Raw genomic sequence first — 71,047 nt, 5'->3', positions numbered from 1 at the left:
TTCTCCCTCTCAATCACACACACACACACACACACACACACACACACACACACACACACACGCAGCCAAAAGTAGCTAAACAAGAGAAAAGGAGCCTCTGAACAAAGTTGCAGCCTCCAAGTGCCATATCGTTTCTCGCCTAAAAAGCCCCTGGCCCCTCACTGAGAGCTTGCCTGCTCTTACTTTGTGCCAAGCTCTGGCAACCCTGGTTCTCTGCAATGAGACGCCTGAGGGTTCCCCACACAGGGCTGTACCTGCCTCTCCAGGAGCGGTTCATGCTCTCGGGTTACTTATACTCAGTGTCCCTGGATTAAGAAAGTAGGACATCTGTAGCACATTTTATAATTGTTTCTATTCAAAATGGATAAGAGAAAATGTTGGTGTTTAAAGCAGCAATAATAAAGACAATGATAACAACCCGTGTGTGTATTTCTTGGTGCGTGCTGTTTGCAGGCACTGTATTCATCTATGACATCCCTGCCACAGGCCCCCGAGCTCTCCAGCTGGGGCAGCTCTCTGATGCAATGCCCCTCTCCTTTAGCGCCCTATCTGCAGGCACACACACACACACACACACACACACACACACACAGCTTCCCAGGAGTGTTCTCATGGATGCACACAGACGCTCCTTCTTACCCTTTCTGAACCCCCCCCAAATACAATCCATGTTCTGTGGGAGCAGGAGCTAGGGAGCAGCTGCCCATGGCCCCTTCCCCGCAGGGGCTATGGATGTCAGGAGTGTGACAGCCTCAGAGCCATCCCTGGCGTCTGCTTCACTCCACGGGATGGTGGCCGGGCTGGTAGGAGTGGGGCTTGGGCGCTGCCCCTCGCACACTGTGTGGCAGTCTGTCGGCTCATCTTCAGAGTGTGGTCCCCGTCCCAGCTGTTGCTGCCTGAATTGTGTTTTCCCACGCCCAGGCCTGCCCAAGCTGTCACCAGCTGTGACCAGCTGTCAACCAGTTGTTAGTACTCTGCTTCCCTCCCTGCCACGTGACAGCACTCATGGTCAGCTAGACCCCAGAGGAGTTTTCCGACAGGCAGACAGATGGGCAGATGGCACTCAATGCCTGAGCACCCTGCAGTCAGGGGGACACCCATGGCGAGACAGCTGTGGAGGTGAGCCAGAGAGACAAACACCCAGAGAGACAGGGATGGAGGCGGGATCACAGAAAAAGAGATCAACCAGAGAGGAGCAGAGCGGCAGATGGAGACGGAGAGAAAGTGTGCACGCGTACACACACACATACACACACACGAGAGAGAGAGAGAGACATAGGGAAGGAAGGCCATCCTGGCCAAACAATGTAGCAATAACTCGTTTTCTATCAACTGTGGATCCCGGGAGCCACGGCACCAGGAGTGTTGCTAGTCTGCAGCCCCAATACTCAAAGGGTGGTCCCTGAACCAGGACCAGCAGCATGAACGTCCCTGAGAGCCTGTTAGAGCCTCGGGCCCACCCCAGGCTATCCGCATCTGCATTTTTACAAGAGCCTAGGCGGTTTATATGCACATTAAGCATTAGAAGCCTACTCCAATCCGAGCTGGCCTCTTGGCTGCAAGAAGTTTGAAGCTGACGTGTGCAGTGTGTACACTTTCTCTCCTGAGTTGTGAACTGAGCCTCAGGAGAAGCCACAATGAAGGGGTGTTCTCTCTGGCTCTGAATAAAGACCAAGGAAGGGGCCTGGCAGCCAGTGTGCTGCCAACTCTGCCCCTACCCTGCCATCCTGGCCCGACCCCCGCCATCCTGCTCCCGCTCCTTGCTTTTGCCCCCACGGTCCTCTCCGTCTACCATGCTGTTGTTTCCTCTTCCAGAAGATCCAGTACTTTGCTTCCTTCCACACCCAGTCTCGGGCTCACCAAGGCAGGAGGCCTTCTTGGGCAGACCCGGAAGATAAAGCTGTTCCCTCTGCTGCCACTGTAATGACAGTCACAGTGAGAATCGCCACTGACAGGCGGCATGTTTTCCACATTCCCAGGCTGCTTTGCTGATTTTTCTCACTCAACTCTCACAGCTGAACCAAATGAAGCCCTATTATTATACCCATTTTACAGATGCAATCATCAAGACTTAGAGGGTGAATCTGTCCTTCGTTCAACAAATGTTTAGGTGTTTCCAAGTATGTTCCAGTTTAGGGGACCAGCTAATCGAGGAGCCCCACCCCCATCCAGGCTGCAGCTCCCAGATGGTGGACCGCAGAGGCTGGAGCAGGCCATGTGCAGAGGAGGGGGCAGGAGCCCAAGAAGCGTCAGTTGCCTCGCCAGAGATAAGGTTGCTTTGTTCTCCAGGCTGCTTCCTGCACTGGGGAATTCCATTCTGGCCTGTAGGCAGGTGGCTGCCTCCTCAGTTCTTGCACAATCGGCTCTGAAACATCTAGAATGACAGTTATTACGTATTTATGAACTCAGGATCTTTATGGTTTCACAAACTAGGTCTCCCCCTGAAAGAACCACCCATCCCCAGCTCTCAGTCTTAGCCCCCCAAAGGGCCCGCTCTGCCCTCAGTCTGTCATTGCCTGAAGCTGGGCAGGGTGCAAGGGTTCCCCACTGGAGACCTGCAGGGTGGCCCTGGACAGAGAGATAGGAATGCCAAGGGACGCCCCTAGCCCTGGGACCCGCAGGCCTGGGGTGGAGAGAGAAGACACCTCTTATCCACCTATCATCTGGGCTTCCTAAGCCAGGTGGCTTTACCCGTTTGGAACTCAGTTTTGCAGGCTGTAAATGCGGACAATGGTCCCAGCACTGCCTACCTACTGTGCTAGGGGATTCTGAAGAATGTGAAAATTCTAAAGTGCCGAACACACAGCAGGGCAGTTATCCTGATTCCTGTGGGGCAGGGACAGCCCCCCGCCACCCTCGCTAGAGAAAACCACTTCCAGTTTTTATCTTGTAGATTATATAGGCAGCCATTGCTTAGGGAACAATTTACATTATACTGATCACAATTCCCACTTTTGAAAAATCTTGCTCCTTGTAGAATTTTCTACTTTCTTGTTATTAAGAACAGGCCCTAGCTTGCAAGTGGGAGCTCAATGTAATTTTTAGGGATGTAGTTTGAAAGCTAGAAATGTATGGTAATGAAAAGACCTTTATTACTAACATTTCTGCAGGAAAAATAACTTTATTTTTGCTGGTCTGACACTCTCACAAAAACAGTTACTTGTAGAATATGATTTCTGAGATTTCATATTAATATCTTGCTCCTGATTTACCAGAACAGCCTTCTTGGCACCCCTCCCAGCAGCCCCATGAGGTAGCTACTGTCTCCATTCTCCTGCTAAGAAAGCCGAGGCCCAGACAGGAGATGTAACATAGCCAAGATTGCATAGTTGGTAGAAGGGAAGGAATTTGAAGGCAGGACCGTGGGTCTCCAAAGTGATATTTTCCACTGCAATGCTCAACCCATTCTCTTCTGTAGAGAAGGATCCCTTCACGGCTTCACCCCGATAAATACCAGATGACACAGACAAGCAGAGGTGAGAGAATTCTGTCAACTGTGAAGTCCTACATGTAGGTCAGAGCTTTTTATATCAAAGCTCTAATTTATTACGAGTCATTTAGAGCTTGTTATTTCCTTCACCAACAGAGCCTTGCTTTTACAGAAGGAACCACCGCAGGGTTCCTTGAATAATGAGTGTTTAAGATATTACTAAACACAACTTTCCAGAAGCACAATCTGCTGGAGGGAAGTGAGGGGCACTTTGGGCCGGGAAGTGAAATCTCTGGAACAGTGGATTCTGCACAAGCAGAGGAGACCTACTGAGACCTTCTCAAAAGGACAAATGCTTTTGGTTACCCCAGCCTGTTTACAACCCTGCAGCACCAGCTCATTTTTAAAAATCTGTATCTGGCTGTCGGGCACGGTGGCTCACGCCTGTAATCCTAGCACTTGGGGAGGCTGAGGCAGGTGGATCGCTTGAGCTCAGGAGTTCACGACCACCCGGGGCAACAAGGCGAAACCCCGTCTCCACTAAAAATACAAAAAGCTAGCCAGGCGTGGTGGTGTGCATCTGTAACCCCAGCTACTGGGGAGGCTGAGGCACAAGAATTGCTTGAACCCAGGAGGCAGAAGTTGCAGTGAGCCAAGATTGTGCCACTGCACTCCAGCCTGGGCAACAAAGTCAGACTTTGTCTCAAAAAATAAAAAATAAAAAATAAAAAACAAACAAAAAAAACCTGTATCTTATTTATCATCACTTATAGTAAATTGTGTTTATGGTAGGGTCTAACAGAGTTATTATTCCAAGGACACTCAAAAAGTTTTCATAACCTGCCCAAGGTCCTATTTGCAAGCATCTCTTAATAGTCAATGCACAACAATATGGTCTAGCAATTCTACTTCTTGTGTATACACACAACAGAATGGAAAGTAGGGACTGAAACAAACGTTTACACACCTATGTGCATAGCAGCATTATTCACAGTAGCCAAAAGCTGTAAGTAACTCAAATGTCCATTAACAGATGAATAGATAAACAAAATATGGTACGTACATGCAATAGAATATTGTTCAGCCTTTCAAAAAGGAATTACATGCTAATTACATGCTGACACATGCTATAACATGAATGAACCTTGAAGACATTATGACAGGTAAAAGAAGCTACACACACACACACACAAAGGCAAATACTATATGATTCCACGAATATGATGTACCTAGAGGAGGCAAATTTATAGAGACAGAAAGTCAAAAATGTTGGTTGCCAGTGGCTTGGGAGAGGGGAGAATGGGAAATTGTTTTTTAAATGGGTATGGAGTTTCTGTTTGAGAAAATAAAAAAGTTCTGGAGATGGATGGTGGTGATGGTTGCATAACGTTGTGAATCCACTTAATGTCACTCAACTGTACACCTAGAAATAGAGAAAATGATAAATCTTACGTTATCTGTGTATTACCACGATGCAAAACAAAGTCAATGTATAATCTGAATAATAATGGTGGTTGCTACAGGTACTCAGTTCAACCGTTTGAGGATTTTTATTACCCTCCCAACTTTACAGATGAAGAAACTGATGTTCAGAGTGGTTAAGTGACTGCTCCCAAGTCAAAAAGCCAGAATCAAAGCTGGGATGCAAGCCAGGGCTTTCTGACAGGTCTCTCTCTGCTTCTGCATGCTGCTTCTTGTCTGAATGCCTTAGTGGCCTCTGCATGGCCTTTGGTGAAAGGATTTTGTTTCTTTTGCAGAAAACAATCATTGAATGGCATTTAGCCTTGGATCATTAGTTAGGAGCTGCCTCTGGCACAAATTTAGTGCGGCCTCAGCTTAGGCCCTCCCCAGTCTGCACCTCAGCTTCCCCATAGGGCAATGAGGTGGCTGCATTGGTGGTCGGCTTCCAAGGGCACATCCAATCCCCACATTCCATCACTCTTTCATACCACATAGCCTCTCAAACAGAACTGCCTTTAGAAAGAAGCAAAATTCATAGGTCAATTATAATTCCCAGTTCTTCTTAGTTCCAATTTCTGCCTGTTGCCTCGTGTCATGACAATTTCACCCTCTTGAATTTGCAGAAGTGTGCTCATTTGGTTGATATGCTCACCCTATAAATTCCCCAACCATGTTTTGTTTCGGCAACAGTTGGCTTCAGACCTCATAGTCAGAACTGCCTCTCGTAAATTCTTTATTACTGTTTGGTTTGAAACCTGCAAGGTAAAATCGTCTGAAGGTTATCAAGATTGATACTGCAGGCTTTGTTTTGAAGTCACTCAGTGGGGACAGTTATATGTATCTTATTTTAAAACTTGCAAAGCAAGATCCCTAATGATTTGTTTGTCTCTGCTTCAAAGCTTTACACATTTCTTTTGTCTATTGTCTGATAGGGATTCGTCTGTGATTTAAAACAAACAAACAAACAAACAAACAATTTAGTTGAATTTTTTTTTTAATTCTAAGTGTAGGACCAGCACATGAAAAGTGGCTGACCCAGCAGGATGAGATAAAAGAATAACTCTTACAGAGTGTTTAGGACTTGATCCGTAGAAAGACCACACTTTTATTCAAGTGCAGTGAGTAAAAAAATGGTCCCGTTATATTATCTGGCAATTTATTGTCATTCTGAGAAGGCTATAGGTTTTTTTTATTTGATAAAAAAGTAATACATATTCAGACCTAGAAAATGTGAAAAATGTAGAAAAGTACAAAAAGACAATAATCCCATTACCTGAGATATCTACTATTAAATTTTGATATACACTTCTAGTTATTTTTGCATTCATGTATATATTATTTATCCAAAAATAGGATTATGTGTTACATTCTCTTCTGTAATCTACTTTTTTCATTTATATGTAAAACTTTTTTCTATTTTATTAAATACATTCTATAAAGTCACTCTAATATTAATAGCTACACAGTAGTCTATTGCATGGATGTATCAACATTTACTTAATTCCACCCCTACTATTAGATGTTTCTTTCCAATTTTTTTGCTTAAAAAAAAACAAAAAGGACTGAGATTATCATTACTTTGGCTAAAATTCTATGCACGTCTCAATTATTTTTGGAAAATAAATTTCTACAAATGCATTGCTAGGTTAAAAATACACAGTTCTAAAGCTTTTAATAGATATTGTTATCATAGTTGTGAAAACTCTAAAACTTCCAAAATAAACACAAAGCAAGAGAAATGGAAAGGGTAATCATATATTTCTAGACCTCTTCCACATAATCTTCTTCCTCTGTGTCTCATCGTGATACTTTCCAAACCCAAACTAGCCAGCCTGCTCTAATATCTGCGGTGTCCTCAGATAGTTAAGCTGTAGAGGGGAAGAACTCAGGACTAGGAGATTGGACACTTGGCTTCCAATCCTGAATCAAGCTTCACCCATCTGGCCATAAACAAGATATCTGGCCTTTAAAGTTTCTCCATTTGTGAAACCATGTCACCATGGTTTCATCTGATGTCAGCCAGATAATTACAAAAGGCCCTTCCTGCGCTTATATTGGAAATGAAAGAAAACGGATGAAAATGCAGGTAAAATATTAACATGGTGCTTCTGATTTTCGTTCCCCATGCTTTCTTTTCCAATCATTTCAACCTCCCCATGTGCTTCCCCCAGTGCTTGGCTGCATTTACCTTCTCTTATTTCAGTCTAAAACTCACTCTTGGGCAGGCTTCGGCTGGGTGGCCAACGATTACCAAGCCTTTTTGAGTCATTAGGAATTAGAAGTAATCTTTCCCCAATGCGCTCCTTTGCAGTTTATCCAGAGCCTTTGAAATGCAAATCACTCCAACCTGCAGCTGGGGAAACTGGACTCTTTAGGGCCTCCAACTGATCTCCACAGCCTGTGCCCAGCAAGCCCCAAGCAGGCAGGATCCTGTGGCCTGCTTCCGAAGATCAAAGGGGCATTTTTCATCTAAAGTTCACCACCAGAAAACCTAGATTAGCAAGTAGTTCCACCTCCATCAGTCTTCAATATCAAATGGCTGTTAACACAGGCAGGACACAAGGCCTCTGGCCACAGGCTCTGAGCAACTCAAGAAGAGAAGCTACTAAGATATCTCACAAGAGGAAAAAGTAGCAGGTGAAGTTTCTGTTCTGATCTCTCTTGGTATGGAATACAATCAGTGGTTAAGAATGGCAGCTCTGGAGCTGGGCATGCTGGGCTGTTCTCTGGTCTTGCACAGAGGAGGTACTAATACAAGCATTTGGAATAAACTAAATGAATTTCTATAGCTAAGTCTAGGGGGCATATACTCTTCTTTGTTGGCACATTTGTGGTCTCCTCCTTGCTCTTCTTTGAACTAGTCCTGACTGGGCAATGGAAGTCAGCAAGCTCTGGCCAGCAGGGAGTGGACTCTGGGCTTCTTGACCACCACATGTTTCCACAATGCACAGTTTGATTACCTGGGCCCCTGCCTTGTCTTTCCAATAAATGCCCCATGGACACGCACATTCTCTCCACTCCCTCCTGGAATCCCACCAACATGATCGTAAAGGAATGCAAAAGGCACAAACTACGAGGGAAGAGAGAATAAGAGAGGAGATGACAGTGGACAAGAGATATCTACAAAATTCTAGAAGCTGCAAAACAGATGACTTAGTAGTAACTGACTTAGTGGAGAGAAGAATAACCTTTCTTCAGTAGGCTAAACAAACTAGGAGACAGCAGCTAGTAAGAGATGCCAAAAAAGTTCTAAAAATGTGAAAACAGAGAGATGAATGGTATCTGACTGAGAAGAGAGAAGAAAAGTGAATCTGACTTCCTTCAGTAGGACCAGCTAGATATAATTTCCTAGAGCTAAAGAATATATATATATATATATTTTAGAGACAGGGTCTTACTCTGTTGCCCAGGCTGAAGTGCAGTGATGCAATCACAGCTCACTGCACCCTTGACCCTCTCCGCTCAAGCAATTTTCCCACCTCAGCCTCCCAAGTAGCTGGGACTACAGGTGTGGATCGCCATGCCTGGCTAATTTTTGGTACTTTTTTGTAGAGATGGCATTTCACTATGTTGCCCAGAATGGTCTCAAACTCCTGAGCTCAAGCATTCCACCCACCTCGGTCTCCTAAAGATAACATTTTTAAATAGAAAAGGTTCTCCAAATGCCCAACATAATGTTGGACATTTGAAAAAAAAAGTACATTGATATAAAATTTGATAATAGTAAGTATGAAAAAGATATCCTGAAAGGTTTTTTCTGGGGTTTTTTTGTGTTTGTTTGTTTTGTTTTTGTTTTTTTTTTCAGAAGGGGAAGGAATCAATCAGAAAACTAGAAGCTAAAAACACATGGATGTACTTTCTTAAACATTCTGAGGGAAAATAATTTTCAAATGTAGAATATTATACCCAGCCAAATTATCAATCAAATGTAAATTGAGAAAAAAACCTCAGACTTGAAAGATCTCAAAAGCTTATGTCCATAAATTCTTCCTCAGGAAGTTGCTGCAGAAAATACTCCATCAAAATGAGAGTTAAGACAGAAAAAGACACGGGACATGGCAAAGATTTACCCTAGGAACTAGATTTACCCTCCCACCTGAAACAAATATAGAACCAGACCAAATGTAAGAAACAACAGCTCTGAAGACATTAGACATTGGGTAACAAAGACCAGTGAAACAAATAGAGCCTTACAGGCAGGGAGGACACATCCAGACAGAAGCCAAGGGCTTCTTTGAGTTTGAGGAGATGAAGCGGCACATCTGGGGAAATGTCCTGGAAAAACCAAGGCAGCCAACATTCATGGAATTGAATACCCGTGTAGAGAGCGCTGCACAGAAAGGGAACTTCAAAGATCTGAAGAGAGTTCCTTTAAGAATTCAATTGAGTACTTACCAGTGCGTACAGGTGAGGAAACTCCCCAAGGTCAGAGAAAGAAAGCACTAGAGGGAACTGTGCTGGGGCCAATGCCTGCTCCATCAGATTGGAACAGCTCATAATTCATAAAGCATTAGCTAGAGTACCAAGGAGGATCTTGCCCCAGTCAGGGAGAAAAATTGACCCTAGACTAACCATTGCTTTGTTCCAGCCTAATAAAGATTAAAAGCAAGAACCAAAAGGAGCACATTGTTTCTATGTAATTTAACCTCATCCCAGAACAAAGTTCAACAATATTTTTAAAGGTCGGGCATGGCGGCTCATGCCTATAATCCTAGCACTTTGAGAAGCCAAAGCGGATGATCACTTGAGCTCAGGAGTTCGAGACCAGCCTGGGCAACATAGTGAGACTTCGTCTCTAAAAAAAAAAAAAAAAAAAGAAAGGAAGAAATATTATTAGGAATGAAAATATATCCAGCACCCAACACTAATAAAATTCATAATATTTGGGATCCAATTTAAAGGAAAATGAAACCCATACTGAAGAGAAAACTCATTTATGGAAACTCACCCAGAAATAGCACAAATGATAGAAATAGTAGACAAAGACATTAAAATCATTATAGGGCCAGGCACGGTGGCTCATGCCTGTAATCCCAGCGCTTTGAGAGGCCTATGCAGGCAGCAGATTGCTTGAGCTCAAGAGTTTGAGACCAACCTGGGAAAATGGCTAAGCCCTGTCTCTATTAAAAATACAACAAAGTTAGCCAGGAGTGGTGGTGTGCACACATATAGTCCCAGCTACTTGGGAGGCTGAGTTGGGGGAATTGCTTGAACCTGGGAGGCAGAGGTTGCAGTGACTCGAGACCACGCCATTGCACTCCAGCCTGGGTGACAGAGCGAGACTCCATCTCAAAAAAAAAAAAAAAAAATTGTTATAACCACATTTTACATCTCTAAGGAGTTAGACAAAAGATTGAACAAGTTTAGTAGAGAGACAAAAGATATAACTAAGATCCAAACAGAATCTCCAAAGAGAAAAACTTTTTATATCTCATGCGAAAAGTACATTGGAAGGGAATAATGGCGGATTGTATATTACAGAAAAAAAAAGATTAGCAAACTTGAAGATGCATCAATAAAAAGTATTCAAAATGAAACACAGGAAAAAAAAAAGACTGAAACACAAATAAACAGAGCATTAGTGAAGTGTAGGACAACTTCAAGCAATCAAACATAAGTGAGGGCTACTGTAAAACATACTTCACCAGCAAATGATCCACAGCTCCTGCTACACATGTCGTCATGTAAACCCCTCATCTAATGTGAGCTGTGCTTAGTGAGTGACTTCCAGAGAACAGGATAAGGGAAATGTGATGGTGAGTGACTTGGACACCAGCGTTCCCAAAGAAAGGGAAAGCGGGGGACAGAAAAATATTTGAAGCCAGGTGAGGTGGCTCATGCCTGTAATCCCAGCACTTTGGGAAGCTGAGGCGTGCAGATCACCTGAGGTCAGGATTCGAGACCAGCTTGGCCAACATGGTGAAACCCTGTCTCTACTAATGACACAAAAATTAGCTGGGCGTGGTGGCCTGTGCCTGTAATCGCAGCTGCTTGGGAGGCTGAGGTATGAGAATTGCTTGAACCCCGGAGGAAGATGTTACAATGAGCTGAGATTGAACCACTGCATTCCAGCCTGGGGGACAGAGTGAAATTGTGTCTCAAAAAGAAAAAGTATATATATATATATATATATATATATATATATAATTTTTTTTTAAAGAAATAACACCAAAAACCTTCCAGATTTGACAAAAATTATAAACCCACAGATTTAAGAAGCTAAAACAAACATGGAGAAAAAAAAAAACCTATACCAAGCCATAGTATCATCAAATTGTTTAAAACTAGTGATGAAAAGAAAAATCCTGAAATTAGCCAGGGATGGGGGAAGGGCACATTGTATACAACGGAAAAAAGACACGTGAATAATAGCAAATTTCTCATTAAAAACAATGTAAGCTTAAAGACAGTGAAGCAACATCTTTAAAGCATTGAAAGAAAGGAAAAACTGTCAACACAGAATTCCACATGCAGTGAAATTATTTTTCTAAAAACAAGGATAAAATAAAGACTTTTTCAGACATATAAAAGCTGAAATAATTCATCACCAGCAGACCTGCACTATAAGAATCGTTAAAGGAAATACTTCAGGCAGAAGGAAAATGATACCAAATGGAAATCTGGATTTACACAAAAAAATGAGAAGCACTAGATATGGTACATACATGGATAAATATAAAGGCTAATATTATTATTTTTGTTATTGACATTTTTAAAAGGTAAAAGTGATTGACGCAAAAATATTAACAATGTATTTTGATGTTTGTTGTTAACATATATACAGGTAAAATATATGAGAATAATATCACAAAGTACTAGAGGGAAAAAATAGAAGTATATTGTTGTAAGGTTCTGATACATGAAGTAGTATAATATCCCTTGAAGACAGCTGTAGAAGTTAAAGATATATACTATAGACTGTAAAGCAACCTCTAAAATAACATCACAAACAGTTATAGCCACCAGGCTAACAAAGTTGTTACAAAGGAATCATAAACAATATTCAATGAATTAAAAATAATGTGTAAAGAGGGGGAAAATGAAACAAAGAACAGGTGGTAGAAATAAAAAAAATAAGATAATAGATTTGAACATAAACATATCAATAATTATATTAAATGTAAATGGTCTAAATATGTTGCGGTTGCCAGCCTCCAAGATGGCCAGCATTGAGGCCCATCTTCTGGTATTTCCACCGCCATATGAGCTTCTTCCATAGAGCATGGACTGAGCTTTGTGACTTACTAAGCAAAGGATAAGGCAGGTGGGATGATGTGTAATTGGTGACTAGGCCATAAAGGGCAGGGCAGCATTGCATTCTCTCTCTCTTTTTCTCTCTTTCTCTCTCTCTCTCGCTCTCTCTCTAAGGGCAGAGCAGCATTGCATTCTCTCTCTCTCTCTCCCTCTTTCTTCTCTTTCTCTCTCTCTCTTCCTCTTTCTCCCAGTATCAGTATCAGCTATGGGGAAAGCCATGCTGAGAGCAGTCCCATGGAGAGGCCCACATGGTAAGAAACTATAGCTTCCTGCAAACAGCCTCCTGGATGAGCTCAGAAGTGGGTTCTTCAGCCCCAGTCAAATCCTCAGAGTCTGCAGCCCCATCTTGATCGTAACCTTAGGAGAGAGATCTGCCCAGATAAGTTGCTTCAGATTTTGGACCCTCAAAACCTGAAAGATGAAAAAATGTTTGGTTCTTAAGCTATTATGTATTGTGGTAATTTGTTACACAGTAGTAGATAACTAACATACACCTTAATTAAAAAGCAGATATTGTCAGACTAGGTTAAAAAGTAAGACCCACCACTTTATACCCATTAGGATGACTATTATGTTAAAATTAAAAACAAAACAAAATTTAAAAATAGAAAATAACAAGTGTTCACAAGGATGCTGAGAAATTGGAACCCTGGTGCATCAGTGGTGGGAACATAAAATGGCGCAACCACTGTGGAAGTTTCCTCAAAAAGTTAAACATTGTGTGACCACATGATCCAGCAATCTGCTTCCAGGCATATTTCAATTTCCAAAGAATTGAAAGCAGGAACTCAGGTGTTTGTACAGCAGTGTTTATAGCAGCATTGTGCACAAAAAACAAAAAGTGAAAATGGTCTATAATCCCAGGACTTTGGGAGGCTGAGGCGGGCTGATCACTTGAGGTCAGGAGTTTGAGACCAGCCTGGACAACATGGTGAAACCCTATCTCTATAAAAAATACAAAAATCAGCCAGGTTGTGGTGGTGTGTGCCTGTAATCCCAGCTACGTGGGAGGCTGAGGCAGGAGAATCACTTGAATTCAGGAGGTGGAGGTTGCAGTGAGCCGAGGTAGTGCCACTGCACTCCAGCCTGAGTGACAGAGTGAGACTCTGTCTCAAAATAAAAAGGTGAAAATAACCCAAACGTTCATTGATAGAAGAATGGATTAACAAAATGTAGTATATACATGCAACAGAATATTACTCAGCTTTAAAAAAATAAAATTCTGACGTATGCTACAACATAGATAAACCTTGAAGACATTATGTTAAGTGAAAGAAGCCAGGCCAGGCGTGCTGGCTCACGCCTGTAGTCCTAGCACTTTGGGAGGCCGAGGCTGGTGGATCACAAGGTCAGGAGTTCAAGACCAGCCTGGCCAAGATGGTGAAACCTCATCTCTACTAAGAATACAAAAAATTATCAGGGCATGGTGCAGGCGCCTGTAATCCCAGCTGCTCAGGAGGCTGAGGCAGAGAAGTGTTTGAACCTGAGAGGCAGAGATTGCAGTGAGCCAAGATTATGCCACTATACTCCAGCCTGGGCGACAGAGCAAGACTCTGTCTCAAAAAAAAAAAAAAAAAAAAAAAGAAAAAGAAAAAAGAAAGAAACCAAACATAAAAGGACAAATACTCTGATTCCACTTACATGAGGTACCTAGAATAGTCAAATTCATAGAGGCAGAAAGTACACTAGAGGTTACCAGGGGCTGGGAGTGGAAAGGTATTGTTTAATAGGTACAGAGAGTCATTTGGGATGATGAAAAAGTTCTGGAAATGGAGAGCAGTGATAGTTGTACAACATTGTGAATGTACTTACTATCACTGAATTGTACACTTAGAAAGGGTTAAAATGGTAAATTTTATGTTATGTAAATTTTACCATAATAACAAAAGTGAAAAAAAACCAAGACCCAATGACAGACTGCCTATGAGAAACCTATTTTAATATATAGATACAAATAAGATAAAAGCAAAAAAAGGGAAGTACATATGCTATGCTAACTGTAATCAAAAGTAAATGAAATGGTTATATTAATATTAATACAAAACCATGTAGATTTCAGGCAAAGAATATTACTGGGTATACAGCAGGTCAATACACAAGAGGTTACAACATCCTAAATACCTATGTGCCTTAATAACCAAGCTTAAAAATAAATAAAGTGGCCGAGCACAGTGGCTCATGCCTGTAATCCCAGCACTTTGGGAGGCCAAGGCTGGCGGATCACTTGAGGCTAGGAGTTCGAGACCAGCCTGGCCAACATAATGAAACCCCGTCTCTATAAAATATACAAAAAAACTAGCCAGGTGTGGTGGCTCACACGTGTAGTCCCAGCTACTCAGGAAGCTGAGGCAGGAGGATTGCTCGAACCTTGGAGACAGAGGTTGCAGTGAACCGAGATCGTGCCACTGCACTCCAGCCAGGGTGACAGAGTGAGACCCCTGTCTCGAAAAATTTTTGAAATTGAAAAAATAAACGAAGTGACCCTTTTGTAGTTCATAAGCATGATGATTGAGTTTTCAGGTGCATGGGTGAGATGTGCCTCCCTCAAATTGTTCAGACATTGGCACATTACCTCTCTGATGGGAAGAGAAATAATTAAATTAAATTAAATAATAAATTAAGCAAAAACTAATAGAATTGCAAGGAGAAATAGCCAAGTCCACAATTATGGTCTGAGAACTTGCTGACCCTCTCTCAATAATTATAAAACAAGAAAACATATAATTAGTGTGAATACAGATGACTTGAAAACACTATCAACCAAATTGACTTAATAGATATTCATAGAACTCTCCACCCAGTAACAGCAGAATATACACGCTTTTCAAGTGCACATGAACATTTACCAAGATAGACCATAATCTAGGCCATAAAACAAGTAAGTCTCAGTATACTTTTTTTTTTTTTTTTTTTTTTTTGTAATGGAGTCTCGCTCTGTCACCCAGGCTGGGGTGCAGTGGTACCATCTCGGCTCACTGCAACCTCTGCCTTCCAGATTCAAGAGATTTTCCTGCCTTAGGCTCCCAAATAGCTGAGATTATAGGCACCTGCCATCATGCCTAGCTAATTTTTGTATTTTCAGTAGAGACAGGGTTTCACCATTTTGGCCAGGCTGGTCTTGAACTCCTGACCTCAGGTGATTCGCCTGCCTCGGCCTTCCAAAGTGCTGGGATTATAGGAGTGAGCCACCATCCCTGGCCTTCAGTGTATTTTTAAAAATTCAAGTCTTTACAAAGTATATTCTCTGACCACAATGAAATTATAAATTAATAGTAAAAAGATAGCTAGAAAATCCAAAATATTTGGAAACTAAATAACACACCTCTGAATAATCTGTGATTGAAAGAGGAAGTCTCAAAGTAAATTTAAAAATATTTTCCACTAAAGGAAAATGAAAACAAAGCAGTATTTAGAAATTTATATACTAAATGATTAAATAAAAAAGAAGGTCTCAAATCCAGGACCTCATCTTTCACCCTAAGAAACTAGAAAGACAAGAACAACTGAAGAAAAGAAAGTAGAAGAAAGAGAGATCAAAGAAAAAATCAATAAAATACGCCTGTAATCCTAGCACTTTAGGGGACCGATGTGGGTGGATCACTTGAAGTCAGGAGTTCAAGACCAGCCTGGCCAACATGGTGAAACCCCGTCTCTACTAAAAATACAAAAATTAGTCAGAAATTGCTTGATCCCAGAAGATGGAGGTTTCCGTGAGCTGAGATCACCCCAGTACACTCCAGCCTGGGCAACAGAGTGAGACTGTCTCAAAAAAAAAATGTAATAAAATAGAAAATCATATAAATAATAGTGAAAATCAGTGAAACCAAGGGCTGGCTTTTCGAGATCAATAAAATTGATAAACTTCTAGCCAGATGATGAGGAAAAAATAAATATGAAAGCTGATCATAAGAATTGGGTTATTCTTGTCATTCCCAACTAAAACAGAGTCAAGAAGCCACCAGAGGAAAATCACTCAGGGTATAAAACGTTACTCTGAGAATGTAATTCTCGTAAGTATGGCTGCTGAAACTGCCTGTTGTAACCTAAAACCAGTTTTATCTATAGCTTCTGAGATAATTTGCTGCAACTCTAGAACTAATTTTGCCCATCACTGTTGCTCACCTATTCGGGCTTCCCAACTTTACAAACCTTTACTAGTGGCAATGAACTTTCTCAAAGAGCAATACGTGACATTTCTTCTTCTTTTTAATAAAACCTCTAACCTTGCCTTTGCTCTTCAGGCATACCAAAGGCCACCTGGTCTGCGTGTATGCCCTAAATTACAATTTTCTCTTCCCAAATAAAACATTAAGTTTAGAGATTCAGCTCTACATCTTTATTTTGATTTCAATATACAAAACACAAATAGTCAATATCAGCAGTGAGTGAGGTGACATCACTACAGATCCTCTAGGTATTAAAAGGATAATAAAGAAATATTATGAGCAATTCTATGCCAATAAATTTGAAAAATTAAATGAAATAGATAGATTTCTAGGAAGACAAACTACCAAAGCTTACTCAAGAAGAAATGGATAACATAATGACATTAAGCCTTTTAAATAAATTGAGTTTGTTGTTAAAAACTTTCCCACAAAGAAAATTCCAGGCCCAGATGGTTTCACTGGTGAGTTCCAGCAAACTTTTAAGGAAACATATGAACAAAATCTTCCAGAAAACTGAATCAGAAAAAATAATTACTAACAGATTCTATGAGACCAGCATTCAATAATATCAAAACCAGATAAAGGCATTACCAGAAAATTTGATGAATTTCCTTCATGACATATGCAACAACTGTTAACAAAATTTTAGCAAATCGAATCGAACAATGTATAAAAAGGATAATACATCAACAGCCAACGCAGTTTATTCCAGAAATACAAGTTTGTTCTCATATTTGAAAATTAAGTAATGTAATCCACCACGTCAACAGACTAAACTCCAAACCAAAATGAAGCAAGAAAGCGTACGATTATCTCTAGTAGATGGGAGGAAAAGCATTTGACAAAGCCCGACCCCTATTTCTGACAAAAATTCACAGCAAACCAGGAACATTGGTAAACTTCCTCAATCAGATAAAGGGTATCTACAAAAACTCTACAGCTAACATCATGGAAAGACTGAATGCTTCCTTCTTACAATCAGATTCAAGGCAATGATGACCCCTCTCACCATTTCTATGTAACATTTGTACTGAATGTTGAAGCCATTGCATAAAGCCAAGAAGTATTAAAAGGTATCTAGATTGGAAAGGAAGAAATAAAACTGTGTTTATTTACAGAAGACGTGATCATCTACATAGAAAATTCTTCTGAATCCACATAAAAGCTACTAGAACTACCATATAGAGGGTAAAATTACACCACTGTATAACTCAGACATTCCACTCCTGGACATTTACTCAAAAGAAATAAAGACATATGTTAATAAAGTGAGTTTAGCAGAGTTGCAGGACACAAGACTAAATATATAAAAATCAGTGGTATTTCTAGATTCTCACAACAAAGAAGCAGAAATTGAAGTAAAATTAATACCATTTACAATAATAGCACCAGAAATGTTAAGTACTAAAGGATAAATCTGACAGGAGATGTGTAAGACCTATATACAGGGAACTACAAAACGTTGCTGAAAGAAATTAAAGAAAACTTAAATACATGGAGAGAAATATATATTCATGGATTGAATGACCCAATATCCTTAAGAGGTCAGTTCTCACTAAATTGTTCCAAACTCAACACACTTTCAATAAAATTCTAGCAAGCTTCTTTGGTAGAAATTTAACATATTGGCCAGGCACGGTGGCTCACTCCTGTAATCCCAGCACTTTGGAAGTTCGAGGCGGTGGATCACTTTGAGGCCAGGAGTTTTAGACCAGCCTGGCCAACAAGGTGAAACCCCATTTCTACTAAACACACAAAAATTAGCCAGGCATGGTGGCGCATGCCTACAATCCCAGTTACTCAGGTGGCTGAGGCAGGAGAACCGCTTGAACCTGGGAGGCAGAGGTTGCAATGAGCTGAGATTGTGCCACTACACTCCAGCCTGGGTGACAGAGTGAGACTCTCTCAAACAAAGAAGAAAAGATAAACAAACAAAAAAAGAAAATTGACATGTTAATTCTAAAATTAATATGAAAATTTAAAAATTTAAAATACCAAAGTAATTTTGAAAAATAACAAAGCTGGAAACTGGTCTTGCCTGACTTTGAGACTTGTAAAGCTATAAAAATTAAGACAGTGTGATAATAATCTCAAACTATACAAATAGTTAAACATGACAAAACAGGTAGACCCATATATATATAGATTGCTGATTTTCAAGAGACATGCAAAGTTAATTCATGGGCAAAAAGATAGTCTTTTCAATAAATGGTGTTAAAATAATGGTTATTCATATGCAAAAAAAATGAACATTGATCCATACATCACACCATACACAAAATTTAACTCAAAATCTATTGGAGACTTAAATGTAAAACCTAGAACTACAAAAAACTTAGAAGAAAAAAATAGAAAAAAAAATCTTTGTGGTCTTGAGTTAAGCAACAATCTCTTAGATACAATACCAAAAACACAATACATGAGGGGAAAAAAAACAAAAACAGATAAATGGACTTCTTCAATATTAAGAACCTCTTCTCTTCAAGCCAGGTGTAATGGTTCATGCCTGTAATCCCAGAGTTTGGGGAGGCTGAGATGATCGTTCAAGGCCAGGAGTTCCAGACCAGCTTCAGTAATACAGTGAGATTAAAAAAATTTTTTTTAATTAGCCAGGTATGGTGGTATGTGCCTGCATTCCCAGCTACTCAGGAGGCTGAGGTGGGAGGATCACTTGAGCCCAGAAGTTTGAGGCTGCAGTGAGCTATGATTGCACCACAGTATTCCAGCCTGGGTGACAAGACAAGATCTTGTCTCAAAAAAAAAAAAAAAAGAAAAAATTTCTGTTCTGCTCTTCAAAATCACTGTTACAAAATACAAGCCACAGGCTAGGGGAGAATATTTGCAAAGCACATATGTGATAAAGCACTTGTATTCGCAATATACACAGAATTCTCAAAACTGGATAATAAGAAAACCAACAACTTCACAATAAAATGAGCAAAAGATATGAACAATAAAGAAGATATATGGATGGCAAATATGCACATGAAAATAAGCTCAGCATTGTTTGTCATTACAAAATGGAAACTGAAACCTCAGTAGACACCACTGAATAGAATGCGTGAAATTTAAAAGACTGATCATACCAAATATTAGTAAGCATGTGGAACAACTGGAACTCTCACTCACTGCTGGTGAAAAGCTAATATGGTACAAATATTTTGGAAGATGAAATGGCTGGGCTGTGTCCCCACCCAAATCTTATCTTGTAGTTCCCATAATTCCCACATGTTGTGGGAAGGACCTGGTGAGAGATGACTGAATCATGGGGGCAGGACTTTCCCATGCTGTTCTCGTGATAGTGAACGGTTCTCACAAGATCTGATGATTTTTAAAAACAGGAGTTTCTGCACAAGCTCTCTCTCTGCCTGCTGCCATCCACCTAAGATGTGACTTGCTCCTCCTCGCCTTCCACCATGATTGTGAGGCCTCCCCAGCCATGTGGAACTGTAAGTCCAATAAACCTCTTTCTTTTGTAAATTTCCCAGTCTTGGGTATGTCTTTATCAGCAGTGTGAAAACAGACTAATATAGAAGATAATTTGGTAGTTTCTTAAAAAACAACAATATAGCCAGGAGTGGTGGCTCATGCCTGTAATCCCAGCACTTTGGGAGGCCAAGGCAGGCGGATCACCTGAAGTCAGGGGTTCAAGACCAGCTTGGCCAGCATGGTGAAACCCTGTCTCTACTAAAAATACAAAAATTAGCTGGGCGTAATAGCGCACGCCTGTAATCCTAGCTACTCGGGGCGCTGAGGCAGGAGAATTGCTTGAACCCAGGAGGCGGAGGGTGCAGTGAGCCAAGATTGTGCCACTGCACTCCAGCCTGGGCGACAGAGTGAGATTCTGTCTCAAAAAATAAGAAGAAGAAAATAAAATAAGAAAATACACCTCTATATGACCTAGCTCCTAGATATTTATCCAAGAGAAATGAAGGCATATAGCCATGCAATGAATTTTACATGGCTGTTCATAGCAGCTTTATTTGTAATAACCAAACAATAGAAGCAACCCAAATGTCCTCAATAGGAATGAATAAGCAAAGTATAAGACATCTAAACAAGAGACTACTACTCCACAATAAAACGCCATGAACTGTTGATAGAAATGGCAATGCAGGTGGGGTGCGGTGGCTCATGCCTGTAATCCCAGCACTCTGGGGGGCCGAGGCAGGTGGATCACCTGAGGTCGGGAGTTTGAGACCAGCCTGATCAACATGGAGAAACCCCGTCTCTACTAAAAATACAAAATTAGCCGGGCGTGGTGGCACATGACTGTAATCCCAGCTACTCGGGAGGCTGAGGCAGGAGAATTGCTTGAACCTGGGAGGCGGAGGTTGTGGTGAGCTGAGACCACGCCATTGCACTCCAGCCTGGGCAACAAGAGTGAAACTCTGTCTCAAAAAAAAAAAGAAAAAGAAAAGAAAAGAAAAGAGAAGAAAAAAAAGAAATGGCAATTCAGATAAATCCCAATATAATTATGCTGAGAGCTGGACATCGTGGCACAGGCCTCTGTTCTCAGCTACGCAGGAGACTGAGGTGGGAGGATCCCTTGAGCCCAGAGCTCGAGGCCAGCCTAGGCAATATAGCAAGGCCTCATCTCTCTCTCTCTCTCTCTCTATATATATATATATATATACTCTCTCTATATGTATATATATATACATACTGAGTAAATGAAGCCAGATCAAAACAAGTACATACTGTATGAATCCATTATATAAAACTCTAGGCCGGGCACTGTGACTCACGACTGTAATCCCAGCATTTTGAGAGGCTTAGGTGGATGGATCAACCTAGGTCAGGAGTTCGAGACCAGCCTGGCCAACATGGTGAAACCCCTAAAAATACAAAAATTAGCTGGGTGTGGTGGCAGGTGCCTGTAATCCCAGCTACTCGGGAGGCTGAGGCAGGAGAATTGCTTGAACCCCGGAGGTGGAGGCTGCAGTGAGCTGAGATTGTGCCATTGCACTTCAGTGTGGGCAACAAGAGTGAAACTCTGTCTCAAAAGAAAAGAAATAAATAAAAAGTAAAAATAAAATTATAGAAAATGCCAACTACTTTATATTGACAGAAAGCCTGGGAATGGGGAGAGAAGCAGAAGAGAAGGATGACAAAGAGACACAAGGGGCCAGGCGCAGTGGCTCACCTGTGTAATCCCAGAACTTTGGGAGGCCGAGGCGGGCAGATTCCTTGAAGTCAGGAGTTCAAGACCAGCCTGGTCAACATGGTGAAACCTCGTCTCTACTAACAATACAAAAATTAGCCTGGTGTGGTGGCGGGTGCCTGTAATCCCAGCTACTGGGAAGGCTGAGGCAGGAGAATTGCTTGAACCCAGGAGGCGGAGGTTGCAGTGAGCTGAGATGGCACCACTGCACTACAGCCTGGGCAACAGAGAGAGACTCGTTCTCAAAAAAAAAAAGAGAGACACAAGGAAGCTTTGGGGGTGACAGACATGCTCATTATCCTGATGATGGTGATGGTTACTCAAATGTATGCATGTGTCAAAATTCATCAGATTGTACATTTTAACATGTGAGGTTTGCTGTCTGTTAATTATACCTGAATAAGCTGTTAAAGATAAAAAGAGTAAAAAAAAGAGTAAAAAAATCCCTTACATGAGAATGCTTCCGGAGTTGTTGGAGAGGAGGCCTGGAGCCCAGCTGGGCATGAGAGAGCAGTTGCTCCAGTTTGGAGAAGGAGGATGGGGTGCTCCAGGGAGGACATTTCCAAGGAACAAATGGAAGACATAGCTGGCTTTTGTGTTTGAAGGCACTCATTACAATACTGAGGAGGCTGGGCGGGGTGGCTCACCTGTAATCCCAGTACTTTGGGAGGCTGAGGCAGGCGGATCACTTGAGGTCAGGAATTCGAGACCAGCCTGGCCAACATGGTGAAACCCCATCTCTATTAAAAATGCAAAAATTAGCCGGGTGTGGTGCCACATGCCTGTAATCCCAGCTATTCAGGAGGCTGAGACAGGAGAATCGCTCAAACCTGGGAGGCAGAGGTTGCAGTGAGCCAAGATTGTGCCACTGTACTCCAGCCTGAATGAGTGAGACTCTGTCGCAAAATAAATAAATAAATAAATAAATAAATAAAAATACTGAGGAAATACAGTTCTACTGAAGAGGTGGGGGGTGAATTAGAGATAGATACACAGAAAGCTTAGTAAACAACATGAGGCAATTATTAATTACAAAGAAAGCAAAAAAAAGTTCTATAAGACAAGAAATGTAATGGACAAAAAATGGCTCTATTCCAAATATATTAATATAGTCATGAAAATGTGAGTAATGATGGTTTAGCCAAATTGATAGAATATATCCGGGAAGATGGAGTGGGAATTGGTGTAAGGCTGAGCTGTTAGGGCAAGAGGAAGAGGTGTAAAATCTCACCCACCACACCTAGAAGTCAAAACGCAAAAACCTAAAAGTAGTAGATGAAGAAATGGTAATGTAAGCATAGTATTTAGACTGAGGGAGGTAAATAGCAGAGACAGCTGAAGGGAATAATCACCATTGCCTCTAGGGAGTGGGAATCGGGAGGGAAGTCTGGGGCCTTAGATTGCTGGTTGTTATCAAAAGCCAACACTCTCTGGTTTTTCAACTATTTGTAAATATCCCTTAGACATGATAAAACTAAATTTAAGAAACTGTATGGGAAAAGTCCTGGGAGAGCATGACTACAAATTAAAACAGTGATTTCAACTCTTTATTTTCCCCCGGTTTAATTTGTACTGGTCCTGGGTCTTTCCAAGACCATTTATTACTTTCATAAAGAATAAAATAAATGAGTGAATAAGTGCAGGTGAACAAAACCCATCCCATTGCTAATTCTCAAGAAGGTGGAGGACAAGACTGAAAAGAAGGTAGGAACCAAGATGGAAAATCCCAGAGACGGGAGCCGCTGGCCAGGTTCCTGGCACACAGCGTTGGAAGAAGCAGCCTTCCCCTGGGAAACCACCAAGGAGTCATTCCAGGACAGCAGCTGGGCTTCCGGAGAACCGGTGCCCGCTGACTACTGTAAGGTTAGGCCCCTGCGGCCCCTCCTACACACACAATAACAATAATAAATATAAACACACAAAACAGCGAAGCCTGGGGTAAGATTCCTGCTCTGACTCACAGGCTGCCTTTCATGCTTACGACATAATCTCTCAAAAACATCTCCTGTTTGGTGACTTCAGTTTTCTGAACATCTCCCCTTTAGATGAGAAGCAAGAGGTGAAAGAAGGGCAAAGTGAGTAAGAAGAAAGAAAGACTTGAGTGCTATTCTAAAGAGAACATTCTAGATGTGTCCAGGGGAAAAAGCAAAATATGGGCTCTCTGCCCAAATTCTCTCATTGAATTTCAAAAAGAATTTGTATCCCCTTTTGATCCCCATAGAAGGCATCAAAAGGTGAGAGAAGTCAAAGAATCTTTCCAGGTTCACCAAAGTCAGAATTATTATTATTATTATTTTGAGATGGAGCCTGGTCTGTCACCCAAGCTGGTGTACAGTGGCGCAATCTCGGCTCACTGCAACCTCCACCTCCAGGTTCAAACAATACTCCTGTTTCAGCCTCCTGAGTAGCTGGGATTACAGGTGTGTGCCACCATGCCCCACCCAAAGTCAGAATTTGAACCCAGTACTCTTGCCTTTTTCCTTTCTTCTCTCCATCCTTCCTTTTCCTTCTTTAATTTTTATTTTTTTATTTATTTTGCCTTCAAAAATATTTATATAGCTCCCAAGCACAACACTAAACACTGGCCTGGGGCTTCATGAAACTTACCTCCAGGGGCAGGGATGGAAAGTAAAATAAACAAATGAGCAAATAGTTGCAAATGCTTGTCAGTGCTGTGAAGCAAATAAAACAGGGTCATGTCAAATACAGAAACTGAGCAGGCATGACATGGAATACTTCAGGATAAGTGGTCAAGGAATGTTCTCGAGGAAGCAGTATTTGAGCTGAACCCTGGGTGAAGAGCTGTGGAAAGACCAGAAACAGTGTTTCAGGTGCAGAGAATAGTAACTGCAAAGACTGAGGTGAAACTAAAAAAGTCATCGAAACCCACACTGAACCCTGCTGGCGGGGAACTGATGACTCCTCGTTCGTTGGTACGGTCGTCTGCCCTGTCCAACGTGGGGTTCTTGAGAAGCTGATTCTGAAATTGAGATTAGGGTACAGGAAGATTCTTGTGGGGATGCTCTTGTGAGGAGTGAAGGCAGCGAGGCTAGGCAGAGGGAGGGAGGCACTGAACTGTGTTGCAGTCTCACAGCACTGGCACAAGGACCCTGACCTTGGCTTCACCGACTGCATAGGGTTGAGAATTTGACCATCTCTGGGGTGCCACAACTCTTATAAATTCAATCTTGGGTCTGATACTCAGCCTTTTCCGCCCTCCAGTTGTGAGAGATGATGGCCTCTTTATATGCTACCAACGAGGTCCTATGGCTGTCACACTTTACCTTCATGATTAATCACTCTCAGCCTTCCACTGCCTTTCTCAAATGCATTGACGGTTCTCAGCAACAGCCATCTCACTCCATTGTTCGCCCCTCCTCACCAGCCTTTCAAACTCCTGAAGTCTTGCACCTCCTGTCCATTCCTTTCCATAGCTGTTCCACCCAAGTGTATCATGGAAGTTTTACCAATTGCAAAGCATGCCTGGGGGAATCTGTGCTCCACTGCCACAAGGGATGGGGTCCTCGTGGTCAACTGGCTGATGAGTGATCAAACTTCAAAATCCCATAGACAGTCTGCTTCCTCAAACCCTTCCTGGCACCAACATCTCTGAGCCAGAGATGCACGTGCGGTAAGTTTATAGGGAACATCCTCTGAATTATTCCCTGCAGAGGAGTGAAGAAAGTAAACATATGCCAGGTGCGGTGGCTCATGCCTGTAATCCCACCACTTTGGGAGGCTGAGGCGAGTGGATCACTTAAGGTCAGGAGTTCGAGACCAGCCTGGCCAACATGGAGAAACTCCATGTCTACTAAAAGTACAAAAACTAGCCAGGCATGGTGGCATGCACCTGTAATCCCAGCTACCTGGGAGGCTGAGGCAGGAGAATCGCTTGAACCCGGGAGGCGGAGTTCACAGTGAGCCGAGATGGTGCCGCTGCACTCCAGCCTGGGCGACAGAGCGAGGCTCTGTCTCGGAAAAAAAAGAAAGAAAAAAGACAGAAAGTAAGTGTGGCCAGAAGTTCAATTCTGAAGCCCTCACAGCAACAGCCTCCGCCAGTCTCATAGGGCTGAGAGCTCTGGAGCTGGGGTGGCACTTTGAAGTTGTTCCAAACTGAAGCACCGAAGGGCTAGGCTTTTGTTCCCCCACATCAGTCAATTGTGAGACTGGGATACCTCACTGGAGGGGCCGCATGGCAGCTGCTTTCAGCTAAACATAGTGTGAAGGGAGGGACCCAGCTGAACCTCCGCCAACCTTCTGCACTTCAGCAGGCAAAGCTGCGGTGGCTGGGGGAGTCCTGCCTTGGCTCTGCAGGGGGGCGTAGGGAGTGCACCGGGACAGCCACCACAGCCCCACTTCCATGCTTCTACCGCAAACAGCAATTAGCTTCTTTTCTTGGGGTGCACATAGAATCAACATCTGGAGACCACGAGCCTGAGACCCATTTCAAGTAGCAAAAGAATTTGGACAGGATGCATTTAATCTTGAGTTAATGGTACAATGCTCAGCCAAGATAAACTTCTCAGCCTCAACATATTTTATTTTGAAAAAATGTTATTGTCAGGTACAAGGGAAATTCCTCCCAACTTAGGGGGCTCTGCCAGATGACATAAGCACTGGAGGGACCATTCGTCTGGTGTGTTATCTTTTTCATCTAAGTAGGTCTTTCCTCCACCAACTCATCTCTCAAAAAGCTGGCCACAGTTCCTAAGTAATTCTAGCCCCTGACAGCTGCAGGAAAGAAAATAGTTGTGACTTGAAAACACACATTTTTAGGCTGGGCGCAGTGGCTCACACCTATGATCCCGGTACTTTGGGAAGCTGAGGCAGACGGATCACCTGAGGTCAGGAGTTCGAGACCAGCCTGACCAACATGGAGAAATCACGTCTCTACTAAAAATACAAAATTAGCCAGGCGTGGTGGTGCATGCCTGTAATCCCAGCTACTCGGGGAGCTGAGGTAGGAGAATCACTTGAACCCAGGAGGCAGAGGTTGCAGTAAGCCAAGATCGCGCCACTGCATTCCAGCATGGGTGACAGAGTGAGACTCAGTCTCAAAAAAAAAAAAAAAAAAGAAAGAAAGAAAAGAAAAAAAAGAAAGAAAACAGACATTTTTTGGGCCAGGCACAATGGCTTACGTCTGTAATCCCAACACTTTGGGAGGCTGAGGAAGGATCACTTGAGGTCAGGAGTTCAACACTAGCCTGGCCAACATTCCAAAACCCCAACTCTACTAAAAATACAAAAATTAGCCAGGCATGGTAACATGTGCCTGTAGGGCGGCAGAGGTTGCAGCGAGCTGAGATTGTGCCATGCACTCCAGCCTGGGCCACAGAGCAAGACCCTATCTCAAAAAAAAAAAAAAAAAAAGAAAAAGAAAGAAAAGAAAACAGACATTTTTGGATGTCATGTTTCCAAACACCAAATATGTTGGGTTTCCCCTTTCTTCTCCCATATCTTCCCTGCTCTGGGTGGAATTCAAATGGGGAATTAAAGCGAACACTTTGAGCCTAATTTCCAATCCTTACATTTTTATTGAGCACCTACTATGTGGCCAATGTGTTGGTAGTTATTAATAATAATAACAACCACCATTCACTGCCTATTATGGGCCAAGTACTGTGCAGATATTACTTTGCATGCTTATAAGGATGATAAAGATTAGATGCATGTTAAAATTATTCCATTTGTCTCAGAGGGAAAATGGGGCTCTACTAGATTAACCAATCTGATCAAGTCAGTGATGAACCCAACCCATGATAAATGAGTTCAGTTTTAAAAAACTCAAGGGCTTCCAATCTATCATAGAGTCTAGTGAATAGAAAGAACTCAATAAATGTATTTGAAGCATTTTTAAGTATGACTGACCCATTTAGGCTGCAGGGTGGGCATGGGGGCAGTCGTGCTGCCTGCAGCCACAGGGTATGCCGTCTAAGTATGACACCGGACCTGCTTCTCAGAAAGGTCCAGCACTCTCAGTGAACTTGAGAGAGCCACTGTCAGTCCCAAGTTTGGAATTTCTACTAGCAGGACAGGCAGTTCATGCCCAGAAAAGGGGCTGCCTCTTAGTCTGGAGCTCTCAGTTCTCTGCCCCAAGGAAGCCATGGGTGGCCGGTGTGCTTCCCATTCGCACAGAAACAGGAGGACTTGGCAGTCCCTTCTATGGGAGCTTTCCTTCAGGGCTAGGATAGGCCAAGGAAAGGATGGGATTGGACAGAGAGAGCATTCTAGAGCTCACCTTTATCACAGAACCTCAAAGAACACAAAGTGCTAGAAATAAATACCAGGGCAGAGACTTCCAGGGTAAGGCCTTCTCTAAATCCACTGTTCTTCTTGTCCCCTACTTCCCACGGTGTCTACATCAGAAATCTGGGAGGAGCATTGTACTCTAGTGGAGGGAAACCAGGCTTTGGAGTTAGAAGGGCTGGGTGTGAATCCTGGGTCTCTAGCTGGATGACCTTGGGTAAGTTACTTAGCTTGTCATAGCCTCAGCTTTCTCTTTTGTAAAATGGAGCTAGTAATCCGAACACCAGAGAGATTGTTCCGAGGAATAAAGGATATTGCAGCTGTAAAATGCTGGCCCTTACTATTTGAAAATAAATCTTACATCTGCTTTCCCGTTCTCAAAGATGTGTGATTATTCCTGCATAGACATGTGACTAGTCCTATATGTTTATTTTTACCTGTCCTTCTTCTAAAAATAATTTGAGGCAGCTGGTTTAATGACAAGGCCAAAATAGAAGGCTGTCTCTCCCCTTTAATCCCGGCTCTCAAACACTTAGTGCAGGTGGCTATGTCACATCGAAGGAGTGGGAAGTAACAGAAGTGCGAGACATGCATTCAGCAGGTAGTATACCAGCCATGGGAGACTCAGAACGGACAAATGCCCGCCTTCACGGAACTCACTATCAAAGGTGGCATGCAGCCTGTGAGCCATTCCACACGGGCTTTCAATCCTTTGAGTTCTGATAATTCTACCTACTTCATATTTCTTTTTATTTTTATTTTATTTTATTATTATTTTTTTTGAGACGGAGTCTCACTCTGTTGCCCAGGCTATAGTGCAGTAGCATGATCTCAGCTCACTGCAACCTCCACCTCCCAGGTTCAAGTGAATCTCCTGCCTCAGCCTCCCGAGTAGCTGGGATTACATGTGCTCACCACCACGCCCAGCTAAATTTTTGTATTTTTAGTACAGATGGGGTTTCACCATGTTGTCCAGGCTGGTCTTGAACTCCTGAGCTCAGGCAATCTGCCTGCCTCAGCCTTTCAAAGTGTTAGGATTATAGGTGTGAGCCACCATGCTAGGCCCCTACTGAGTATTTCTAGGACCCATCTACTTCTCCTTAAACCCTCGGCCATGACTGTAGCTTGGGCCCTCTTTTGCTCTCGTCCGGATGTCTGCGTCTTAATTGGTTGTCTGCACTCTTGCTGTCTTCCAACCTTTTCTCTATGCTGTAGGCAGTGTACATGGTTCAGTTTCTCTGCCTAAACATTCAGCGGCTTCCCAGGGACCTGGGAAAAAGCTTAGCATGGCTCAGAAGACCCTTGCTTCTCTCTCTTGGGTCCATTCACGCTTTCCAGCTCCTCTTTCCTCCATATTGAACCTCTCTCCTGAGTGTGCCACTCTTTCCATTTTCAATGCGCTTCCCTTAGCCAGGAACCTTGTTCATCTAACTCAGCTTGGCGGTCACTTCATTCATTTCATTCACTCATTCATTCGCTCAGGATTGACTGAGTGCCCACTATATTCTGAAAGATGTGCTATATTCTAGTAGGGAGACAGCCAAGAAACAAGTGCACGTGTCAACAAATGACATATCTAATTTCTGTTAATTGCAAGTGTTCTGAAGCACAGTGGGGCAGGGAAGGAACTAGAGAGTGGCAGGGTGCTGTTTTGGGTATGGTACGCAGGGAGCACGGAAGTAAGGGAGATGGTCATGCAAAGAAGAATGGGAGGGACACAGATGTTCAAGGTTGGGGGAAATACGTGCGAAACCTCTGTGGGAATAAAGCTGGAGTGCGGAGAAAAGAGCAAGACATTCAGAGTGGCTGGGGCAGAGAGAAAGGGGCCAGTGGTGAGAAGTGAGGTCTGGGAGGAGGCTTGTGGACTTCACCTGACAGCTCCCCACCACTCTCTCCAGCTCTGACCTCAAGGGCAGCCTGTATTTTTCCAATTTTTCTGCTTGGGACTCTGTATTGTAAGTGAATGCTGAAGTATCCATGTTCCCAACAACACTATAGTCTTTTTATTCTTATTGACAATTTAACTTCTGCAATAAGGTAGGTTCTCAATATATATCTGTGGGTGATGGAATGACTACCAGAAACAAGAATAGAGGTGAAAGAAGATGATGTCATTAGCCCCCTGCAAAGTAGCCCATGACAAGTGGTAGGTAAGGGTGGACTGCCTGGGAGTGAGGCCAGAGGATTCTGCGTGGAGGGCAGGGTTGGGGATGGAGGGAAGCAGAGATCCCCTGGACAGGAGATCAGCTGAAGGAAGTGGTCTCCTATCTTAGTGTGTCTTGGCAGGCTGAGAGGAGGAGGCTGGGGTGAGGAATTTCTGGCAAAGGGGATTCCTACAGGTGGGAAGGTTGGGGCTTATCTGGAAAACAATGAGTAGACCACAGAGTTATTTCTTGTAACAACACGGAAAGAGCACAGAGCAGGGAAAGAGTCCAGGTATCCCCCACGCCTCTGAGCCTGGAATCTGGCAGTGTGAGGGAGGGGTGGACTTGGGTGTCTTTGTGAGTTTCCATCACTCTGAAGTTCCAGGAGCCAAAGAGCCCTGAGCCCATGACCGGCTGGACGGTGAAGGGAGGTTTCAGGATGCTGGTGCTGCAGTTAGCTCAGATGAGCCTGTGCTTGGCTCCCTGGGTGCAGACCACCAGTGCAGAGTTCGATGGACACACAGTGGGTCTGCAAGGCTGCCTGAGGCAAATCCATCACTGCTGCTTGGCCCTGAGATGGAAGCCTAGTGAGTCCAGAGATCATCCATCTCATGCATCTTCCCACCCAAGGCAGAATTCCTTCCGTGTTAGTTTCCTAGGGCTGGCATAAACAATCCCCACAAACCGGATGGCTTAAACAACAGAAATGTATTCTCACAGTTCTGCAGGCTAGAAGTCTGAAATCAAGGTGTTGGCAGACTCCCTCTGAAACCTCTGGGACAATCCTTCCTTGTCTCTTCCTAGACTCTGGTGGTATTCTGGCAATCTTGGAAGTCCCTGGCTTGTAGCTGCATCATGCCAGCCTCTGCCTGTCTAGACGTGGACTTCTCCCTGTAGGCCTCTGTCTGCACATGACAGTCTTTTTGTAAGGACACCTGTCATATTGGATTAGGAGCCTATCCTACTGCAGTATGACCTCATCTCAACTAACACCTGCAACAGCCAGATTTCCAATACAGTCACATTCTGAAGCACTGGGGGTCAGGACTTGGACATATCCTTTTCGGGGGAGGGGGGTGCAATTCAGCCCATACACCATCTGTGCCATCCCCAGCAAGGGGTCTTTCAGCCTCTGGCGGGTGCCCCCACTGAGGGGACAAGGCCTGCAATGCAATCAGCTCTTTGCCAGATTGTACCCTCTTCCCCCCTCCTCCCTCTCTTCCTTCCTCTCTCCCACAAATATTTATCAAGAGATTAATATATTCCAGGAATGGTGCCAAGTCCTGGGTGCCCAACAGTAAACAAAACAGAGACTAGGGGAAAGGCTTTCGTTACATCATCCTCTCCCACAGGTCCCCTGAGGCCACGCAGCACATGCGGCTGCACCCTGAATGACTGAAGACAGTGATGGACTCCCCAAGGCTCCCGTGGGTCAAATCCCTGTGGCTTCTTTACATATTTCTCAAATGGAGGGTGATTATATATGTGATGGACTAAACCAGGACACTTTTGAGAATGAACATGGGTGCTATTGGTAATCACACCGAGACACAGCAATGTCCGGGACCAACTCAACCCTCAGTCCGCTCATGGGGCACAGGTTTCCTGGTCCTTCCCTACCCTGACTTCTCTTCTCCTGATGTTTGGTGGTCTGCCTCCTTTTAAACCATTGTGCTCCCACAACTGATTCCCATATGTGTCTGCCATAGTGGAAAATACCAAATAGGCAAGGAGATCGTTTCAATACTATCTGCTGAACACCTTAATAGAGGCAAGAGAGAACGCAGAGGAAGAAACAATGGACTCTTTCTGAGAGAGTGGAAGATGGCTTCGCAGAGGAGCTGCTGCCTGAGACGGATAGCATGAGTAGGAGTTTCCCCAGGCAGGGAAGGTGTTGTTGTTTCTCCTCAGGGTAGAGGGGAGAGCAGGGCTCCCCGTGTGTCTGTTGTTGAATGTGACTCATGCTGTTTTCCTGCTTTGAGCCTGCTCTAGGGTGTTATGGGCAGGATGGACTTGTCCTGCGTGCTTGTTGTTCCGCCGTGTTTCTGATCTTCAGATTTATCGTAAGGAAGAACAGCCGATGTACAGGCAGAACTTGACAAATGAGGCAACAAGCAACTTGATCTGGGATCCATCGTCCTCTAGACCCCAGTAGGAGTGAGTCATTTACAAGCATTTGTTGAGAACAGGCTTCACTGATGGGTCTGTGCTGGTCTCTGGGAAGGCAAAGGTCACATGTAGTCACTGATCTCAAAGAAATTGACCCAGGCAGCAAGACACATGCATGCAATTAAATTATACCAAAATATCTAAGGGCCACCACACACCTTTATAAGTTTTGTGCACATTTTGGGAATACAGAGAAAGTCACAGGTAATTCCAGCTGGAGGAATACAGTTGGCTTTCACTGAAGAACTTTGAGGGCTTCAAGGGCCAAGTCACACATCACAGCTGGAGAAGGAGAGGCTCAGAGGTGTGAACACATAGGAAATGCTTGGGGCAGGACCAGCCTTTGGGGCCAATGGTGTGGGTGGGGTGGAGGGGAGAAGAGGAGACAGATAAAGGAGGCTGCCTTGGGATGCAGAACAGGGAGCTGCTGGGGTAGCAAGCCAGCATCGTATCTGGTCAAGTGTCCTCACCCCTGCCTTCCCTCCTGCTAAGGTCTAAGCACCAGCGTGGTGACCACCCCAGCAGCCTTGGACCCCTGAAGCCTTGAGCACCAAAGCACACACAGCTGCCTCTGGCTGAGTTCTGTGGTCGCCTGCACCCCCTCCACCTGCTTCCCCCGGAGGTAGGCCCTTCCACTGCCAGGGGCCGCCTCCTCTGAGGTGAGTAGTGCTGGTCCTCTCGAGGGACCCAGACACTCTCACAGCCCGGGTTGATACCATGAAGAGTGAATCCTCACTAGGCCTCTAAAATCGGAAAAGGGGACCCATCTCAGACAGTGCTGGGTTCAGCTGTGTGGACATCGACAGGGCTGAGAAGAGAATGTCAAATCCCAAAGCATCCCCAGGGCTGTGCCTTCCCATCCTGGGTGAGGGGAGTTCTGCAGGGGCACTGGGGTGCTTGTCTCCTGGGGTTCATAAATCATGTCTTTGGGGAGGCCTCTCTCACCCTGCATGGCTGGAGCAGGCCTCTCTCTCTCTCTCTCTCTGGCACTCCTGGGCTCCTATGTAGCATTGACCACAGGGTACTGCAGTTGGGCATGTCTTCATCTTCGTGCCTTCTGGGCTGGAAGCATCCAGGGGCAGCGAGTGGGGCCTCCTTGTTTCTGAATCCTCAGAACTGGCACACACAGTAGGTGATCAACAAATGTGGATGGAAAAAGAAAAGTGAGCAAAAGAGGAAGGAAGTGGATGGAGGAGGTCATCGAGAAGGAGGAGCGCAGTGCTTGGAGTTGAGAGCAGGATGCACTGGGATTTCATTGGGTCTGACGCACTTTTGCCCTTGTGAACCCCATCCTTTAAGGAAAGATTAATAGTTGGCTGGGCACAGTGGCTCATGCCTGTAATCCCAGCACTTTGGGAGGCCTAGGCAGGCGGATCACTTGAGGCCAGGAGTTTGAGACCAGCCTGGCCAACATGGTGAAACCCCGTCTCTACTGAAAAATACAAAAATTAGCCAGGTTTAGTGGCACATGCCTATAATCCCAGCTACTCAGGAGGCTGAGGCATGAGAATCGCTTGAACCTGGGATGCAGAGGTTGCTGAGATGACGCTGCTGCACTCCAGCCTGGGTGACAGAGTGAGATCCCGTCTTTAAAAAAAAAAAAAAAAAAAAGTACAGTAGGCCTAGACACTGTGCTACTGTGTCCAATGAGGAAGCTGGCCCAGAGCGCAGTGGTCACCTAGTAAGGAAAGGGACTGCCAGGCCCCAGCCAAACAAAACTGACCTTTTGTTGCAGCAAGTTCCTGGAAGCCCCCTCTTGTGCCAGACATTAGCCATTTGATTGCTGGATCTTGGGAAGGGCTGGATCTTGGAGGCAGGGGCTGAAGTGGTGGGCAAAGAGGCATGTCAGGAGATTGGAGCAGTGACTCTCCATTGACTGTGTGGCAGGTTCTTAGTATTTGAAAAATGGGTGTAGACATCCCGACACCTTCTTTTTTTTCTTTTTACACTCTGCTGCCCAGGCTGGAGTGTAATGGTGCGTTCTGAGTTCACTGCAATCTCTGCCTCCTGGGTTCAAGCAATTATCCTGCCTCAGCCTCCAGAGTAGCTGGGATTATAGGCATGTGCCACCACGCCCGGCTAATTTTTATATTTTTAGTAGAGACGGAGTTTCACCATGTTGGACAGGCTGGTCTCAAACTCCTGACCTCAGGTGATCCACCCACCTCAGCCTCCCGAAGTGCTGGGATTACAGGTGTGAGCCACCACGTCCGGCTCTGACACCTTCTATAAGGCTTGGATGGAAGTAGAAATAACAAAATACGGCCACTGCAAAAATGCAAGATGAAGAAAAAGAAGGCAGCCAGCCCAAAGGCCAGGTTTCTGATCTGGGTACCAGTGAAAGAGACAATTCATTGGCAGGAGTAGTCTTCAGGGGAGAGATAATGAGTTCTGTTTGGAACACATTGGATGTGGTGTATCTCTGGGATTTCCAGAAAGCTATGCCCGTGTTGAATAGAAGGGTGCAGACTTTCTAGGAAATAAGATGGGGGTGTAAACAGAGATGTGTGAGGTATCAGTCGGCACATAGTAGGCTCTCAACTAGTCTGTCTTGATTTGGTGTTGCTGACACCCCAGAGCTGAATGAGAAACCCCTAACGTGAACACATCAGCCCAGCTTGGGAGGTGACTGGGAGGACCTCACGCAGACTGACTTTAAGGAAAAGCACAGAACATCCTTTGTCTGATTATGATCGACACAGACACCTGGAGGGCATATCTCAGCTCAGAGTTCCCTAGGTGTGCTGGGCTGTCAGAAGTCAGCAGGAGGGGCTGGCAAGAGTTTGTCTTGAATCTTGAAATCTGGGAGGCAGATGAATAAGAAACTGCATTTTCCAAACCCTGAAGCAATACTTACTTTTCCTTCACATCTACTTCTCTAAGTGTATTTTTTTAACCTTGTTGGTACATATTATATAATCACATTGTTCAAATATTTGAGATGGTGATTACACCAACATTCAATTTTAATTGGTACTTATGTTAATATGTCAGATGTTCTCAGGAAAAATTAATTAGGACTAAACAATTGATTGACGATCTTTAAAATCCAAACTTTCAAAAACGAACCCGTTTCATAACCCATACCATAACTGTGGGGTTAATTTGGATCATAGCATTTATTAGTTCAGGGATGATCTTCCTTAAGACCACATGCTAGTCTATCAATAAGAAAGAAAGGCCAGGCACGGTGGCTCATGCCTGTAATCCCAGCACTTTGGGAGGCTGAGGCAAGCAGATCACCTGAGGTCAGGAGTTCGATAGCAGCCTGTCCAACATGGTGAAACCCCATCTCTACTAAAAATACAAACATTAGCCGGATGTAGTGGCATGTGCCTGTAATCCCAGCTATATGGGAGACTGAGGCAGGAGAATCACCTGAACCTGGGAGGCGGAGGCTGCAGTGAGCCTAAATTGTACCACTGCACTCCAGCTTGGGCAATGGTACAAGCCTCTGTCTCAAAAAAAGAAAGAAAAATGCAAAACATACAGTTGAGCCAGACGCGTTGGCTCACACCTGTAATCCCAGCACTTTGGGAGGTTGAGGCAGGCAGATCACCTAAGTTCAGGAGTTCGAGACCAGCCTGGCCAACATGGTGAAACCCCGTCTCTACTAAAAATGCAAAAATTAGCAGAGCGTGGTGGTGTGCACCTGTAGTTCAGCTACTTGGGAGGTTGAGGCAGGAGAATCACTTGAACCCAGGAGGTGGAGGCTACAGTGAGCCAAGACCACACCACTGCACTCCAGACTTGGTAACAGAGCAAGACTCCATCTCAACAAAACAAAATAAAACAAAACAAAAATAGTTAAGAAACAGAATTTAAAATAACTTAGTCCAACTTCCTATCTAAGACAGAAATCCCTTCTATAGCAAGTCAGATGCTTCACTAGTCTCTTTTCAATCCTGTGAGTGACAGAGATCTCAGTACCTAACAAGACAGCCCCCTCCATTATTGGCTTGTTCTAATTGCTACCAAATTCTTTCTTATGTCATACTGGAATAGAGTTCCCTGTCGTTTCCTCTTGTCAGCTGTAAATTTCACTTTCTGGAGCAACAGCAAAATTCCATTTCCCATAGGAAGATTCCTCCAAGAATTGACTCCTTGAAGAGAGAAAAACAAAAGGCTCACGAGATATCATACTCTCCTCCCCGGTGATTATATTAGGGTAAAGCTCTTGGGAGATATGTAGAGGACTTCATTTCACACGGTGGTGTTATAAGTCTACAAACTTAGAGTATTTTAGGAATCTTTGTTCTAAGGACAGGTGCGGTGGCTCACGCCTGTAATCCCAGCACTTTGGGAGGCCGAAGCGGGTGGATCACGAGGTCAGGAGTTCAAGACCAGCCTGGCCAAGATGGTGAAACCCCATCTCTACTAAAAATTAAAAAAAATTAGCTGGGCGTGGTGATGGGCACCTGTAATCCAAGCTACTCAGGAGGCTGAAGCAGGAGAATCATTTGAACCCAGGAGGCAGAGGTTGCAGTGAGTTGAGATCATGCCACTGCACTCCAGCCTGGGTGACAGGGTGAGACTCCATCTCAAAAAAAAAAAAAAAAAAAAGAAACATTTGTTCTAAAAAGATTTCTGAATAGATTGGTTAATTTTTGTGGCTGCACTTGGATATAATTTATTTAAAAGACAGCACACCTTAAGGTCTTAGCTAAGCTTTGCTCATTCGGGTGGATGAGCACCCCCCAGGACCACCAAGAAGATTACTATACAATATTAAAGATTTTATTTTAAAATCAAATTGTATGCATGAGTGTGTATTGATAAAAAAAATTTAATTATGTGCACGAGGTTAAATGCAATCTTAAAGACGGCATCAGGGAACCTTCATAAACAAATGTGCACTTTGGAGTCAGGTTGTGCTGTGTTAGAATTCCAGCTGTGCCACTTATTAACCGTGTGACCTTGGGCCCCAGTTTCCTCAGATGTAAAGTGGGTATGAAAATAATTAACCTTGCAAGGCTGGAGTGAGTATTAAGTGCAAAAACACCTCTCTTCAGCCTGGGATATAGCAGGCACTCAATAAATGGAAAGATCAGGTTTGTAGATCCTAATTTTAAACACAAGAGAGAATGTTCATTTAATTTATTTAGAAAGTTAAATAGTAAGAACAGAGATATACAATCTAGTAAAAAATATTTCAAGGCCATATGTTTAAAGTGTCTGTCAGTGTTTAAAAATGTGAAATTAAAATGTAACGACACCCAATTGTTATTTTAAAAACTCAAACCATCAATAGAAAAACAAATGAAAATTTCTTCACCATCTCTCCATTTCAATCCTCAGTCCCATTCCCCAATAATTTTGCTAAACAGTTTGGTGTACAACCTTCCAGATATGCTTATACAAGCACGTTAAGATGTATTCCCTTCAAAAATGAACTCATGCCATACACATCGTTCTGCCACTTCTTTTGCATCTGACACTATATGATAGACATGAGCTCCAGCTCCGTCCTCTTCACAGCCAGGCATTAATATTATTATTATTATTTATTTTTTTTTTTCAGGCAGAGTCTCACTCTTGTCGCCCAGGCTGGAGCACAGTGGTGTGATCTTTGCTCACTGCAACCTCTGCCTCCCAGGTTCAAGCGATCCTCCTGCCTCCTGAGTAGCTGGGATTACAGGCATGCACCACCATTCCTGGCTAATTTTTGTATTTTTAGTAGAGATGGGGTTTCACCATGTTGGCCAGGCTGGTCTCGAACTCCTGACCTCAGGTGATACGCCCATCTTGGCCTCTCAAAGTGCTGGGATTACAGGCATGAGCCACTGCACCTAGCCACCGCCAGGTATCACTAAGATGGGTTTTTAAAAGAGGGCTTTTGGCCAAGTGCAGTGGCTCATACCTGTAATCCCAGCACTTTGGAAGGCCAAGGCTAGAAGATCCTTTGAGGTCAGGAGTCTGAGACCAGCCTAGGCAACATAGCAAGACCCTGTCTCTACAAAAAAAAAAAAAAAAAAAAAAATAGCTGGGTGCAGTGACACACGCCAATACTCCCAGCTACTTAGGAGGCTGAGGTGAAATGATCGCTTAAGCTGGGAAGGTCGAGGCTTCAGTGAGCTATGATCGCACCAGTGCACTCCAGCCTGGGAGACACAGCGAGACCCTGTCTCAAAAATAAATAATAAATAAATAATTTTTAAAAAAGGGTTTTAAAAGAAGTAATGTCAGTGAAATGTAAGGTTTGCCCTAAGTCCACAAGTCTAAAGTTTGGATGACAACGGAAAAATTCAGGTTTATTTCATCTCGAAAATAGGGCAGAGGTCAGACAGCAGGTGGGGAGATAATCCAGATAAGACAATTAGAGGATTCTGAATGAGCAGGAATCATTTTTGTAGTATTGACAACCACCTCTACAATGACATGGTGCTCTGTCGCTTACCTTGCTTTTGGCAATGGCTGCAGTCCTGCAAGGAGAGAGGTGCCCACGATTCCCATTTTAAAGAGGAGGAAACTGAGATTCACAGAAGCTGACACGCCGCTGCAAGGACAGGAGTTGGGAGTCAGGTAGAGGAAGGTGGAATTTGATTCTTTAAGGCTCTAGGCCAGTGGGTAAGCCATAAAAAGGAGCAAAGCCAGCCCTTGGCATCTGACCTCCTGCCTCGAGTAGAGCTGAGATTCCTTCTGCAATTTCAGAGGAATGCTGCTCTGTGGCTTCTGGCTTAAGGGCTAAATAGTCCACAGTGTTTTGTGACTCCCTGTGATGTAGCCGGCACTGTGTTAGAAATCAGTGAATGCGGGAAAGTGGGACCCGCATTGGGCTGGCAACCATGACTTCTGTCCCAGCTGGGGCATGTCACTGCCCTGAAGAGTGGTATGGGCTACAGGAGCTCTTCCTTGGCTGGGAATTGAGGCAGTTGGGGTCTCCATGAGTACAGAAGAGGGAGTCTGGGAACTCACTCGTGCTGGAGTTCACAGAATGAAAATCTCTTTCATCCATCCTCATGGTTTCAGAGGTGGGCAGACAGTCTGGAATTACCTAAGGCTGATCTCGTGTTATAATGAAATAGAATGAAATGAGGAAAAGGGCAAGAAATCTCATCTTTCTTTTTCTTTTTTTTTTTTTTTTTTTGAGATGAAGTTTCACTCTTGTTGCCCAGGCTGGAGTGCAATGGCGCAATCTCGGCTCACTGCAACCTCCACCTCCTTAGTTCAAATGATTCTCCTGCCTCAGTCTCCTGAGTAGCTGGGATTACAGGCATGTGCTACCATGCCTGGCTAATTCTGTATTTTTAGTAGAGATGATGTTTCCCCATGTTGGTCAGGCTGGTCTTGAACTCCCGACCTCAGGTGATCTGCCCACCGTGGCCTCCAAAGTGCTGGGATTACAGGCGTGAGCCACTGCGCCTGGCCAAGAAATCTCATCTTTCTATGCAGCTTTGGGAGTGGCTGGCACAGGACAATGGTGTTTAGAAAGCAAATCAAGCAGCCTAGCCCATCATCCTAGGGAAAGTCAGGGGACCTGCTCAGGAGGGACAGACACACCTTGCTCCCCTGGACAGCATCTGGCGGAGGGTGGGGACCGATCCTGGGGGTCTGGCTATCTTTGACTCAGATTAGCAACGCTGAGAGGAACTGACAGCCCATGTCAGCCTCTCTCTGGGGCCCTCACAGAGAGGGTGCTGTCACCCTTGTCTGGTACTATAGTGGGTCAGGAGTCTTCAGTCAGCCAGAAGGGAGACGCTGACCTACAGGACATCCTCTCCATTCTCCCCAGCCCCGCCACTAGCATGGATGGTGAGAAATGAGTCTCAGATGGAGGCATCTGAAGCAGATTCTGCAGAAAAGGTGACTCATGCCAGGGATCTCACCTTCCCGAGGCCCTAGGAGCCCCGCTTAGTTCATCTGTGCCTCTGGAGGAACCCCGGACCCTGGAGCTGCCGAGGTGCTCTTTTGAGGATACTGGAGCTGGTGGCTTCTTCCAGCCCTCTTCTCAGGAGAGCCACATGTTCTTGCTCTTGTGAACATTTCATTCCTTCATGGAGAAACCAAACACTCCAATCCCCAAAGGAAAATAGAGACAACTGCTGATTTCCACAGGTGGAAGAGACAAAAGCCAGAACATTCTCCTGGTTTCATGAGAAAGTGCTGGGGTTTTATTGTTTGTGTGATCTGATTGATCTGAATGTGTGGCTTTCAGTCTGGTTTTGAAACCCTTCAAGATCCCCAGAGAGGCTGGGCGCAGTGGCTCACATCTGTAATCCCAGCACTTTGGGAGGCCGAGGCAGATGGATCACTTGAGGTTAGGAGTTCAAGATCAGCCTGGCCAACATGGTGAAATCCCATCTCTACTAAAAATACAAAATTAGCCGGGCATGGTGGCAGGTGCTTGTAATCCCAGCTACTCGGGAGGCTGAGGCAGAAGAATCGCTTGAACCTAGGAGGCAGAGGTTGCAGTGAGCTGAGATGGTGCCACTTGCACTCTAGCCTGGGCAACAGAACAAGACTCCGTCTCAAAAAAATTTTAAAAAAATAAAAAATTGAGCTTAGTGTAAAAGATATTTAGTTAGCATTTTTTAAATAAAAAGTTTTGTAGCTGCAAGCAAGTTTGAAAACTACAAGTCTGCTGTCTCAGTTTTCTATGGATTGCTGGTCCTGACATTCTCTTTATATATATATATATATATATATATATATATATATATATATATATATATATATAAAATAGTAGCTGAGATTACAGGCACCCACCACCAAGCCCCACTAGTTTTTGTATTTTTAGTAGAGATGGGGTTTCACCACGTTTGTTAGGCTGGTCTCGAACTCCTGACCTCAAGTGATCCACTTGTCTCAGCCTCCCAAAGTGCTGGGATTACAGGCATGAGCCACTGCACCCAGCCCTGACATTCTCCTTATGTACATAGAGACATAAGCCTTGTTTTGGGAGAACAGAGAGAAATCTGTCCATTCATTCCACAAAATATTTTTTGAGCACCTCCTTTGTGACAGGTACAACTATGCATCATGAAAAATAAAAAGGCCTAGTAATGGCTGCCATTGCCCTTGAGGAGATTGTGCTTGGGGGCACAGGTGACTCCACGGCAGCCAGTTCAGAGGAAGCATTTCGAAGTGAAGTCTAAGCTTCTATCCTTGAACGACTTCATTCCGATCAGCTGTAGCTACAGACACCATTCTCTTCAAGACTTCTCTCTCTCGTTTTTTATTTAAACCTATGTGTATTTTAATATAGAAAACTTTTTTCATGAAACAACTTGCAGGACTAATTTAGGATTAATTAGAATATCTTCAACAGGCTGGGAGCAGTGGCTCACACCTGTAATCCCAGCACTTTGGGAGGCCCAGACCAGAGGATCATTTAAGGTCAGGAGTGTGAGACTAGCCTGGCCAGCCTAGTGAAATGCCATATTTACTAAAAATACAAAAAAAAAAAAAAAAAAAAAAAAAAATTAGCTGGGTGTGGTGGTGCATGCCTGTAATCCCAGCTACTCAGGAGGCTGAGGCACAAGAATCACTTGAACAGGGGAGATGGAGGTTGCTGTGAGCCAAGATTGTGCCACTGCACTCCAGCCTAGGTGACAGAGAAAGATTCCATCTCAAAAAAAAAAAAAAAAAAAAAAAAAAGGAATATCTTCAACAGTTTGCTCTAAATCATAATTATAATAAAAATCCATTAAATTTTCACTATTAAGACTTAGTATTTAAAAGGTTATTTAACAAATAACAAAAATAAGACCCTGCTTTTTTCTCTAGACTTACTTTTAGCACCTCCAGTTTATGAAGCTTTCTTACCCCATGCTCTTGGTCTTTTCCCTCCAAACAAACCATTCTATCCAACTGGGGCCACCTTGATCCATTGGGGGGTTTTAGCATAGAGTGTAACAGCTGCATACTTGACTTGGTTTGTTCCTTCTGGCTGTTTTCCCTCTTTCACAAGGGGCTGCTCTTTTAACAAGAAGGCTGTAATGTGTAACAAGAGCAAAAACTAAGGCTTTGTTGCATTAAGCCGCTGTGATTTGAGGGTTGTTTGTTACTACAGCATACTCTCACCCATCCTGACTAATACAATCCTATCCGCCCTTGTGTCCCGGGCAAACTGTTTCTCATCCTGTAGCTCAAATGTCCCTCCCAGTCTGTGAAACCACGTTCCACTCCCCCAGGGAGGGGTGGAGTCTCTTTCCTCTGGGCCATCCTTAATTGTAGCACACAGTAAGTTTCATTGGATTTTTCTGTGTGGCTTATAAGTGCCTTGCAAGCAGAAGTTATAGTTATATATAGTCATATACAAGTGTTTGTTGATGGACTAAATGAATGCTTGTATTTAGAAATTGCTTCCTAAAGCCTACTGTTCAGAGCTCATTTCTGAGCTGCAAAGACACAGTCTGTCACTGTAAAAGTGACATGGTGCAATCAGCAGCATCTGCCCAACAACTCGAGCTAGGTATGCAAGCTTGAAATCAAGACAGTTAGGAGAGAGAGTCCATAAGGTTTCTTTCAGACTTCAATAGTCAGTGTCCTGTGAACATAGCTGGACCAGAAAGAGACCTTCCTTGGCCAGTGTCAGGGAAAACAACACAGTCCTCCACATCGAAACAATTTGTTAGCATTTACAAGTTCACATTTTTCTGTATTTTAACTTCTAATTGGTTTCCTCTTTTGTGCTAAGAATGCCATCTGTCCCTTTGACAGGTTTTTGGATTTGATGCCACTTACCAGGAAATATGACCATTATAAGCATTGTAAGAGGATTCAAACGTGTCCATCCCAAACAGCCTTGTTTTAGGAACTCCATACATGATCCCACACTGTTCATGTGTAGAGGTTTTACCATTTTTCAAGTCCCTGCCCCACAGAATAAAGCCTTTTTCCTCCACAATTTCTTAGAGCTCATAATATACAGCAAGGTAACATACATGGCCCCATTTTGATTGTAGATTTCCTATCTTCTCTGTGGCAGTAAGAAGAATATTATTATCCCTATTCGTAGGTAAGAAAACTGAGGCTGTTGGAAATGGACATGCCCAAGATCATATAGAAATAATAGAACCAGGTTATCAAACTTCATTTCTGAATCTAAGCCCACTGCCCTACAGATATCTTTCCCTTATGGAATAAAAGCAGGGATAGGGCTCATTATTCCGATTTCATGAACCAGGAGAAGTTAATGGACCGATCTAAAATTCCTCAAGAAGTAAGACACAATTCTAAGCTTGAAGAACTCCAGTCCTCTCCCCGGGTGACCCTGTGTTCTTACTAGGACTACCTTATACTACCTTGACTCTGCAGTACCTTCTTTCAAGCCTAAAGTTACTTGATTACGGACAAGCCAAGAAGAGTAAAGGGGTGTGGCCCAGAGAGATTTCCAGTTGAAGAAAGAATGATTCAACAGTCCTATTAAAACAAAGAGCCATTTTCTGCAGGCTCCCCCAGGACACACATGCTATGGTCTATTGCTGCGGGGTACAGGGAGCCCCTGCAGGAGGGCTGGGACTAGAAGGAAGGGAGGGAACGTTTACTGGACATCCATGATAAGCCAGATGGCTACTTTGTGTAATCCTCACATGATACTAAAAGAAAGATGAAAAAATGGCCGGGTGTGGTGGCTCATGCCTGTCATCTCAGCACTTTGGGAGGCCGAGGCGGATGGATCACTTGAGGCCAGGAGTTTGAGACCAGCCAAGCCAACATGGTGAAGCCCCTTTTCTACTAAAAATACAAAAAAAAAAAAAAAAAAAAAAAAAAATTAGCTGGGCACGGTGGCTCGAGCCTGTAATCCCAGCTACTTACGATGCTAAGGCACAAGAATCGCTTGAACCCGGGAGGCGGGGGTTGCAGTGAGCCGAGATGGTGCCACTGCACTCCAGCCTGGGCAACAGAGTGAGATTCTCTCAAAAAAAAAAAAGAAAGCAAGAAAGATGGAGAAATAAAGCCTCAGAAAAGTTGGACTATCCAACACAGCAGAACTCGCTGGCATGTCTGGTGTCAGAGCTGTTCTTTCCGGCATTCGCTGCACCGGATGCTGTAGAAGATGGAAAGGCAGCATGGGAAAGGGTCCTGCACTCAGGAACTGCTCATCCTGTTAGGGGAGTCGCACACACACACAGGAATCTGATAAAGAACCCCCATGGCCGGGCACGGTGGCTCACGCCTGTAATCCCAGCTCTTTGAGAGGCCGAGGCGTGAGGTCGCCTGAGGTCAGGAGTTCGAGACAAGCCTGTCCAACATGGAGAAAGCTAAAAATACAAAAATTAGCCAGGCGTGGTGGCACGCACCTGTAATCCCAGCTAGTCAGGAGGCTGAGGCACGAGAATCGCTTGAACCTGGGAGGCGGAGGTTGCAGTGAGCAGAGACTGCACCACTGCGCTCCAGCCTGGGAGACAAGAGTTAAAAATAATAATAAAAATTTAAAAAGAACCCCCTTGTTGGCGGCAGGCAGTATAAGATTAATGGAGATTTGGGGCAGAGAATGAGTAGGGTTAGGGGAAGGGAGGACGAGATTCCTTCCAGGACAGTCTCCAGCTGAACTTTGAGGAAAGAATTTGAATAAGCAGAAATGAAAGGAAAAGACTTTCTAGGCCAGAAGTAGCAGCTTCTGGAAATGAGCAGATAGAATCACTGATATTTATCAGTGATTGTTATCTGAGTCCAAGGAAACTGAAAGGGCCAGCAGGCAGATTCTAGCGATTCCACTCAGATATTGAGGTAGCTCGGGCCGTCCATGGGGCTACAGGAATGTATCCAGCATTATAGGAAAATGAAATCAGCAAGAATCAGTGGGTGAGATCAGCCATCTACTAAGTAATCACCTGAGGAGAAGATCTGAAAACTTCAGCACAGCGCGAGGTGATCTGGACACATCCAAAGCACGTCATTGTGTCTGGAAAGTAATCCCAGAAAAAGGAGACCCCTGTCCTTCGTAGAGAGCCTGCCTGTTTCAAGGGGCAGCGCCAAATGGACTCAAAGGCCAGATCTGGCATCAGAATTCCTTGTAGCCCTTACAGGTTCCTACTAAGATGAGGATCCCCTAATTGTGAGCCATTCCAGTGCACTGACAAATTCAAGTTTGAGGCCCACAAGGGGAAACCTATTTCTCCCCAAACCCCATACCTGTGGAGCCTGGCCCTGAGCAGCTGCCTCCAGGGACATCTTTCCCATTTTGACTTTTAGCATAAGGAAACTAAGGGAAATGAGAATTCCAACTCCACAGCAGCAGTATCACCGTTCATTCCCCGTAGCTCTTCATGGTTTGCAGTGCATTTTGACTCACTCCATCTTAGCCCTCTCTCAAGTCTGCGTAATGCATGAAGCTGGAGGGAAGTCTTCACGGTGGAAGGGGTCTTTGAGTTGCCTCTAAGGATGCAAAACTAGTCTCTGAGGGCAGTCCAGGGTCTGCTGGACACTTCGATTTTCTAAATCAGTAATCAAATTACTGGCATTAAATGAAGATAATTTTTGTTTTAAACCTAATTATGCTATTACAAATAAAACTTCCCACCTCCAAAACTCTCTCAACGGTGGATCTCAAACTCTCCTCCAGCCTCAGATGTCAAAAAACTATGCATTTTGCCTTGGGCACATCCAACATCATATACGTTGAATGGCTTTGATGGGCATGATTCTAATCTTAATTAAAGCAGTGCCCGTTTTGGTCCATCTTGGTCTCTTTGAACCCACTCTCAGCTGACTCAGTTCAATAGCAGTTTGGTGGGAAAAATGCCAACCGGCCTGGGAAACAAAGGAGAAATTTGGGGGTGACTTTAGGCTTCACAAAAGGGTCCCTTACATCACTTGAAATGATTAACTTTACTGAAAAGTAACAAAATTATTTTTGAAAAATAACAAAAACAAAGAAATTAAATTTGTTCATAACCCCATTGCTTTAAAAAAAAAAAAAAAAGTTATAGGCCAGGCACAGTGGCTCACGCCTGTAATCCTAGCACTTTGGGAGGCTGAGGTGGGTGGATCACTTGAGGTCAGGGGCTCGAAACCAGCCTGGCCAACACGGTGAAACCCTGTCTCTACTAAAAATACAAAAATCAGCCTGGTGTGGTGGCATGTGCCTGTAATTCCAGCTACCAGGGAGGCTGAGGCAGGAGAATCACTTGAACCAGGGAGGTGGAGGCTGCAGTGAGCCGAGACTGTGCCATTGCACTCCAGCCCGGGCAATAAGGCGAGACCCCATCTCAAAAAAAAAAAAAAAAAAATTAATTAGGCATAGTGGCGGGTGCCTATAATCTCAGCTACTGGGGAGGCTGAGGCACAAGAATCACTTGAACCCGGGAGGCAGAGGTTGCAGTGAGCCGGGATCACGCCACTGCACTCCAGCCTGGATGATAGGGCGAAACTGTCTCAAAAAAATAAAATACATAAAAGTTATATCAAGAAGAAAGTTTCTCCCTCCACCTGACTGATTGTCTTCTTCGAAGTAAACACCTGTTAGCAACTTTGTGCACATTCTTCTCAATTTGTTACTGGGGGGTTGATGCAGATATATCTAAGTACATATATATCCAAAATGCCAGACAGATTGACCTATACCTTGCTTATTTTCCTTCATGTTCAGGAACATTTCCCAAGTCTGTAACTATAGATCTAACACATTATTTTTAGTGGGTGTATGTAATTCCACTGCATGGATATATTAGATACCATTCTCCTGTTTAATTTGTTTTTGTTATGGATATTTAGATTGCTTATAGTATTTTTGTTATTGAGAATGATGCAGCCACACACATTCTTGTTTATATGCTTTTATGTGTTTGTCTTATTATTTCTCGTAGGATGGATCATGAAGAGTGGAATTGCTTTTCCTCTTGGGGCAGGCACACCAACAGTGTATGTGAGGCCCCTGCCCCCACTCCCCAGGCTGGCCAGTACTTTGGGCCAATCTGCTAGACCCAAAAATGTTAATCTCACTGAGATTTAATTTGCATTCCCCTGACTACCGGTGAAGTTGAGCATCTTTTCATATGTTTATTGACAATTTGCATTTCTTATTCAGTAAATTACCTGCTCATATCCTAGAGTCATATTTCTGTCTGCCCATTTTTTTCTATTCAATTTGTGGGAGCTCTTTGTATACCTGGGATCTAATCTTTGACTCATATATATGGCAAGTATTTTCTATTACTGTTGTCATCTTTTTATCATAGTAAAATTCTTACATCCAGCACCCCCACCCCTCCCCTGCCCTTTTTTTTTTTTTTTTTTTTTTTTTTGCATTTGGGTTAGGCAGAGAGCTAGCTTTACTGTTTTCCAAATGAAGTCAATCGATCCCAAGGATTTTTAAATTATTTAATCAGTAAAAATGTACACATTTTGAGGGAGGTGTGAAGATCCTAGGAGAAACTGTGCTCTTGTCCCTGAAGACAGACTCAGTAGATCTTTTTTTTTTTCTTTTGAGACAAGGTCTCACTCTGTCATCCAGGCTGGAGTGCAGTGGTGTGATGATGGCACACTGCAGCCTTGATCTCCCTGGGCTCAGGTGATCTTCCTGCCTCAGCCTCCCAAGTAGCTGGGACCACAGGCACGCACCCACCACGCCCAGCTAATTTTTATATTTTTTGTAGAGACAGGGTTTCACCATGTTGCCCAGGCCGGTCTCAAAATCCTGGGCTCAAGCCATCTGCCCTCCTCAGACTCTTGAAGTGCCAGGATTACAGGCGTGAGCCACCATGCCTGGCCAACCCAGCAGATCTTTAATTCACAATCTGGAAAAACCATCTAGAGGCTGTTGCTCTCCTAGCCAGTCATGATTTGGGCCCTTCTCAACGTGTGTATGTGTGTGTTGTTTCTTTGTGTGTGTGTGTCTTAGTAAAGAGGAGATTTGTAAACTAAAATATTCTCCTCTCTCTAAAATCACCTTAATTATAAACCAAATGCTGTGTATAACTCTATCCTAGCAGTTGGTGATTAGATTGAGGCATCCATTTCAGATGTGGGTCTCCTTCCCTGGTCCACAGTGAGCTCCTTGCGGCTGCACCTTAACTTACCTCTGTTCCAAACCCACCCAGGGGCTCAGACACAGTAATAGATGGGTACTTGTCTCAGTTCATTTTGTGTTGCTATAACCTAATAGCACAGACTGGGTAATTTATAAAGAAAAGAAATGTATTTCTCATGTTTCTGGAGGCTGAGAAGTCCAATATCAAGGTGCCAGCAATTGCTGAGGGCCTTCATGGTGTACCATCCCCTGGCAGGAAAAAGGAAGAGAGAGCAAGAGATCAAACTCCCAGCCTCAAGCCCTTTTATAATTAGCATTAATCCATTCACAAGAGTGGAGCCCTCATGACCTAAACACCTCACATTAGGTCCTGAGACAGGAATAATACAAGGTGGCTGCAGAATAATAGAAGATTTTGGGCAGCAATTTCACATGACTAGCAAAAGGAAACTGTTGAAATGGCTGCAGAGGCCATGGGCTAAGACCGTGAAAAACAGAGTGTAGACCAAGCTGGCTAAGACCCACTGAACCCAGCATGGCACTGGATTTGACCTAGGTTTCTCCTAGGACCTCATTATACGCTCATTAACATACTAAATCACACACCCCACTAGCATCATGACACTTCGGAGAACACCCATATTTGGTGTAAAAATAGGTGGTGTCACAGTTCTGAGAAATCTCCTCCTTTTTCTAGGAATGATCATGAATATTCCACCTCTTGGTTAAAGAAACCCGTAAAGGTAGCAGCCCCAAACCCCCTTTCGTGTGAGTCTCTCGAGTACACCCATATTCCCTTTTCTTAAGTGTGTACTTTTCCCTTTGCAATAAATCGTACTTTCACTATTTTCCAACTGGTCTTTGAATTCATTCTCTTGATGGTGTCAAGAGCCTGGACACTGGCTGGGGTCTAGATCCCACTGGCATTTGGGGACCTCCCCTCCAACACTGTTGCACTGGGGGTTAAACTTCCAACATGTTTTTTTTTGGGGGACACATTCAAACCACGGCAGTACTGAACAAAACCTTGGCTTTGAAACCATATGAAGATTTGTTTTGTGTGTGTTCACATAGTTGAAGTATTTCAACATTTTTAAGAGGGATTTTCAGGCTTCTCTATAAGCAGACTAAGAATCAGCATTAGCATGTTTTCTCCATGTACAAAGTCTTTTATCTTTCTACTTACAAATGAAGGTTACCAATAAATATTTGTTGAATTTTATCATTCTGTTAACCTTCAGATTCAGACTTGTCAGTAATTACTGGCTTGCATTAAAAGCAGGAGATTAGAGATTGAGGTCCAGGAAGTATAAATGATTTGCTCAAAGGCATGTAGAGTAACCAGGTCTCCTGTCCCTCTGTCCCCCTTTTCTGCTACACCTTGTCCCTCGACAAAGGGTGAATGACCTAGTGATGGTCATTCATCTGATGAGAAAGGACAAAGGTAGGACTTTGAATCGGAGCAACTGAACCCATCCTGGCCTATTTTCACAGGCCTGCCACAGAAGATCTGGCCACCTTAGAAGGACTCATTCAGTGATCTTGGTCTTGAGCAATACCATGAGTACTTACTATATACAGGTACGCTGCTGTGCCGTAAGGATCCCCTCTGGAGCAAAACTGACCCAGGTCACAGGTTAGTGAGGGAGACTGAGCCTGTCTTCCACAGTGTCACGGAAGTGAGCACTAAACAAATACTCCCAGGCATGGATCATTACAAATGGAGGTGAGTGCTGGACAGGAAAGGACAGGAGGCTAGGCGAGAATTCAGCAGGAGGGCTTGGTGGCGATTAGGGGGCTAGGGAAAAGCAGAAGTGGGGCTGTAAAAGGCTTTTGCAAAGATGAAGGCTTTTACATTTGTGAGGGAAATAACAATAATAAAGGTGCTTGGAAGGGCTGCTCATCCGCATTCATGGGCCTCTTCCTAGAACTCTGGGAATCTTTCTCCCTAGAGCTCTGTAGGCGTCCAGGGTCAGGGCTGGAAAGGCCTTCACAAATGCTAATCTGTGAGCATTTTATGGGTTGCCCCCTGACCCTCAGCATCCTCCTCCTTAACTAGATCCAATGGTGAGGTGAAGAGGTGGGGGCGATGGAGAATGGCATTTCCAGTTTGGAGAAAAAAGTAGGGAGAGGCGGGGAAGCCTTCCCACCCCAATCCCAGGGCCAGGTTCCCCTCTCTCCAAACAAGCCTAAGGAATGTTTTTCAAGGCAAAATCCCACCTCACTGTGTATTTGGTTGTGAAGGGGGCTGTCCAGGAGATCAGGGTTGTTTTTGGAGAGTTTGGAGGGCAGGGGCAATAATGTCTGACCCCCTGCAAACAAATACACCTGTAAGAAAAGCTGGACCAGAGTGAAGTAAAGCCAGGATTTGATGGTGGCGGGAAGGGAGGGGGCCAATGCTGCTGCTGGACAGAGGGGTGTTATTTTCCCCGGAAGAATAGCATGTCGTGGTCATCATCATAATAATAGCTGACACAACTATTATGGGCTGGGGACTTATAAGAGCTTTCATAACTCTCAGGTAGGAGGCACTACGAACTGCATTTCACAATTGAGGAAACTGAGGCACAAAGAAACGAAGTAGTGACAGCAGCTTTCCTTTTTCCCTTCAACAGTTTGGAATCAAGCTGTTTGAGCCGAGGTTGGGTCTCAGGAGGTGTGGACAGCACTTCCATCTCGGTAAATCAGATTCGCCTGCCCATAATTGGGGAGAATGGTGGCTTTGAAAAGGTTAACTTGGGAGCCCTGGGGACGGCTGCAGGGAACGTACGCCCATTCCCCCTAGGAAGCAGAGCCAGGCTGCCTCCTCCTCCGCAGTGGTGAGGACGCGTGGACAGTCCCGCGGGGGCGGCGGGAGACTTGCGGAGTGGCCGCACTCCAGGTCCGCGCCAAGGCCGGGCAGCTCCGCTTTCTGCTCAGTCTCCGCGAGGTGTCGCCTTCGGCCGAAGAAACCACCGCGGCGCCACCCTCGTAGCTCGCACTTATTTATTTATTTATTTTCAAACAAGGGGGGCGCCCCTCTTCTTTCAATTTGAAACTGGAAACATCCAGAGGTCTTGTTCCTAAGGGGGCGCGTCCTCTCTCTGCTATTTTGCACCTTCGGACTAGCCTTCTTTCGGAATTACACAGGAGCAACCTCCTTGCAAGGCCTTGCTCAACGTTGGCCTCGCGCTCAGCTGCACAACACGCAGTCAAAGCGGGGGCTGGGTTAGAAGCATCGGTCTCCCCTCCCCAACACACACCCCCGGAGCCCTCCGTAATTTTTTTTTCTTTTAATGACAAGCAATTGCCAGGCTCGCAGGGTGGGTGCTGCATTGCACCGCTCCGCGCGCAGCTGGTTCTCAGAGTGCAGCCGGTGCAAGCCCGGGGGTCCAAAAGGGCGGGAGGAGCACACCCTGGGCTTCCCAGCTTTGCAGCCTTCTCTCTGCAAAGAAAAGCAAGTGGCTTTTGGCGCGAAAGCCTTGGCGCCTCCCCTGATTTTTATGGAAATCAGGAGGGCGGGGTAAAGCCGCTTTCCTCTCCTTTCTCCCTCCCCCTTGTCTGCGCCACAGCCCCCTTCTCTCCCCGCCCCCCGGGTGTGTCAGATTTTTCAGTTAATAATATCCCCCGAGCTTCAAAGCGCAGGCAGTGACAGTCATCTGTCTGGACGCGCTGGGTGGATGCGGGGGGCTCCTGGGAACTGTGTTGGAGCCGAGCAAGCGCTAGCCAGGCGCAAGCGCGCACAGACTGTAGCCATCCGAGGACACCCCCGCCCCCCCGGCCCACCCGGAGACACCCGCGCAGAATCGCCTCCGGATCCCCTGCAGTCGGCGGGAGGTAAGGAGCAGGGCTTGCAAACCGCCCGGCGCCCAGGGAAGCGACGAGCGCCGGGGCAAGGCAAGCCCTGGACGGGATTGCGACGTGCGCACCGGGCGCCCTAATATGCCCGGGGGACTGTTTCTGCTTCCGAAACAAAACCATCTCTGGGTTTTCCCAGAAAAGCCAGTTCCAGCCCCGAAGGCATCCTGGCTAGAGGAGACCCGCCCTAATCCTTTTGCAGCCCTTACCGGGGGGAGTAATGGCTTCTGCGAAAAGAAATTCCCTCGGCTCTAGAAGATCTGTCTGTGTTTGAGCTGTCGGAGAGCCGGTGCGTCCCCACCCCAGGCTGGGGTTCTTCTCCAAAGGGTGCCCCTGGAGGAAGAAGAGGGGGGGATTAGGCAGGGCGAGGCCGCCGCGGTCGTAATCTGGGTCACGGCTGCTCCAGCTTGGAGGAGAGGCGGCTGTCCCGGCGACCCTCCTCGCGCGGGCGCCCCTGCCATTCCCGGGAACAGGGGCTCAGCCTCTCCCTCCCTGGAAGAGGACGTTGTCGTGGGTTTGGAAGAGCAGGGGTGGGCTTAGAGAGCTTCCAATTAAGCTATTGGCAGGAGTATCCCTGCAGCGGGTGAATGCCGAGGGGCGTTTGCTCAAATTTGGGGAGGGGAAGGATTTGTGGATATGGGTGTCTGTTGTTGGTCTCTGTCTAGAGAAAGGCTTTTTTTTTTTATTTGCAAAGTTTTCTAAATCCCCTGCTATCATTTGCACTCCTGAGGTTGCATTTTTACAAAGGGGGTAGAAGGTACTCCAAATACCATTCCCGGTAGCTGGGTCGGAGAGCCTGGGGCTTCCCCTGAGCAGCCGGCCCCACACCGCTGCGAGTGCGGTTGTCTGCGTGCTCGTGAGAGCTAGAATTCTGCAGCCAGGAACAGCCCCCTCCCCCAGGCAGTGCCTTGTGTGAATGAAATGGCAGTTTCCAAAGTTGCGGAGCCTCGCCACCACCCCCTGCATCTGCATGCCCCCTCCCACCCCCTGTCGTAGACAGCTTGTACACAAAAGGAGGGAGGGAGGGAGGGAGCGAGAGGCACAACTTCCTCCACCTTCGGGAGCAGTGGGCAGAGTGGGGGGCTTGGAGGGAAGATTGGGGAACCTGGTTAGAGGGGGCGCCCATTGCCTATCCCCTCGGTCTGCCCCGTTTGCCCACCCTCTCCGGTGTGTCTGTCGGTTGCAGTGTTGGAGGTCGGCGCCGGCCCCCGCCTTCCGCGCCCCCCACGGGAAGGAAGCACCCCCGGTATTAAAACGAGCGGGGCGGAAAGAAGCCCTCAGTCGCCGGCCGGGAGGCGAGCCGATGCCGAGCTGCTCCACGTCCACCATGCCGGGCATGATCTGCAAGAACCCAGACCTCGAGTTTGACTCGCTACAGCCCTGCTTCTACCCGGACGAAGATGACTTCTACTTCGGCGGCCCCGACTCGACCCCCCCGGGGGAGGACATCTGGAAGAAGTTTGAGCTGCTGCCCACGCCCCCGCTGTCGCCCAGCCGTGGCTTCGCGGAGCACAGCTCCGAGCCCCCGAGCTGGGTCACGGAGATGCTGCTTGAGAACGAGCTGTGGGGCAGCCCGGCCGAGGAGGACGCGTTCGGCCTGGGGGGACTGGGTGGCCTCACCCCCAACCCGGTCATCCTCCAGGACTGCATGTGGAGCGGCTTCTCCGCCCGCGAGAAGCTGGAGCGCGCCGTGAGCGAGAAGCTGCAGCACGGCCGCGGGCCGCCAACCGCCGGTTCCACCGCCCAGTCCCCGGGAGCCGGCGCCGCCAGCCCTGCGGGTCGCGGGCACGGCGGGGCTGCGGGAGCCGGCCGCGCCGGGGCCGCCCTGCCCGCCGAGCTCGCCCACCCGGCCGCCGAGTGCGTGGATCCCGCCGTGGTCTTCCCCTTTCCCGTGAACAAGCGCGAGCCAGCGCCCGTGCCCACAGCCCCGGCCAGTGCCCCGGCGGCGGGCCCTGCGGTCGCCTCGGGGGCGGGTATTGCCTCCCCAGCCGGGGCCCCGGGGGTCGCCCCTCCGCGCCCAGGCGGCCGCCAGACCAGCGGCGGCGACCACAAGGCCCTCAGTACCTCCGGAGAGGACACCCTGAGCGATTCAGGTAAAGACCGAACTCGGGTCCGGCTGCCTCCCTGGGGCACTGGACCCCGGGTCGCGTCCCCTTTGTTAGTGCTCGTATGTCTTGGCCTGGGGAGCATTTTGGAGGCAGTGCTAGGGGCAGAGAGGTCCTGTTTCCCCCAAGTCTCTCCTCGGGGTAAAGAGAAGGGGCTGAGAGAATGCTGCTGCAAAAGGGGTGCTCTCCAATTCTCGCCTTCACTAAAGTTCTTCCACCATCTCCTGGGGAGCCCTCCTCTAGGCCATCACGGGCCCTCACCCCGTCCCCCACCTCTCTTTTGCAGCGCAGTCTGAGGAATAAAATTGGAGAAAGTTGGTGGCTAAACCGGGTGGGGGTTTAGGCGGTTGCTGGGTGCACTGCCTGGACAGAAACCTGTTAGCGCAGGGGTGAAAGGGACTCTCTGGCCCAGGTCAGGGGAGGGAAAGACATCCCGAGAAGATTCAAGGGCTGTGCAAAGCCCTGTTTAAGGCGCAGGAACTTATAGGAGGGTTGCACAGATGGCTAGAGCCGATTTTCTATTCTTTTTCTTTTCTTTTTTTTTTTTTTTTTCATATGTCGGTACCTTTCCCTTCCCCCATCCTCGGTGGGTGGTGGGCTATTTGCTCCTGGTGCGTGGCCAGCAGGCGGCGATATGCGAGGCCAGCAGGCGGGCCCGGGATCTGAAAGGCTGGGGGTGGTGGGGGCACCCTCCCTCCCTCCATTCAGCAGCTGGCTGCAAGTGCAACAGCAGTTGTGTACATTCTCAGGGGGCCTCCTCTTTCCAGTGTGCAGTGGAAACTGGCTGTAGTTTTGTCTTCCAGCCTGAATTCCAGGCCTAATTTGAGATGTGAGTTGTATCTGTAACCCAGTGCCCTTGAAGGTGAGGGCAGGCACTCAGCAGCCTCTCCAGGAAGGCTCACATCCTGGGAGGACTCACTGATTGGTTCTATTGTGTTCATTTGTCTGTGTCTTAAGCTGAAGGGAAGAGTTAAAACCAAGCCTTTCCCTGGGGGTCTGGATGAACAGAACTCAACCCAAAGAGTGGCATTGCCTTGTCCTTGGAGCAGGGAGCTGGGACCCCCCTTGGACTTTGAAAACCAGTGTTTTCAGAATGCAGGTGGATAACAAGCCTAAATTTACTTCTGGGCTGAGGAGAGATCTTTGAGGCTCCTGGAAGGAAACTTGGTGATAAGCCTCCAGTTTGAAACGGCTCTGTCCCTTTAATGTCTGCGCCTTGACAGCTTTCGGTGAGGAAGCACTTCCTTCCAACAGCTGTCTTCTTGGCAGAAAACCAAAACATTGGCTTAAAGGGACCCACAGACTGGAACAGCCTCACATTTCGGCTTTAGAACAAATCCCACAATTGTTCAGCTTTCCGGTCCCCTTCAGATCAAGCAGAAGATATGTTTTGATTTTCATGCTTGTATTTTAAACAATAATTTTCTACCCCAGAGTGGTAGTCAATGAGGAGAGAGGGGAAGAATGCGCACATGATGCTACACGTTTCTGTTGTTGCTGTTATTATTGGTGGCTTTGAGGAGAGCTGCCCCCATTTGGGGGTTTATACCAACTGTGGATTTTGGCTTTGTCGTTAAGATTTGATCTTTGTTAAATGAAAAACTGCTTATTGTATAAAACTCAGGTTTGTGGACGAAAAGTTGTTTTTTTTCTTCAGTTAATTAAATTGTTCCTCAAGTTTGTTTAAGGACTTAAAATCAAACACAACCATGTGTAAACTGCTAAATGAGGCTCCTAAAATGAGAGGCCTCAACTCTTTAAGTGTAGAGCTAGAAATGTAAATAAGTCCACAGGGCAGACTGGTGATTATGATAAAAGCTACCATTTACTGAGCATCTGTCTACTAGGCTCAGCTCTATGCTAAGTCTACATGTTATCTGTCAAAGTGGTATCATCCCCATTTAATAGCTGAGGAAACAGAGGCTTAGAAAGGCTGGGTAACTTGACCAGGGTCATGCAACTAGTCTGCGGTGGAGCCAGGATTCTGTCTGACCCTAAAGGCCAAGTTCTTTATATTTATTTCTACCACCTGCTAAAGTCTTGAATGGAGGCTGAAAGCACAGTTGGGGTATGGGGAAGAAAAATATATATACATACATATATGTATATGTATGTATGTATGTATGGGGGGTTGTTTTGTTTTTGTTTTTGTTTTTGATATGGAGTTTTGCTCTTGTTGCCCAGGCTGGAGTGCAGTGGTATGATCTGGGCTCACTGCAACCTCCGCCTCCCGAGTAGCTGGGATTACAGGAGCATGCCACCACACCCAGCAAAGTTTTGTATTTTTAGTAGAGACGGGGTTTCACCATGTTGGCCAGGCTGATCTTGAACTCCTCATCTCAGGTGATCTGCCCGCCTCCGCTTCCCAAAGTGCTGGGATTACAGGTGTGAGTCACCGCGTCCGGCCTACAGATATATTTAATTTAAAGAGATCTAAAACAAATACAAAACTGTCCACATCTATGTTGATGGACCCATAAAAATAGCAGTCTGCCAGGGTCTGCCGGAAGAGACAGATAAGCATACATGTTAACATGGATATATATGTGAATTTCATTCAAATGGTTCTCACATGAGAGTAACTAGCATCTTTCTCTCAGATGATGAAGATGATGAAGAGGAAGATGAAGAGGAGGAAATCGACGTGGTCACTGTGGAGAAGCGGCGTTCCTCCTCCAACACCAAGGCTGTCACCACATTCACCATCACTGTGCGTCCCAAGAACGCAGCCCTGGGTCCCGGGAGGGCTCAGTCCAGCGAGCTGATCCTCAAACGATGCCTTCCCATCCACCAGCAGCACAACTATGCCGCCCCCTCTCCCTACGTGGAGAGTGAGGATGCACCCCCACAGAAGAAGATAAAGAGCGAGGCGTCCCCACGTCCGCTCAAGAGTGTCATCCCCCCAAAGGCTAAGAGCTTGAGCCCCCGAAACTCTGACTCGGAGGACAGTGAGCGTCGCAGAAACCACAACATCCTGGAGCGCCAGCGCCGCAACGACCTTCGGTCCAGCTTTCTCACGCTCAGGGACCACGTGCCGGAGCTGGTAAAGAATGAGAAGGCCGCCAAGGTGGTCATTTTGAAAAAGGCCACCGAGTATGTCCACTCCCTCCAGGCCGAGGAGCACCAACTTTTGCTGGAAAAGGAAAAATTGCAGGCAAGACAGCAGCAGTTGCTAAAGAAAATTGAACACGCTCGGACTTGCTAGACGCTTCTCAAAACTGGACAGTCACTGCCACTTTGCACATTTTGATTTTTTTTTTTAAACAAACATTGTGTTGACATTAAGAATGTTGGTTTACTTTCAAATCGGTCCCCTGTCGAGTTCGGCTCTGGGTGGGCAGTAGGACCACCAGTGTGTGGGGTTCTGCTGGGACCTTGGAGAGCCTGCATCCCAGGATGCTGGGTGGCCCTGCAGCCTCCTCCACCTCACCTCCATGACAGCGCTAAACGTTGGTGACGGTTGGGAGCCTCTGGGGCTGTTGAAGTCACCTTGTGTGTTCCAAGTTTCCAAACAACAGGAAAGTCATTCCTTCTTTTTAAAATGGTGCTTAAGTTCCAGCAGATGCCACATAAGGGGTTTGCCATTTGATACCCCTGGGGAACATTTCTGTAAATACCATTGACACATCCGCCTTTTGTATACATCCTGGGTAATGAGAGGTGGCTTTTGCGGCCAGTATTAGACTGGAAGTTCATACCTAAGTACTGTAATAATACCTCAATGTTTGAGGAGCATGTTTTGTATACAAATATATTGTTAATCTCTGTTATGTACTGTACTAATTCTTACACTGCCTGTATACTTTAGTATGACGCTGATACATAACTAAATTTGATACTTATATTTTCGTATGAAAATGAGTTGTGAAAGTTTTGAGTAGATATTACTTTATCACTTTTTGAACTAAGAAACTTTTGTAAAGAAATTTACTATATATATATGCCTTTTTCCTAGCCTGTTTCTTCCTGTTAATGTATTTGTTCATGTTTGGTGCATAGAACTGGGTAAATGCAAAGTTCTGTGTTTAATTTCTTCAAAATGTATATATTTAGTGCTGCATCTTATAGCACTTTGAAATACCTCATGTTTATGAAAATAAATAGCTTAAAATTAAATGATGCAACTCAACCTTTTCCTTAATGGCATTACACTCTGTCCCTTCAGGAGCAACCATAAATAATCCATAACTTATAGAGGGAATTTGATTTCCGTAAATAGCCCTTTTTGCACCTGTACAATCCTGGTTGAGGGGCATGAGTCATTGTCCCCACTTAAGGTGGAGGGAACTGAGTTTGGGGAAATTAAGGCAGTTCTCCAAGATTACGCAGAATAGAGATGTTATTAGCGACTATTGTGTGCATTGTAGCAATGGCATTTGATAATTTACAGAGCACTTCTGTATACTGTGGCTCCTTAGTGGAATTAAGCTGAGACCTCAGATCAGTCCCTTTAAAAGAAAAGTAAAAACAGCCACAGGGTTGTTTAACTCGCTTGTATCGGGCTTTGGTAGTATTCGTCCCATTGGCAGACAGTCTTCTATTTTAAGGTAGAGCATAGTTTGTCTCCAAGAATTCATTGTTAAAAACATTCACTAGGATCTGTGGAGGTTCTAGGCTAAGCATAGTAAGCAGAATAAACAGATGGAAATGGGTTCCTCCCTTCAATGAACTCAACCTGATTCACCAAAGTGTAATTCACGAGTGACAGTTATGTAGTCCAGAGCAAGTACCAGGTGCAGGAGAGACCCTGGGGTCACAATGGAGACCCCATATGGGTGGCATGGCTCTCTACTTGCCATTCCTATTACACAGCAGTGTCTTGGCTACTTGGGCTGCTCTTTGGAAATGGGATCAATCTTGCAGGCTCCAGAAGACAGAGCCAAGACTTGTGTGTTAAGGAGATAGTTTACCTGTTGGGACATAAGACCCTTGCTTGTAAGCAGCTTCTCAGAACTAAAAGTGTACAAATAACCTATTTCTCTTTTGAGTGTCAGGTTGTACTCGGTTATTTCTCTAGGGTTTTGTTCATCTCAGATTTTTAACTGTGAGCCGAAAAAAAAAGAAAAAGGCTTTTTGCTTCACTGAGAAGAAAGCAGGTCCAGAGATGAGACAGCTTTGCTTGCCTGGACACACAGTTTGTCAGGGGCAGAGATGGGAGACACCAAGCCATGTGGGAGACACCAAGCCATGTGGGAGACACCAAGCCATGTGTCCTTGTCTGCTTTGGTCATTTTTATTTTTTTCTTTTGAGATGGAGTCTCACTCTGGTGCCCAGGCTAGAGTGCAGTGGTGCAATCTCGGCTCACTGCAACTTCCGCCTCCCGGGTTCAAGCGATTCTCCTGCCTCAGCCTCCTGAGTAGCTGGGACTACAGGTGTGTGCCACCATGCCCGGCTGATTTTTTGCATTTTTAGTAGAGACAAAGTTTCACCATGTTAGCCAGGATGGTCTCGATCTCCTGACCTTGTGATCCACCTACCTCGACCTCCCAAAGTTCTGGAATTGCAGGCGTGAACCACCATGCCCAGCCGCTTTGGTCATTTTATAAAGGCAAGTAGGAGTTTAGAACTCAGTCCTCCTTATCCTGCTTATCGCACACCCTTGAGATACGAGGTTGGTGATACTACCATGGACATCTTTCTGATGGTCTCGCCATGTAGAAAATAAGATAAAATGCCCTTTAATTCTCCTAGTCCCCATCCCCAGACTAAAAAATAATGCACCCTTTCTTTTTGAATTGTCATTCAAAAAACTTCTGTTCATTTGCATTTTACAGGCCCCAAATCACTCACGGCCTCTGCCCCTCTGTGTGTGCAAGAGCCAAAAGAAAGTTAAGCAACCTCACATTGTGTACCTAAGATTCTTGAAGCCCAGCTCAGTCATCCCAGTTTCTCTATTTGTGATTCCCATAAGGAACCTACCTGAGTGTGTCCAATGAAATGGAATGCTTAACCGTGAAGAAAGAAAACTGTTCATATGTATGAGGCCACTAAACTACAATTCCTACTATGCTCTCTTTTTGCTCGGGCTGCTGGGAAGCTCAGAGCCAAATTCCACCCCCTCTAACATCTCCAGTGGTCATTCTCTTCTAAATGTTTACAGTTTCTTGTTTTCCATTGTTAGGTTAGTCATTTTTTTAATGTATATAATGTAGTATATAACATGAAACATTTTTGCATTAGGTGGACCACAAATATGCACCTAAAGGATTAAAACTAAGTGAAAAAATCCCATATTTGCCTTTTCTGACCTAGCTGAGGGAATGTCACCAAATTTAGCTCTGCAATTATCTATAAAGTAATTGCTGTAGTCACAGAAGAATTGAACTAGTTGTTTCAATAACATGAGAAACCATCTCTGCATTCCAAGAGCAGTTTTGAGACCGGGAAAGAGCTCTACATCATTTAGATCAATAAATGATAGAGCTGAGACGAAGCACAGAGATCATCTCATTGAAATTCATTTCACAGAATGAGGGTGCGGGATCCCACCTGGAATTAATGGCTTAACCCAGGGAGACTAGAGCCGGTGTCTCCTGTGACCCGCCCAGTGCCCTTCCCATAACATTCACTTTCTCATTGCCCACACTGTAGCCTCCCCACCTCCTGGCCTGCCCGTCCACCTACATCATGCTTCCATATTAACCCTTCTAAACCACCTACTCTTTATGCAAACTTCCAACAGTTCCCTACTATTTACAGAATCGAGTCCCAACTCTCCAGCCCCCCACAGAGGCACTTCTACCCGGTCCCACCAGCTCCATTGCCCATGGCCCTCCATGTGCTGGCCTCTGGCTGTTTCTCATCCGTGACTTGTTTCACCACATCCCTCCTTCTAGGTTACCCAGATTCCATTAATTGAAATCCTTCTCAATCTTGCACCCCCAGGTAGGCCTTTCCCAGCCCTTGGCCTCTGTGCACTTATCTTCTAGCTACCTTATGCACCTCCTGGACCCCCTAAACTGTGGGCTCCCTTAAGGCAGATAGGGCTCTCATTTGCCTCTGATTCTGAGCACCTGCCCTGTGACTGACAGGTGACAGAGCCTTAGCAGATGCCAGCAGTATAGACGGTAACAGGAAGGAGCCAGGAGATGATTTCCATTATGGGTGGGTCTCCCACCAACTCCAGTTCACAAGCTCTCAGGCTAATTCAGATGGGAAAAGACATCCCTTAGACATCAATGAGTGTCTGGTACTGACTATGCTGGCAGTTCTGAGGAAGTGAAGATAAAATGCTCATAGAGGACTGTCTACAAGGAACCCACAGTCTGCAAGAGAGTTAAAGCCCTGGGGGTCGTATAGAAGGCAAGAAGAGAAACCAAGAGGCACTGGGGTTGAGGGGCTGATGAATGAAAGCATATGAGGGGCCTAGTGGCTGAGTTTGGGGCTATCTGAAGGAGGAAGCTGGTCCTCTGCCTGGGTTCACTGAGCCTATGCCTGGCCTGGCCTGTGGCAGCTCAGACCCTTGCCTCAGGCCACAGATGGTCTACACTCGTAGTGAAAAAGGTTGCAATGCCTCCCACCCCTGTGTAGCACTGCAGAGCTTCCCAAGTTTTTGTATGCTTGAGTCTCAAAAATCCTTGAGGATTTTTGATCAGTTTATCACATTCCCACATTATAAGTGAGGGAATCTGGTCTTCTGAGTTTTAGTTTCATTAATCCCTATGGTGGCTATGTTTTGAAATTCTGATGTGAGTTGTTTTCGAAATCAGAGGTTGTTTGACTTGGAAGAGGCATAGAAGCCAACTAGTTTACTCTCCCATTTCAGGGGAGGCACCTGCAGTCTGCTTGTGAGAATTTTATTTTTCCTTTATTTTATTTTTCTTTTTTTGCAACAGGGTCCTGCCATGTTGCCTAGCCTGGCGTGGAGTGGCTAATCTCAGGCACAGTGCCACTGCTGATCAGCACAGGAGTTTTGACCTGCTCCATTTCTGACCTGGGCCAGCCAGTTCATACTTCCTTAGGAAACCTGGTGGTCCCCTACTCCCAGGAGTTGCCATATTGATGCTAAACTTAGTGTGGACATCCAGTAGGCATAGGGTGCTACAGCTCAGAACTTCTGGACTCAAGTGATCCTCCTGCATCAGCTTCCTGGGTAACTCGGACAACAGGTGCACACACACTGCCATGCCTGGAAGCGTTCTTTTTTCTTTTTTTCTTTCCCTCTTTCCCATTCTCTCTCTCAACAAATATTTATTTAGCAGTTACCATGTATCAAGCACTGTTCTAAGTGCTTGGGAGACATCAATGAACAAAAAAGACAAAACTCTCCCAAATCTTCTCTGCTTTCTTGAAGTTTATAGTCTAAGAGAGAGTGACAGCTGTACAAATAAACATAATAAGCAAATAAATTAAACAGCATCTAATATGGTGGCAAATGCCGTAAAAAATAAGTAGAAAGGCTAGAGGAATTCAGGGATGCCAACAGCGGAGGTAGGAGGCTCAGGGAAGGCGCATCTGGTCCTGGGAGCTGAGGGGCAGGGCCTGTGGGGAGAGCGTCCTGCCCTGGGCACTCTTGTGCTTTCTCAGAAACCAGATCTCAGGCCTCAAGCTTCTCGGTTCAGTGCTTAACTTCCCTTATCTCTGGCTGGGCGTGGTGGCTCACGCCTGTAATCCCAGCACTTTGGGAAGCCAAGGCAAGTGGATCGCAAGGTCAGGGGTTTGAGATCAGCCTGACCAACATGGTGAAACCCCATCTCTACTAAAAATACAAAAATTAGCTGGGCATGGTGGCTGGTGCCTGTAATCCCAGCTACTCAGGAGGCTGAGGCAGGAGAATTGCTTGAACCTGGGTGACGGAGGTTGTAGTGAGCCGAGATCACACCACTGCGCTCCAGCCTGGGTGACAGAGCGAGACTCAGTCTCAAAAAATAATAATAAAAAATAAAAAATCTTCCCTTATCTCCCTCTGGACATTGGTAAATGTACCCCACCAATTTCCATTCATTGTCTTGAGGAGAAACCATTGAGCATAGTAATTAAGAGTATGAATCTGGGCTGGGCATGGTGGCTCATGCCTGTAATCCCAGTACTTTGGGAGGCCAAGGCAGGTGGATCACCTGAGGTCAGGAGTTCAAGACCAGCCTGACCAACATGATGAAACTCCATCTCTACTAAAAATACAAAAAAATTAGCCAGGTGTGGTTGCAGGCACCTGTAATCCCAGCTACTCGGGAGGCTAAGGCAGGAGAATTGCTTAAACCCAGGAGGCAGAGGTTGCAGTAAGCCAAGAGCGCACCATTTCACTGCAGCCTGGGTGACAGAGCAAAACTCCGTCTCAAAAAAAAGGGTATGAATCTGAAGTTAAGACTCCCTGGGTTTGGCCGGGTGCGGTGGCTCACGCCTGTAATCTCAGCACTTTGGGAGGCTGAGGCGGGGAGATCACCTGAGGTTGGGAGTTCAAGACCAGCCTGACCAACATGGAGAAACCCCATCTCTACTAAAAATACAAAATTAGCCAGGTGTGGTGGCTCATGCCTGTAATCCCAGCTACTCAGGAGGCTGAGGCAGGAGAATTGCTTGAACCCGGAAGGCAGAAGTTGCGGTGAGCCAAGATCATGCCATTGTACGCCAGCCTGGGCAACAAGAGTAAAACTCCATCTCAAAGAAAAAAAAAAAAAAAAAGTTAAAGACTCCCTGGGCTTGAATTTGATTCCCAAACTCACAGGCTCCAGGTTGTGCAGCTCCCCAACTGGTACAGCGAGGGGATAACACTGGGATTATTAGCGGGTTGGCATCATTATTATTAATATGTTTTAAAATGGTCTCACTCTGATTGCCCAGATTGGAGTGCAGTGGCCTGATCTCGGCTCACTGCAGCCTCGACCTCCTGGGCTCAGGCGTTTCTCCCACATCAGCCTCCCAAGTAGCTGAGACTACAGGCGCATACTACCATACCTGACAAATTTTTTCCATTTTTAGTGGAATGGGGTTTTACTATGTTGCCCAGGCTGGTCTCGAACTCCTGACTTCAAGTGATCCTCCTACCTTTGCCTCCCAAAGTGCTGGGATGACAGACATAAGCCACTGCACCCCGCCTTCAATTGATTTATATACAGCACATAGAATAGTGTCTGGCATGTGACAGGTGTGGTTTAAGTCTGCTCAATAATATGATTTGATGTTGATGGGGTCTTTCCTCTCTCTATTTCCTCAGTATGTTACCAGGGCAAAGAACCTTTAAAAAAAAAAAACATTTACCGGTAGAACAAATTCACAAGCCTGAGTTTAACAAGAACTTTGCAGACTTTTGTTCCTCAAAAGAGGCCTTACAAAACCTGAAAACGGGTACCTTGGAAACAAATGAATGTGAGCTTTGAAGCCTATTTTAAGATGGAGCCTAGGAATTTGAGTGCTGCAGAACATCTACGCCTTCTACAATGGTTTATTAGTTTTCCTTACTTGTAAAGGAAATCTCTTCATAGGCCACTGACCAGGGTTACCTGATCTCTTTTGATATTGATGTATCAAGCTACAAGACATTCATCCTGAAACCTTTGACCAGGAGAGGTAACAGAGCCTTTTTATGGTTGAAGCACACAGACCTATCGGTACAATGCACGTTTGGAGAGCACACACAGCACAAACTCCTCCGATAGCTACAGACAATTTGCAATGGGATTTGCTTGGAAGAGGCAACACAAAATCAACTTTTCTCTGCATTCCAGTGGGCCTGAGATTCTCAGCAGACCTTTGGGGTAGGGTGGGGGAAACAGGCCCACTCTTTCACAAAGCTTGACATCAGTTGAATTTTGTGTGTTCTTGTTTTGTGGCTCAGGCTATCTTCAGCCATCTTCCTGAGAGAGGACAAAGAGCAGTCCCTCCACTGGAAAAATGTTCCAGGTTCACTGGGAGGCAATCCTGAGTCACAGAAACACTTAGTTTGGAAGAAGCCCCTGGATTGGGTCTTAGATCAGTTATTGACTATTTTCAACCTTGAAATAGGAAAGTAACTTCTTGTTGCTCAGTTTCCTTGTTTATAAGTAGAATGAGCTGAAGTCAGTGATCTCTGGGGCTCCCTGTCAACTTTGAGGATCCAGAGTCATTGGTCCTTTGCAATGGCTGCAGCTTTAAAGGTGGCTGCAAGACTGCAGTGTCTGTCAACACCCTCTGGTTGGAAGATGTGCCCTGTCAAGTTCATATGATGGAAATTTAATCCCCAATGCAATAGTGTTGGGAGGTGGGGACTAATAAGAGATGATCAGATCATGAGGGCTCCGCCCTCTCAAATGGATTAATGTGCTTATTGGGGGAGTGGATTAGTGACCTTGAAACCGCCATTACAAAATTGTAACTGAGACAGTGAAAGAGCTGACCTAACCAACTCCATCTTGTTTCTAACCTCCAAGCTGTCCTTGTTCTTTGCTGGGCGTAGGCTGAACTAACTTTGGGAGGAACTTAGTTTATAGTTTAGCCCTTTCCCAAAACAAACCTCCTTCTTGCCTGGGGACTAGACTGCCTTTGTGGGACTAACACCAGCCACAAGATTAGAAATTATGGTTTAGGAGCCATGCAGCTGGAGGCTACAAGATTCCGACCCTCCCTAAACTGCTCCTAAGATCAGTGCTTGAGATATTCTGCAGACCCTGCACTTGATGATCAGCTGGCACCACCCAGATTGATAAACCGGCTCATCTGATCCTGTGGCCCCCACCTAGGAACTGACTCAGCACAAGATGACAGCTTCAACTCCCTATGATTTCATCTCTGACCAATTAGCACTCCTGGCTCACTGACTTCCCCCCACTCACCAAGTTGTCCTTAAAAACTCTGATCCCCAAATGCTTGAGGAGACTGATTTGAGTAATAAGAAAGCTCTGGTCTCCCGCACAGCTGGCTCTGCATGAATTACTCTTTCTCTATTGCAATTTCCCTGTCTTTATAAATTGGCTGTGTCTAAACAGCAGACAAGGTGAACCCACTGGGTGGTTACAACCTCAGGAGTGAGTGGGCTTATTATGAAAGTGAGTTAAGCAGCCTTTCTCTCTCTCTCTCTCGCATCCTCTTGCTCTTCCACCTCAAGCTATGGAGTGACACAGTAAGAAGGCCCTTCCCAGGTGCAGGTCTCCCGACCTTGGATTTCTCAGTCTCCAGAACTGTAAGAAATAAATTTCTTGGCCAGGCGCGGTGGCTCATGCCTGTAATCCTACCACTTTGGGAGGCTGAGACAGGTGGATCACCTGTGGTCGGGAATTCGCGACCAGCCTGACCAACAGGGAGAAACCCCGTCTCTACTAAAACTACAAAATTAGCTGGGCGTGATGGTGCATGCCTGTAATCCCAGTTACTCAGGAGGCTGAGGCAGGAGAATCGCTTGAAACCGGGAGGCGGAGGTTGCGGTGAGCTAAGATCGCGCCATTGCACTCCAGCCTAGGCAACAAGAGCGAAACTCCATCCCAAAAAAAGAAATAAAAATAAAAATAAAAAATAAAAATAAAAATAAAAAATAAAAATAAATAAATTTCTTTCCTTTATAAATTACCCAGTCTGTGGCATTCTATTACAACAGCAGGGAAGAGACTCAGATAGGAGCCCTGGGGCATGTCTTGGCTCTGCAATTCACCAACTCCATGGCTGAGGGTCAGTCACTTCCCTCTGAATCTCACTGTCTCTCTCTAAAACAACAAGAATAATCACCACCTCACCAGGTTCTCATAAGGACCAAATGACATATAGGAGGCAGGTGCTAGCACTTGAAGATGGGGCAATCTTTTAAGAACCCTCATTGCCCTCGATATTGACACATTCAGCCCTTGTCCAGCACGGCCCACCCATTCCACTGTTTTGCTTTCTGGATTCATCTCTAAGTGGGTTTCCCCAGGTGGGAAACTCCTTTAAAGACAATTAGCATACCTCTGAGTGCTCCCCTCTACCTAGAACACGGCTATGCCCATAATAGCTGCTTCATAATGTTTGTTAAATAATGACAACCAGTGAAAAGACTTGACTGATTGTTCAAAGCCAGATAGAGAGACTCAATGTGTGCAGACAAACTGGTTACACAGGCTTGTCTCATCTGGAACTATGGAAAACTATGATTAATCTGGTTTTTAATTTGGTTACTCGAATGAAATAGAATATGGCAACAGACATCTAACACCCTGAGTTTTTGCTTGGGTTGGTTTAGCCACTTTTCTTTGGCATAAAGCCAGGAAGAACAAGGAATTTAAACTAGAGATTTGAAACCAAGGAAGCTTTAGTTAGATGCGTTTTTGTTGGTAAAGAGGGCAGAATTGAGACCTGAGTTTATTATTATAAATAGCTTAATTACGTTTGGGTTTCAAAAGAAATATCGTTTTCATTCCAAGTTGGTCCTTCTTCTGAATTTGCTGAAATAATATTTTATAGTCTGTTTTGAGGGAAAATCGTCTTTCTACTGGCAGCCCTCTCCCTCAAACATCTCATTAAAATGATGAACCCTGAGGTTTTCTTGGATGGATTCAACTATAAACTTCCGGGATGGCTGTGAGTACATTCTGTTGAACACTTCTGGGAGGTTATTTTTCCTGGAGTGTTACCTCACTTGATAATTCCTCTGGGTAACAAATGTGCACGTCAGTTTCCTGCTGCAGCTCACGCCAACTGTGTGGAGGCGGCCTTCTCGCTTATGGCAACTGGTCCTGCTGGCTGGGCAGCGACGTGAGGACTTGCCCACCGTGATGAGCCACAAGGTGCAAATGTTGGAGAAAAGAAACAGCATTTAGCCCAAGTGCACATCAAGCCCCAGCTTTACTGGAGGCATGGGATGCTGAGGCCTGGCTAACTGGAGTGGAAATTGCCATGAAATGCATATATGATAAGATGTTAGCTGACATTCACGTGCTCTCTCCACAGTGTCTTCATTTGAGGGGGAGGAGTCTCTTTGCAGGGATGTTGTTTCTTTTTCTCTTTACCTAGGGTGACTGACTTGTCCCAGTTTGCCCATGACTGTCCTGGTTTTAAAATGGAATGTCAGGCTGGTGGTGGTAGCTCACGCCTGTAATCCCAGCACTTTGGGAGGCCAAAGCAGGTGGATCACCTGAGGTCAGGAGTTCCAGACCAGCCTGGCCAACATGGTGAAACTCCGTCTCTACTAATAATATAATAATTAGCCGGGGATGGTGGTGGGCGCCTGTAACCCCAGCTACTCGGGAGGCTGAGGCAGGAGAATTGCTTGAACCCAAGAGGCGGAGGTTGCAGTGAACTGAGATCGTGCCACTGCACTCCAGGCTGAGCGACAGAGCGAGACTCCCTCTCAAACAAAAACAAAAGCAAAAACAAAACTGGAAAGTCCTGTGTCCTGTGTCAGTCTCTGGCAATCGGAAAAAAAGCCCTCCAACCCCTCACCCCCACCCCGCCCCCCAATTCTTCCCTCTCTTCAGTGTTTGCTTTTTCTCACCACAGTTTAACCTGCTTCACAAGGCTCCCTGTGGTGGGCTTGGAGACCCAGGCTGAAACTCTACAGCACAGGCAGCCAAGGGCCCCACCATGCTGCAGTGTGGGAGGGTCAGCCAAGCTGTTTACAGACCTGTGCTCCTTCCCAAGCAAGCCTGGAAAGAACATTGTCTTGGTGTTAGACCACATGAATCTGAGCTCTGGAAACCTCATTGAGTGACTCAGAGCACCTGAGATGGCAAGAGAGGGAAAATCTCTCTTTTCCTTTTGAGATGCTGTTGGCCTCTCAGGAAATAATGAGTGCAAAGGTAGTAGGTCCTGCACAAATGTCAGGGACCAGAATTCCACTGACCGCCCCCCACTCTATTCCTTCTGATGAATGACAAATATTACATCTCAGAGGCACTGTGGTACTGGCTTTGCTCTTTATTCTTCATTCAGGTCTCTGCAAGGAGCCAAAAGGAGCAGTTTTCAAATTAATATAACAATTGGCCTGGCAGGGTGGCTCACGCCTGTAATCCCAGTACTTTGGGAGGTTGAGGCGGGTGGATCACTTGAGGTCAGGAGTTTGAGACCAGCCTGGTCAACATGGCGAAACCCCATCTCTACAAAAATACAAAAATTAGCCAGGCATGGTGGCATGGGCCTGGACTCCCAGCTACTTGGGAGGCTGAGGCAGGAGAATCGCTTGAACCCCGGAGGCGGAGGTTGCAGTGAGCTGAGATCCCCCCACTGCACTCCAGCCTGGGCGACAGAGCTAGACTCTGTCTCAAAACAAAACAAAACAACAACAATAAATAAATAAATCTAACCCCCTCGCAGGCAGTAAGGGCATTGGCCTCCCTAAAGCTCTCTGGGTGTGGGCTTGTCTAGGGAGAAGCCAGGGAAGCATCCAGAATAAAATCCTCCCCAAGATTCTGTAGGTAGTCGAGCCTCATTTCTTCAGAGAAGCTGCAAGTTCAGGTGCCTAGAAATGGGTTCAGACCTTGTTTCCCTGGGTTGAGGGCGATGGAATAATTTTGCTGTTAGCACATTCCATTAGGTTAACTGCTCCCTGTGGTGGGTTTTTGCTTCGCTCTGGCAGTGTGAAAGCATTTTGGCATCTCTTGTTGAGGGTGGAGGGATGACATTCCTCAGGCTTTGAAGGTGTGTTCCTTCACAAAAGGGACAGGATGGAAAGTCAAGTGGACCTTTTAGGGACCTTTAAAAGAGGTGTTTACATATATTTAGCTTTTGGGAGAAACCCTGCCGTTATCTCCCAGCCAACAACAGCTTATATATCCTGAAAATCCTATTTAAGGAGTATGAAGTACACAGTTGAAGATGCTCCCCAGCTCCGGGGCCCCCTGAAGGGGATAGGATCTGTCATGTTAATGACATGTGCATATTATTAAGAGAAGGGTCAAAGGGCCTGGAGTTTGGGAATGAAAGTTTGTTGTAGGGATTCTTCAATATGCAGATGGACACCCTTACGGGGGTGTCGAGGGAGAGCCCTGGAAGAGTCTACTTCATAAAGCTATCTTGGTGGAGAACGCAGCAGTTTTGGGGGGCAGGGAGTGCTTTCCACCGGTGCAGAGCTCCGAGCGTGCCCTGCTCCCCACCCACCCATAGGATGATACCTCAATGCATGATCAAAGAAATGCAATTTTGTTTTGATTTCTTTGAATTAAAATGGTCAATTTGGCTGGGTGAGGTGGCTCACTCCTGTAATCCCAGCACTTTGGGAGGCCGAGGCGGGAGGATCGCCTGAGGTCAGGAGTTTGAGACCAGCCTGGCCTACATGGTGAAACCCCGTCTCTACCAAAAATACAAAAATTAGCTGAGTGTGGTGACAGGCACTTGTAATCCCAGCTACTTGGAAGACTGAGACAGGAGAATCGCTTGAACCTGGGAGGCGGAGGTTGCAGTGAGCGAGACTGCGCCATTGCACTCCAGTCTGGGCAAGAAGAGTGAAATTCCATCTCAATAAATAATTAAAATAAAATAAAATAAAATGGTAAATTTTATGAATGACAGAATCCCTAAATTCTCCTGAGTCATATAACACTTCCCCTTGGTAGAGGCTTCCAGAGGGCTTCACAGCGAGATGTTAAACTCCATGCTATTCCATCCAGTGCTGCTAGAAGTGCAGATTATATGTGTGTGGATGAGATGGAGGAAGGAGGGGGAAGAGCCAGGAGTGCAGATGACTCTGAGCATCACCTAGGTAAGGAGGAAGCATGGAAAGTGGGAAAGGAGGCCAGAGGAGCCATCTCTGGTTGGGATGATATGTGAGGTGGCCTTGACGGAGGGAGAAGGACTGGCTGGATGGAGAAACAAGAGAAGCCTGTGGGCTGAGGGGCAGCCTGAACCTAGGTGCGTGGATGTGCGTGGCATGTTCAGGGCTCAAGTGCATTTTGGAGCATGAGGTGAGACAGATGGACTGAGTCTAAGGATCATCTCCAGGCAATGGGGAATCATCCATGGTGTCCCAGGACGGGGAACATGATGAAGTTCCTCATGGTTTTGGGAGAAATTGACACTCAATAGACATATTGAATCAATTCAAAGAGTTCCATCTGTGCATCAGCCTTGGTAACAAGTAACCATGCAGCTGCTTTGCATGGGTGCTGATCCAGCACTCCTGGGGATGGGGGGCGAGCCCAGACCTAGGTCTCTGGGGGCGGGGGTGGGTCCTGGCTCAGTGAGGCCACCACTTAAAGTTTCTTCCACCTCAAGCTTCTGCCCATCCCATGCTTTCTCTCTTTCCTCTATCCATCTCCCTGGTCTCATAGGTCCAAAGCC

General features: G+C 45.5%; 2 protein-coding genes, 1 long non-coding RNA gene and 1 other non-coding gene across 7 annotated transcripts; 3 read left to right on the top strand and 1 right to left on the bottom strand.

Moving 5' to 3' along the window:
* The first annotated feature begins 14,625 nt into the window (after positions 1–14,625).
* On the top strand, positions 14,626–14,727 carry LOC112208276 (small nucleolar RNA U13). Its single transcript, XR_002942690.2, has one exon. It is a non-coding gene; the product is annotated as a small nucleolar RNA U13 (small nucleolar RNA).
* A 16,501-nt stretch (positions 14,728–31,228) lies between these two features.
* On the top strand, positions 31,229–47,038 carry LOC104004888 (uncharacterized). Its single transcript, XR_677957.4, has 3 exons — positions 31,229–32,022; positions 32,527–32,656; positions 46,788–47,038. It is a non-coding gene; the product is annotated as an uncharacterized LOC104004888 (long non-coding RNA).
* A 3,882-nt stretch (positions 47,039–50,920) lies between these two features.
* MYCNOS (MYCN opposite strand) lies at positions 50,921–52,749 on the bottom strand. The gene is made up of 3 exons (NM_001329970.1): positions 52,558–52,749; positions 51,997–52,120; positions 50,921–51,374 (listed from the first exon to the last, which is right to left on the bottom strand). The coding sequence occupies exon 3, from the start codon at positions 51,263–51,265 to the stop codon at positions 50,936–50,938; it is 330 nt and encodes a 109-aa protein (NP_001316899.1). The 5' UTR covers positions 51,266–51,374; positions 51,997–52,120; positions 52,558–52,749; the 3' UTR covers positions 50,921–50,935.
* MYCN (MYCN proto-oncogene, bHLH transcription factor) lies at positions 51,539–58,016 on the top strand. 4 transcript variants are annotated; one of them, XM_063789280.1, is made up of 3 exons: positions 51,567–51,766; positions 52,974–53,880; positions 56,493–58,016. In XM_063789280.1, exons 2-3 carry the CDS (start codon positions 53,091–53,093, stop codon positions 57,095–57,097), a joined length of 1,395 nt encoding a protein of 464 aa, XP_063645350.1. In that variant the 5' UTR covers positions 51,567–51,766; positions 52,974–53,090; the 3' UTR covers positions 57,098–58,016. The 4 variants fall into 4 exon arrangements, with proteins under 4 accessions (XP_009440302.1, XP_063645350.1, XP_063645351.1 ...); XM_063789281.1 differs by lacking the exon at positions 51,567–51,766 and adding an exon at positions 51,990–52,076; XM_009442027.4 differs by lacking the exon at positions 52,974–53,880 and having other exon boundaries at positions 51,539–51,766.
* Positions 58,017–71,047: the final 13,031 nt, after the last annotated feature.

The sequence above is a fragment of the Pan troglodytes genome, chromosome 12 (assembly GCF_028858775.2).
Source record: "Pan troglodytes isolate AG18354 chromosome 12, NHGRI_mPanTro3-v2.0_pri, whole genome shotgun sequence".
Taxonomy (NCBI): Eukaryota; Metazoa; Chordata; class Mammalia; order Primates; family Hominidae; genus Pan; species Pan troglodytes.
The sequence above is the reverse complement of the archived record's forward strand: the minus strand, read 5'-3'. Positions and strand labels throughout refer to the sequence as shown.

Coding starts and splice junctions, on each gene's coding strand:
- MYCN (XM_009442026.5), top strand. CDS start 52,704: ATGAAATGGCAGTTTCCAAAGTTGCGGAGCCTCGCCACCACCCCCTGC. Junction 53,881..56,492: donor GGACACCCTGAGCGATTCAG/GTAAAGACCGAA, acceptor TCTTTCTCTCAG/ATGATGAAGATGATGAAGAG.
- MYCNOS (NM_001329970.1), bottom strand. CDS start 51,265: ATGCAGCACCCACCCTGCGAGCCTGGCAATTGCTTGTCATTAAAAGAA.